The following is a 72,089-nucleotide window of genomic DNA, read 5'->3' on the forward strand; positions in this document are numbered from 1 at the left end:
ACAGAACGGCGTGGCTGAACGAAAGAATAGAACCCTGATTGAGACTGCACGTACTATGTTGGCCGATTCAAAGCTTCCGATTTTCTTCTGGAGTGAAGCGGTGTCAGCAGCTTGCTATACGCTGAATAGAGTTCTGACAGTGAAGAAATATAAAAAGACTTGTTTTGAGTTGTTGCATCGCTATAAGCCAAATCTTGAGTTCTTGGAACCTTTTGGCTCTCCGTGTACGTTCATCGATGCTGATGGGAAATTCAGAGCGAAAGCAAATGAAGGATTTTTCGTAGGATACGCCAGCCCATTAAAGAGGGTATTTGTACCGTGTCTGGGGAAGGTGATTCAGGTCCTTCATGTAGATTGTCAGAAGCACACACAGTCGCAACAACTTCCCGGACAAAGATTCCTATTTGATTACGACAAACTCTGGGAATCGTTTCATCTGCCGTCCGAGCCGAGTGAGGAGGAAATTGCTCTTATGTACCTATATCAACAAAGTCAGTCGCAAGAGCCATTATCTAGTCCGCTAGATGTTCCTACGCCCACCGTGGGTACTCACGATGATGAAGCAGGACCAAGTGGAACTGTTCATATATCGCCAGAGGAACCAGAGGAACCAGCTCCGTCATTTGACGTTTCTGACGACTCAGAGGAGGAACCCGCTCCTACCTTTGACGAGGAACCAAATGAGACATCAGAGGAGGCTGTTGATCAAATCGTTGATCTCGACATTTCAAATCTGGAATCGGAAGTTGTGGTGCCTGATACTGTGATGCCACGGACACTGTCTTATCATCCTTCAGAACAAATTATCAGCGATTTACAGAGTGGTGTCAAAACAAGACATCAGATAGACCAAGCTTTTACATGTTTTTATTCTGATATAGCTAATATGCAGAAAGAAGTCTCATTTAAATGTTTTATTTCGCAGATAGAGCCCAGGACTTACAAAGAAGCATTAACCGAGGACAGCTGGGTGAATGCTATGCAGGAGGAACTGCAACAATTTGAGAAGTTGGGCGTCTGGAGACTCGTGGATCTGCCAAAGAACCAGAAGCTGATAAAAACAAAATGGGTGTTTAAATGTAAACGTGACGATAGAGGAGTCGTGGTGAGGAACAAAGCACGTCTTGTGGTCCAGGGCTTCAGCCAGCAGGAGGGAATAGACTATGAAGAAGTTTATGCGCCGGTTGCAAGGCTTGAAGCAATCCGCATCTTTCTAGCCTTTGCTTCATGGAAAGATTTCAAAGTCTATCAACTCGACGTTAAATCGGCATTCCTGTATGGCAAGATTCGAGAAGAAGTTTACGTGGGGCAACCACCGGGGTTTGCAGATCCGCTAAACAGAGACAAGGTGTATCTGCTGGATAAAGCTTTATACGGTCTCCACCAGGCCCCGAGAGCCTGGTATGAGACGCTATCGACCTACTTGCTGGACAACGGGTTCACAAGAGGTACAGTAGATAGCACCTTGTTTACGAAAGAAGTAGCTGGCCACTTGCTGATTGTGCAGATCTATATCGACGATATTATTTTTGGTTCCACCAACGACGAGCTATGCAAAGAGTTTGAAGTTGTGATGAAGAAGAAATTCGAGATGAGTTCTATGGGGGAGATGAAGTTCTTCCTCGGGTTACAAGTTGAACAACTACCCGACGGAATCTTCATTCATCAATCGAAGTATGTAAAGGACGTGCTGGATAAGTTTGACATGACAGAATGCAGTCCTGCATCAACCCCCCTCGCACAAAATCATGGTATATGTCCGGATGAACAAGGTGTGAAGATGGATGAAACATTATACAGATCGATCATCGGCTCGTTGATGTATCTTACAGCTTCCCGGCCCGACATCATGTATCCGACATGTTTGTGCGCACGATATCAGTCAAACCCGAAGCAATCACATCTGACAATCGTCAAACGAATTCTACGGTATTTGAAGGGATGCCCAAGCATCGGCTTGTGGTACCCTCGCTCGGGTGATTTTACATTATCTGGTTTTGCTGATTCAGACTTCGGTAGTTGTAAGCAGAACGCTAAGTCCACCACTGCTGGGTGCCAGTTCTTCGGAACTCGGCTCGTTACCTGGCAGTGCAAGAAGCAAACTGCAGTCGCGCTCTCAACTTGCGAGGCTAAGTACGTCTCAGCCTCTAGCTGTTGTTCTCAGATTCTCTGGATTCAACAGCAGATGCGCGACTTCGGTCTGCAATTCTTGGATACGCCGATATTTGTGGACAATGAAGCGGCCATCAATGTTACGAAAAATCCGGTTCACCACTCAAAAACGAAACACATAGAAATCCGTCACCATTTTATTCGAGATTGTTATGAAAAGAAACTAATACGGATTGAACATGTGTGCACCGATGATCAGAAAGCTGATTTTTACACAAAACCGTTTGATAAAAAGAGATTTTATTATCTTTTAAGGTTAAATGGGTTAAAAAATCTGCAATCTGGGAGGGTTATCGAGTGTGAAGCCGAATTGGGCGGCGATCTGACTTGATCCGTATTGAGTTGTCAACTTTTGTTTGTACAGTTGTATTTCCTGCTTTTCGTTAAAAACAAAAACACAAAAATATGTTTTAGTTTTAGGGGGAGATATTCGCAGAAAAATACAAAAACATGATAAAATCATAAAAATCCAAAAACATTAAAAAATGCAAAAAGAGCTGTGTAGTATAGGGGAAATAATAGTACATCAGCTAGACGGGCACAGTACGCTAGTGATATGTATTGTAAAAATGCAATTAAGCAGTCTCGCTAAAGATGTGTCGGTAGGTTCTTACAGATTTAGTAGATCGGTTTGGGATATAAACTAAATTTAACTTGCGTTATCGTGGGGAACACCTCCAGGATATATAGGTAACCCCTGAAATCCTGTTTGAAAGGTCCTGTATTCTGAGATACTAGGTCTTTATACTCGGTGATATCTGGGGTATTATCCCGGGACTTCTGCTGTATGGAAATACTGACCTAGTCCCCGGATAATACTTTACGCAAAAAGCTTTGAAAAATAAGCTTCACCCTCAGCATGCTGATGAAACAATAAAATTGATAGTCGCTGCTGTTGAAATGCAAAAGATCCTCTAAAGGGGACCCACCGAAAAGTCGAGCCGTCATCTCTCTGCTGAACGGAAGTTCTGACCTGAGCTCTCACGGTTTCGCATCTACCCCCAACAGATATCAGCTGTGGTATATTCACCTGTAAGACTGGGATCCGGATACGGGAGTATATACTGAGGTGGGAACACACGTTGACGTTTAAGTCTCTAAAACACTAAATAACGTATCCCGAACAGATTGAAAATTCTGTGAGAATTTAAAGTGGATCAATATACCGACAATCAACGCGAATTGCTTAAAAGTTTAAAATGAAATAAGCTTAACGGTGCTTGTGTTCTGTCGGCAGCTGATATGATCCCCTAACACGCTCGAAAAAATATTGTGTGTATATATTTCAGTTTGTATAGCTTTAAACCCAAAAAGATTTTCTTTTCTCATTTTAGTTTCGACAACTGATACTGGGGATTGGAAGTTCAAAGCCTGTGTGCAGATCATGTAGGTGTCTGATGAGGGTTGGGTAAGCTGTGATTGCAAACATAGATCTAGTATGCTGTTTGAAAGATAAAATGTGCATATGTTTGAAACGTTGAAAAGTTCATTAATTTGAACTGTTTTTGAAACAAAATGACAAAGTACTTCATAAATCTGATCAACCAAGACTATTAATTTGGACTTGGTAGGTCAAACAGCTGTCCAGGGTCATTAATTTGGACTTGGTCAACTGGGTGCCAGCGTGTGAAATCGAAAAAATTGAAAAATGTATAAAAAATTAATTTCTTGAAAAATCAAAGTTTGGATCGCTTTTGTGACAATGGGTCGCTCTTTTGTCAAAATAACATTGTGGACCGCTCATAAGAACATGACAAATAAGCGGTTCAGACCTCATATATAAGGAACAGGGTCCGCTTTTTCTGTCATTACCCAAACCGCTTTTACGTCATCTTCTCTGGGTGATTTTGAGCGATCCCATCTGTTTCCTCGTGTTCATCGAGATTTACTGCTATTTGATCTGATTTCCCTCTTGTTTTTGATAGATTTCCATTGTTTACATCATGGGAAAGGTAAGTATTCTCTTAATTTCAGTTCTAGTGTGTTAAACCACGTCTGTCGGCATGTGTGAATGAACAATTTATGTTTTAAGCCTGTGAATGTTATGTTTGTTTGAAATGATTGTTGTTTCAGTGTCGTATGATGATACTAGGTGTAGTATTACATGCTAATTGATGAAATTTGTGTGTTTGATGAGTGCTGTCGGAACTGAGTGGTTTAGGTCTCAGATCTAGGGTGATTTAGGCTAGTATAACAGAATCAAAAGATACCCTTAGACTCGGAATTCTGTGTAGAATATGATTTTAGAATCAATTTTAGAGTTTAAGATGTTTTTGCATGTTTTGATTTTAGGGTCGCTTTTACAGTCAGGGTTATTCAGACCGCTCATAAGTCACATTCTAGGACCCCCCATATGTACCATCTGTGAACCGCCTATATGTACAATCTGTGAATCGCTCATATGTACCATGTTAGGACCGCCCATTTGAACAATTTCAGGATCGCTTTTAAGGCATTTTAGGGTGGTTTCGCTTATGTGACTAGGGATGGTTCGCTTTTTGTGTAAATATTATGTAGGACCGCTTTTTAGTCATAACTGTAGTTCGCCTATAGGGCTGTGATGTGTTTGATCCGCTTTTGTGATATTATATTGTTTGGTTCGCTTTTAGTGCATTGTGATGGATCGTTTTTTTGGTCAAATGTTCAAAATGTGAAATTTTTCTAAGTCTGTGTTTGTATTGTTGTTGTGCAGGCATCACCAAATGTGTTATTCGATCCAGTACACAACAGTTGCGTTGATTTAGATGTGGAAAAGTGTCCTCTTTTATCAGAATTCAGTAGTATTTTGGAGTACATGGATCGTATTCCAGTGAAGAAAGCAATGACTGACCAGAGGCCGTTGTATCGATCGCATATTAGTCGATTTTGGAAAAGTGCAAAGTATGACGAGGCAAGCAAGGTGATTTCATCAGAAGTAGAAGTGGATGGAAAGTTGGAGACCATACTGGTGACTGAAGCGTTAGTTCGCGAAGTAATGAACTTTCCTGATAAGGCCAATTACCCCACAAGATTTCCTGAACGAATGGTGAAGGGGTGTATGCTATGTTTGGGATACAGAAGCACATTGAACACCGGGAACTACTTAAAGTCAAAATTTCAGAAATCATTCAAGTTTTTAATTCATTGTATTTTGATTTCCCTGAGTCACACAAAGGGCAGTTATGATCAGATGAGGGATTATCAGATGAACATGCTAACGGCATTGGTGTTGAATAAGAAATACAACTTCTCACATATAGTTTTTCATTATATGGTGGAAAATCTCTCGTCGGATGTTAGAGTCTGGAGATATCCACGTTTTGTACAAATGATGATTGATCGTGCATACCCTGTAATTGATAGAAACATTAAGGATGATCTTCTTGTTCAAGCTCACATGTCAAATATCTCGTTAAAGAATCTTGTCAAGTATCATCCTCATCATCCAGAGCCTGAGTTAGTGATTGAAAACTTCGGATTGCTTAGAGATGCAAACTATGTGGATCCTGATCCAGAAAATCATCAGAATTGGAGAAATCAAGAAGAAATGAAAGAAGCATTGTATGCTGTAGAGTTGAAAATAATTCAGGGTTTCAAACCAACAAAGAATGAGTGGTATGTGAAGGAGTCTGGACGCAGATGTAGACTTGCAACTCCTGTAGCTGAAGGTGAAGGTTCTTCTTCAAAGCCGAAGAAGAAACAAAAGAAGAAGGCTGAAACTGTGTTAGTAGATGAGTCTGATGAAGAAATTCCTGAGGTGAACATTGAAAAGGAACAAGAGGCGGCTAGTGTAGCACATATTGAAATTAATACAGATTTGTTTACATCTGATGCGTATTTTGTTGATATTGTTGATATTCAACAGGAAAGAGAGAAAGTGGTAGAAGATGTTGAAGGTGATGATGTTGATAAAGACACTACTAGTTCTTCTAGTGTGTCTGAGTTTGAAGTAGTTGATGCAAGAGAACGTGAAAGGCGAATGAGAGAGGAGGTAGAAAAGGAGAAGTTACTTAGAAAGAGGAAGAGAGAAGAGAAAGAAGATGCACCTTATGAACCTTCTCCGGAGCATGTTTCAGAATCACAATATACTCCGAAGGGTAAAAAGAAAGCTGGTGGTCGAAAGAAGGCTACTCCAAAGATTAAAGTATCAAAGCGCCCTCAGAAGATTATGCAAACACAATCTACACCTCCACGTCAACCTACACCTCCACGTCTACAAACACCTCCACATCAACTAACACCTCCACAATCTCCAATACATCAATCTCCTTTCAGACAACCAATACCACAACAATCATCAAAACAACCTACTCTTCCATCACATTCAACACCACCCAGACAACCTACTCCACAACGACAACCATCTCCTCTATTTCCATTATCACCACCTCCACATCAACCATATTATTCTTCACAAGATCTTTTTGGCACACCTCCACTCACACAAGCACAACTTGGTTCTTCAAGTAGAGGGCTTGCGATACCGCATGATAATCTGCTAGACGTTCATTTCGATTTTGCAAATAATTCTCAAGTATTGAAGTTGGAAAAGAGAATTGATGAGGTGATAGCAGAAAATAAAAGGTTGGCGGATGAATGCAAAAAGATTGCTGAAAGAGAAAAGTCTCTTGCTGGTAAGGTGCAGAGGTTAGAAGGTGAAAACAAAGTGTTGACACTGAAAATTGAAGTTGATCAGACGGAAATTGACGTTTTGAAAGTTCGAGTGTCTGAATTAGAAGAGGAGAAGAATCGTCGAGAAAGTGAAAACGAGTACTATAAGTTGAAGAATAAAGAGCTTATGGCTGCTAAAGCGTTGCATGAACACAAGTTCTACATGCTGAATAGAGTTGTGGAAAGCATGTTAGAAACAACAGTGGATCAAAAGTATGAAGAGTTGAAGTTAGAAGACCTTCGTGTAGAACGTAAAGCAGAAGTAGAAAGGCAGATGAAAGATAAGGGTAAAGGGGTTGAAGGAAGTTCTGTAATGACTATTGTGCCCTCGATGGTGATAGATAATCATGTGCCTATATCTTCAGTTCCTGGTATAGTTGAAGAAGAAATTCCATCGCCAAAGTTAATTGGTGGCGAAGATGAAGAGGATGATGAAGATGATGATGAGGAAGAGTTTGTTTATTCTGCAAGCAGTCACAGTTCTAAAGGTGATGATGATGATGATGACGCTGCAGGAGGTTCAGGTGTTAGAGTAACTGAAGCTTCAAAAGAAAAAGTCGTTGAAGATCTGCTAAACGACATAGTCAATGAAGAAAGTGGTGAAGCTGAGAGAAAGGGGGAGTCGAGTAAGACTCAGATTGTAGAACATCATGAACCCTTGTTCCTATGTCTAGATGTGTATAGGGAGATGTTAAAAGATGTAAATCCTGAGAATCCAATTGATCTTGAAGCTGATCTGGAATCTTTTGATATCAATAAACAGAAAAATTACAAGTATAACTATGTTGAGGATGCCGATCAGTATGATAGGGTTGAAGTAGAGGATGGTTCGGATAATGAAGATTTTCCTGAAGACACTTCAAAACTTCCGACGTTAATGAAATTCTTTGCTGCTGAAAACAGAGATGAGTTGTGTCAGAAAGTGACTGAAGCGGTGAATGAAAATGTGTTCGAGTGTTTGAGAAAAGAAGCTGAACAGGAAGGCCAATCTAATGTTGAAAAAGAAGGTCAATCGAGTGTTGAAGAGATTGATCGTTCTAAATGGTTCAAAGATTCTCATGAAAGAAAGTTCAAAAGGCCGTTGAAATACTTCCAACGAGATCGAAATGTTTCGCTTGGCGATATTATTAGTTGGGGTTTTCTTCCGCAAGTTAACGCCTATGCAGTTCGAAGAGAATATGGTGTCCAATACTTTAAACGTTTATATGACATTATGTCATTACCATGGTGGGATGTCGATGAGTTATCTCAGGTGAGAACGTTGGATTATCAGGTGAGGCAGAATGATAAGGCGATGTGGGGATATATTAAGTACGAGACTCTGAGAGGATATCTGAAATGGAAGCCTCATCGTCCAAGACGTATTCAAAGAGTAGATCCAGTGACTGGTGAGACAGAAACTATTCTGAATGTGAATCCTCCAAGAACCATGACAACAATTCCTAGGCCAGAAATGGAGCAAGATTTTTATAAAGGGTTCATTGATTGGGTTTACAGCTGTCTGACAACTGAAGCAATCATAACGTACAGAGCTGGTGGTGAACTGAGATATATTCATGTCTATGATCCGATGTGGCTGGTGAATTGTTCGGCAAAAGACATCGAATGCTTGTTTATTCACAAGATTCGTTATAAAGCAGAAGATAAAGATCAAGCTCAACAGTTCCAACGTGTTGTATCATTGTGCTTTCAAAAAGGAATTAATTCCGAAAGCAAGTGGAAATCGTCATGGTGGGAGTTAGATGAAAAGATGAAGAAGAAAGCAAAAAGTGAACGTGAACGTGAAAATCGTAGGATGGAAGCAAACAGAGGAAAGTTTATGAAGAAACAACAGGAAGAAGATAAGGCAGAAAAGAAAAAGAATGAAAAGATAAGAATTGCTTTGAGCAGGAAGCCTAAAGGGCGTGAAGAACTCTACAAAGCTGCTATCTGAAGACCAATATTCAAGACAAAGACTGCGGCTTCATCCAAGGGGGAGTTTGTTGGTGCACAATGTCTAAAGCCTGCGTCTTTGTAATGCTAGTTTAATGTATATGGTCTAGATAGGTTATTTTGTAAAAGTTCAGGGGGTTTATATGTAATTTTATGAAAGTTTGTATGTTGGACCGCTTTTGTGACATATGTCCACAAAAGCGGACCAGGTTTGTAGTCTGGACCGCTCTTGTGGACATGTCACATGAGCGGACCAAGACATCTATAAATACCCCTGATGTTCACTTCATTTGGAACGTTGTCTTGTACTCTACGTCGAACTGCTGACCGTGTGGCAATCGTTATCAAGTGAAGAAAAAGTGTTTAAAGTGTGAATTCATCTGTTTCTACTCCTTTCTGTTACGTTTATCTTTGTATCATGCTGAAAATGTGTTTCCGCCACATTTTCAGTAAGCACTAGCTCTGATTGACTCATTCGTGTGGTCAAAACTGATCCTACACAGCGGCCTAATCATCTTTTCTATTTTATTTTTATTTTTTTTAGGATTTTCTTAGTTTTTCAGCTTCTGCAGAACTCAGCACGGGTCGTGCCCGCTGAACATGCCCTGTGCCCAATCATTGGAACTGGCAATCTTGTTTTAAGCCAGACAGTAAGCTGAACACGGGGCCGTGCCCACTCAACACGCCCCCGTGCCCAAAATTCAGTTACTAAAAACAGAACCGTAAGATCCCGACGGTTGGTAATTTCTGACCCAAAAATGAGTGATAATGATATTTTTTTACTTTCGGCACTCTTATGGTACGTGGTGTCAATTATGTGGAGGCGGTCATAAAGAATTAGAATGCTGTTTTCTAAACTATAAGCCCCGCTATATAGACCCATCGTTTTCCAGTAGCCTTAAAAGGGGCAAAAGTAAAAATAATCCTTATCTCTCCCTCGAATGCGCTCAACCAGATATTCTAGGAGAAATGCTCCTCGACGAACTATTTCAACTAGAAGATATAGTTCTTAATTGGTTAAAAGAACTTAAGATGGATTTCCTTAATTCATCTCAAGACGATGACCAAGAAGAATTGTTTGGTTCGCATTCAAATAAAAACAACCTCGTTGCTCCCAACAATACCTTCCACTCTAGCGAGGACCTGGACGATAGTTGTCCCTGTGCCGATTGTGCCGTGAAGGACTTCCCATCGACTTCGTTCGATGCATACATAGACCTGAGCGATTCGGCATACACCTTCTTTAACGAGAGCCCGGAAAAGGGTTGGACTTGTCCACCTACATTTAGCATAGGAATCACCCTCACCGACAACCTCTTGCGTTCTCGTCTTAATCTAGAGCAATTAAGGTATCTTAGGCACTTTGGGGTTGTCCCATCTAGTAAGGAACCGCCCGATCCAGATAAGTTCCTTGAAAATAGACAATCTTCATAATCAGCCTTTCGACTCGGGGACGTGCCCAGCCAACACGCAAAAGTAAAATCGATTCTTTTACATAAATCACCCATCACCCAAAACCATATTTTACTTTTACACCCCTTTATTTTAGTAAAATTCGATTCTTTTGAAATACACAAAAGTATGTGACTTAATTTTCTTGTGAATATTCTATAAGCAAACTTTTACTTATAAGCATTTAGTTGGTACCTAAGTCACAGATAAATTTTCAAAAGAAAACCGACATTTTACGCCTTTAGCTACTTTTCAAATAAAACTACCATACCCTTAACTAAAAACCTACACTTTTAAAGTCCTCTTGATATTTACAAAGATTATGTGAAAAAGGAGGAGGTTTTATTACTTGTCAAACATATGGTAGGAGTAAGTTTCATACCGGGATTGAGCGTTTCAGTTACACATCTTCGGCCGAGTGTTGAGTGGTCACTTGTGATGTGTGTGAATTTGTATATAGCTAAATGAATTTTTAAAAGGCATGTTATGCCCAAAAATAAATCATATCGACAATCTACAAACAAGACCCGAAAACTTCTTCTCTACCAATTCCATTTGGGTATGTAAGCAATATTAAAGAGTTTTGCTTGAGGACAAGCAAAGATTCAAGTGTGGGGATATTTAATATGCTCCAAGTGCAACATATAAATTATATCAAATAAGGTATAAAAACAACCATTTTTAGTACTAATGTTGGAAAAAGGGCGTTTCTTTGTATACTTTTGATTTTCAAGGTTAAAAGAGCTTAAATGTACAAAAGGAACAAATTAACACCAAAAACCAGCATGAATACAAAAGAAGGGAAGTTGATATAATATACCAACATTCCAAGCTTCACTCCAAGGCCAAAAACAACAAATCAGAAGACAAGCACGGGTCGTGTCCCACCCAAGATTCCAGAAAGAAGAAGACAAACATAAGTAGACAAGAGACACGGGGCTGTGTCTCATGGACATGGGCCATGGTCAACTTTCAGATTTGCAAATCTTGGATAGTACAGCAAGTACAATGACCACGGGGTCGTGCCGCTGGCACACGGGGCCGTGTGAGCACCCAGACTGACAAGCTCATTAAATGAAGACATAGAAAAAGGAAGGCACGAGGTCGTGCCCACCAGGCACGGGACCGTGTAAAGCTTATGTTTTGAGCTATAAATAGGGGTGCTTCGTTCAATAGCAATCCATCCCTCAGCAAACCACTTCTCTCACACCTGCCACCTCCTCACCACCATAATACCACTATCAACCACCACAATCATCCATCATCCATATCTAGAGTGTGTGTAGTAGTCTCGGGATCCAAAATTGATCGTAAGAGTTTTTGTCAAACAAAGCCATGTTTGGCTAATCTCTTACATCACTTGGTGAAGACAAGTCATTTATGTATTAGTTTTGATTTCCAATCTTTGGTTAACTTTTAAATTGGGCATGTATTAATGATTTTAATAACGAGTTTTTTATATTGAAAGTGAACTTTATTCTATCATCTCTTCATGTTTCGTTGATTCACTCATTCGTGTCTTTACAGTCTATATAAAGCGCGTTAACTGCCTAGAATGGGGTTAGAAGGGTGGTTTGGGTAATGTTCTTGTCTCGTTCAGTGTATAGATCCTACGAGTACTTGATTCAAGATTATTAAGACTTCCTTTAAGGTAGATAGCATCAAATCGGGGGAAGTAAAAACGGCTTGAATCCTTTATAAATAAATTACTATTAAAACTTTAAACCGGCCTTACGGGACTGTATCTCTGCTGACTCTGCCCAATATGGTCGAGGGTAGTGTTGCCTCCAAAAGAGAGACATGCCATATTTTGCATTAAAAACTTACTTCATTATCTTTCAATATTCCAGCCTTGCAGGACTGTATCCCTGCTGACTCAAACCAGTATTGCTGAGGGTAGCGTTGCCTCCAAAAGAGGGACATGCCCTTATAACTAATATAATCTCTTAAATCATCAAAGGATACATAAAAGATGAGTCGGAGCCAAGTGATTCTATCTTGTCTATTTGTTTCTTTATTTATTTAGCTTCTTTATTTTACTTATTCAAAATCTTTTCTCAATATTTGATTAGATGTCGATGATATTCCGGTATTAAAAGCTCTTATGTCCTTGGACGATCTCAGTATCTTACCATCACTATACTACGTCAACGATGAGTGCACTTGCCCTAGCGTGTTGTAGAGAGTGATAGTGTTATATCGTGTTTTATAAATTTAAAGCTTGATAAAAGAGTAAAAAGTACTTAAAATTATAATAAAAATCAATACACCCTCGCTCCACGTCAACGAACATACCGTTGGGATGAGTGTATTTTTCTCTATGACATGACCTAAGTTTCAAAAAATTCGGAGTAGGGTCAAATACAATATATTTTATTGATAACGGTTCGAACCCGTTTACAATGGTTCGGATTCGATTTTCAAAACGGTTTGGTTTTTCTAAGATCCTTTTTTGGTGGATGTTGCATATATATACATACACACACATATATATATAGGGGATGGTTCAAATGAAAACCACTTTTAACCTAAAAACTCGAAAACTAACTAAAAGAAACCTAAAAAACACACCAATTTTTTTTTTTACAATTTTTTATTAAAACTCGATAGTTTTTGTATAAAAAAAACTTTTTTTCAAAAAAAATTGTAGTGCACATGTGTAATAATACACATGTGTAGTACACATACACATGTGTACTATCACACATATACACTACAATTTTTTTTTTGAAAAAAAAGTTTTTTTATATACATAAAATAGCGAAAATTGGTAAAAAAATTAGTATGTTTTTAGGCTTTTTTAATTAGTTTTTGAGTTTTCACGTTAACTAGTGGTTTTCATTTGAACCTTCCCCTATATCTATATATATATATACATATATAGGGAAGGGTTCATGCGGGAACTAGCTTTAAGGAGAGAACCACGATAATGATCACAAACAAAATAAACCCAAAACAAACAATGAACCCCCCCTTCCCCAGCACCTAAAAACCTAACCCCCCCCCCACCCCCACCCCCACCCAAGCTAAATTGTTAAAAACTAAACCCTAAAGCCAAAGCTAAAAAATAGTTTTTTAAAAAACTTTTACATTAAAATCATGACTTTTTATTAATAAAAAAAAATATTATTAAAAAGTTGTGATTTTAATATAAATTTAAAAAAATGTGTGTTTTTAAGTAGTTATGGTTGTATTCACACTTGTTCTCATGATTCTCGTCATAAATGTTAGTTCTTAACTGATCCTCACACTATATATATAGTTTTATGTATAAATTGAATTTTTGAAGCTATAATATGTTAAAAGTATGTTACTACTTACTATAATGTAGTTTGTGTGAAAAATGAATTGACTTTGTTATTTAAGCTGGGGAGGGCTGAGTGGAAAATGGGGGTGCACCCGCTCTCTTCAATGTTTCGGTTAGAAGTGTAAAATTTTCGATTTTTCGTCTGAAAATTTTAAAATTATAAAGGATCCCCCGAATTATTTTGCCTCAATATTATACAATATGTAAATTTGGTGCCATTACTTTCCGTCCCCCGGAACTTTTGGTCAAGCTACGCCACTATCTTTAACTAATTACCAATTCAAGCAAATTAAAATTATAATATCTTACTTATCTATTAAAGGAAAGATGAGCATTACATCACAATGCTTACGTGGCAATCATATAGCCTATCCAATAATGCCAATCTTATGCCATTATTACATCATTAATATCACTTTCATTTATTTAAAAAAAAATCATCTCATTTCTATAAAATACATAAACTAAATTAACCTTTTCATTGGAATTTTAAAGTTAAAATGTGGGTTATTAATAGATGGCTCAATTAATGTTCTTTATCATTTCAAATTTCAAACAGACAACCTCTCTCTCTCTCTCTCTCTCTCTCTCTCTCTCTCTCTTAAATATAATTACAATTACAACTGAGAATAATATTAGAGAGCTAGAGAGAACGGAGCGACGGTAGAGAGAACAAATCGACGGTGATGGAGATTTTTAACCCTAAATTTCTCCAGCACCACATTATTGCAGCCACCGTGGTGATGAAGATCGTTTTTCTCTACAAACCTTAAACGTCTTCGTGACGCATCTCTGTTGTTTTTATTCAACCGGAAGGTCTTGATGGATCTGTTAGCTCCTCACGATTTTGATTCAACAAGCCAAAGGGTTCATTCTAGGTATGTTTCCTGAAGTTAGATTCTCTGTTCTATGTTTTATTATATTCAAATGATGTTTTAGTTACTTTTATTTTTGATGAATCTAGCGTTTTGATGATTCAGGATACGAAGTTGATTTCGGATTGATTTAGAAATGAGTTTCTTCGATTAGCATGTATTGATTTTGTTAAATGGATTGTTGAACTAGGATGATTGTCTGAGATATGATGTGTTTGAAGTGTCAAAGTGATTAGGTGGTAAGTTGTTCATTGTTGATTGAAGTTATTGATGCTTTGGTAGAGTTAATGTTGTTTTGTTCATTTTAAACTGATTATTGGGATTAAAGTCCATTATGTGTTTGATTTTGAAGCCATTACCAACTAAATCTATAGATGGTGTTCAAACAAATGCTCATGTTTTGTTTAATCTTGAATCAGTGTTGAAGTTCAGAACTGTTTTTATGTAAGTCTAGATACATTCAACCACAACTAAGAGAAGTGTTTTGCAAAGTTATAAATTGTCGGCTTGAAGCTCGTTGGACCCTGAACTGGACACAATCTTGAAGAATAAATGTTCATGAAAAGCAAAGGGAAAAAAGAAGAGAAGCCAAAGAAAAAACATATGTGAAGAATATACATTTTTCTAGCTTGAGAATGTAGAAGAATGATGTTTAGCAATGGAAGTTCGCTGCCTGGTGTTAGCATGACAGGGCACTGTGGTGAATGGACATTCAAGGGGTACAAATCCATGCAATAAAGGTCATGTTTTTGGTCGATTACAGGGTGATACCGACCATTCTAGGAACAAAACCGGAATCACTCAAGGGCTTCTCATGTATTCTTTTGTTCATGTTGGAGAGGTATTTTTTAGCTCGTGTTCAATATTCTTAAGTAAACATAGACAAAGACATTCATAATGAACAAAAGAAAGATTTTAACTTTTGAGTTTATATATACGTAGAGATGTATTCTTGACATTGATGTTCAAGGAGCAAGGTCCGTGAGGGCGAGTTCACTCGAAGCTATTTTGGTTTTTGTCTGCTCGCTGTCATTTGAGGACCTTGAAAAATGCCTTCGTGCAAGGTTTGAGTTTTATCTTTAAATAAATGTCAACGAAAGTTAAGTTACGAAACAATATTGAATTTGTTCGGCTTCAAGTTGATTAAAAAGGTTCTTTGATTTGGTCAACAGAGGGACGGAAACCGAAGAATTGATCTTGAAAAGACTTAGAAACGCAAAGGCTGAACTTGAACAAGGACAATCTTTGGGGCTTTTTGATCATATTATAGTGAACGATGATATTAAAGCGTGTTACGAGCAATTTTAGGTGGATACACATTTGAGCTATATAGGATTTAAAAGCCTTTAATATGATTCTACATGATTAATATTGAGATTTTGTTGTAGAATATCTTGGGTATTAGTAAAAACATCAACGTTGCCCCAATAACCGGTATGAGTTTAGAAATTCGGAGCTGCACATTTGATTATATATCGTTTATGCAAATTTAATTGATTCTTATGAAGCGTTACATTGTCAAATACAGCGACTAAAGTGTTTGATTTGCCTGTGGACCTTTTATTGTCCAAAATCAACGAAAAGATCTTGATTAACTGTGGGACTTTTGAACAAAAGTATGTACAACATCATACACAGATTCTCTTTACAAAAGTCATGCTGCAAATATAAAAATAACATGTTTGCTGATAAACTACTCACTTTCAACACAAATCAATTGGTGAAGTGACTTATTTCCCCTACAACACTCACTTTCAACACAAACTGCTACAGCCAATTCGCATATGTTCTCTAAATTTAGAATCAGACTCTGATATTTTTGTGTGATGCAGGTACTTGATGACTAAATAGACTCTTCAAGGCTGGCAAAGGCTGTTTTGAGCCAGCTTTAGTGAGGTTTTCTTTATGTTGTGGTTAGCAAGTGGAAAAGTTAATAATGGCTGGATTTTTGTGTGATGCAGGTACTTGATTGTAACACCCCAAAAATATTAAATATATAAATAAATGTATATAGCTATTTAGAAATATATATATATATATATATATATATATATATATATATATATATATATGTTTAGACACATAATTGAACAAGGTTAACTAACTTAGTTAAACACTACATAATGGAATAATTAAACAAGGCCATTGAGTATTATAAATAAAAGCAAAGTACAAGGACCAAAATGGTCAAGTTGACAACTACTGTTATTAAACAGAATAATTAAAACAAAAACACACACTGGTGGTGTGTTGTTCGACCAGAGGAAAGGAGGGAAGGGGAAGAACACATCTTCACCCTAAAATCATCTAATCCTCCAAATTGAAAGAACAAAAATGGTTAAGATCACGTGCATGAATCGAAATTTTGATCACCTAATCTAGAAGATCACAAGGTATGTCAAAATTTCTTATTTAATGAAGTATGGAGATTTTGATGAACTTCTTGAATTTCGATTCTTGGATGGATTATTGTGTTATAGTAAAATGATGTTATAGGAATGTTTAGAAACATGAAAGCTTCCTCTAACCGAGAAGAAATTAAAATGAACAATAAGATAGGTGGATTAGTCATATGAATGAGAAGTGGGTCTTGATGAGTATGAAGAACAACATGAACTATACTAGTGAATAATGTAATGGATGTTTAATGCGCTGAGTTTTATGTGCTAATTGATTAAACCAATCACCTTGATGTTATGAGATGGGTTTACATAGATGATTGTTGATTTTTAGACCTAGCAAGGTTAGTTTAGGAATCGTGCACATGCATAACAATTGTGAAAAAGAACATATAAGTTATGTGGTTTACAAGTTGTTATGTTTAGTTACAACCCGAAGGGTTTTAACGATGTTGGGGTTGTACTTATAGGCAACTCGGGTGAAGCATCGGGTAACCAAACCGGGACAAACGCTAGGTTAAGAATAAGCCCTAAGGTACGCGACTAAATACTTTAAGAGTAAATTAAAACTTTTGTCTTTTATATTTGTCCTAAATTTCAGGCGCTGTCCTTTACCTTTAAAATTGACGAGTTTTGTCCTTAACGTTTCAAAATCCTACACGTTATGTCCTTTAGGGCAAACCCAGTTAGAATTTTCTGTTAAGTTATGTGATGTGCATTGCACACGAGGGTAGAACAGTCATTTCCCATCCCCCACTTGTGTTTCCCCCTTTTAAAACCCTAATAACACCCCCTGTTCATCTTCATCCCCAATTCATCTTCATATCATTCATCTTCATCAATACCTCATGAATATGCACCAATAAGCATCCCAGCAAAAGCCACAGTTGATATCATACTTTCTTGATTAGCAGAAAGCCCCCACTCGGGCTGAATAGCCGGTCCCACAAACAACAACAGCATCATCTCCATTGCTTCTGCTACCCACCCCAACCCAGAATATGCAAGCATAACATATTGGAATCTCCCAAACCCAATTGCACCTAGTGCATCATCCAATGTGTAACCAAACCCTTGATCCCCCATCTACCCAACAACCAAATAAACAAACAATAAAATTAATTAATAAATAATCTCAACAATACATACATACATACCCAATATAATATTATTAAGTGTTAAACCGATTACAATAATATTAAAACATAATTAGAAGAGTGAATTGCAAGGATTGTCCTTTATCTTTATACCCATTTGCAGGCGCTGTCCTTTATGTTTAACATTGACAAGTTTTGTACTTTATGTTTTCAAATCATACACGTTTTGTCCTTTAGCCCTAACCCAGTTAGATTTTTCTGTCAAATCTGATCATGTGCAATGCACATGAGGGTATAATTGTCATTTTACCATTGCAGGGACTAACTGTGTAAATAACTTAAAAAAATGTTTAAGAAAAATAAAAAAATTTTATATATATATATATATAAACACACAAAAACCCTAATCTTTCATTCTCTCCATCTTCTCTCCCACCACTTCCACCTCCACCTCCACCTCCTGCAACCCCATCACCACTATCACATGCACCTGCCACATCCATAACCACCGACACCTTCACCGACAACCCCCATAACCACCGCCACCTGAAACCTGCCACCCCCATTACCACCGCCACCACATTAACAACCGACACCTGCACCTGCCGCCTCCATAACCACCGCCACCCCCAAAACCACCGCCACCTGAAACCTGCCACCCCCTTTACCACCGCCATCTGCTAATCACCTCCAAAACCCCATAACACGACCACCACGAATCGGATTGAACAGATCGGACCCCCCATTACCACCACCATTATAGTTACGAAATTAGGATAGAAATACACAGCCCATTGGTAACCCCCAGCCACAAAATTATCACTCGCGATATGTTTTCCGATCCCCTGCTTCTCTCTCCTTCTAAACTCTAATTCTCTCTCTCTCTCTATCTATCTCAATTCTCCTTTCTCCTACATAAAACCACACCACCTGCCCCCATCGAAACCACCCACTACCGTAATCTTTCTTTATGATTGATGGTGAAATGCTTAAATTCCTTTCAGGTGACAAAAAAGCCCAAATCAGTATTATGAGTGATTGCAATGATCTTAAAGGTAAGATTTTTCAGCGAAATCCATGAAAATATATAGAATATGGGAATTATAAGGCAATTCGAAGTTAAAGAATACTTAATTCAACAAAAAAATGATGTAATTAGGGCAAAAATGAACCTGTCTGCGAGAAGAGATGACAAGCGATGGTGAAATGCTTAAATTCATTGAGTTGATGCTGTAACGATGGCTACTTTCCCCTCAAATCTTCTCCCGATCTTCGATTTCTCCATTCTTTTTCACAGAATCAGGGTTAAAACCATTGAGTACTTCTAAGTCAAGACTATCAATATCAGATCCTGCTTCATAGTAATTTTGGAACATATGTTCAGGTTTACAAAACCAGATCTACAAATGGAGATGGCTATTAATGGCGGTGGAAGGTGATGGAGGGTGGTGGCAGGAGGTGGTGGCTGGTTGAGGCAGTAGAGCGAGGGGGTAAGGAGATAAGAGTTTTGTGTGTGTATATATTTATATATATATTTGTTTTATTTGTTAAACTATTTTTAATAATTGGTTAAAAGACTAAACTACCCTTGTATGATTTGATTTAACAGAAAAATCTAACTGGGTTAGGGCTAAAGGACAAAACGTGTATGATTAAAAAACATAAAGTACAAAACTTTCAATTTTAAACATAAAGGACAACGCCTGCAAATGGATATAAAGATAAAGGACAATCCTTGCAATTCACTATCATTAGAAAGTAAAACCTGAATATTTGATCGATTAATCGATTATGGATTACCGTTGTGTTTGGATTCGCTTTTTTGACATGAAATTTCCAGAGCAAGATTGCGTGGAATGTAAACGGGTTTAAGAAGAAGAAGAAGATGGGATTGAAATCTTCCAAAGTGTTGACGATAATTATGTATGAAAGAATTGAAGAATGCAACAAATAGAGAGAGAAATTGGGGGGTTTATAAAAGAAATATCAAGCCTAGTGTTGTGTTGGCGAGACAATAGCGTAATGAATTTTTCTTGCACAAGTTTTTTTAGAGGTTTTTTTTATGGTGAAGAAGATGATGATGATGATGAGTTAATGAAGATGAATTGGGGATGAAGATGAACAGGGGGTGTTATTAGGGTTTTAAAGGGGGGAAACACAAGTGGGGAAGGGAAATGATTGTTCTACCCTCGTGTGCAATGCACATCGCATAACTTAACAGAAAATTCTAACTGGGTTTGCCCTAAAGGACATAACGTGTAGGATTTTGAAACGTTAAGGACAAAACTCATCAATTTTAAAGGTAAAGGATAGCGCCTGAAATTTGAGACAAACATAAAGGACAAAACTTGTAATTTACTCATAGTTTATTAACATTGTTATTATTAGCCTTTATTATTGAATTTAGTTACTATATAGAAATCTGAAAATTTGTATGTTTAGTTGCTTGAAATGATGAATTTCATAAGGACAAACTAAACGGGTCAACTAAGGATAAGTGCAAACCAGGTAACGGGAGCACTTTATCCGCAAACGTTAAGCCCGAGTGATGGGTAATCATTGATTAAAACTCGCGAACCGGTTACGGTAGCGTGAGAGCCGTAAATATTGAAACTCGGAATGAGTTTAAGGAATATGTGAAATCCTAAGAAGTAATTTTATTATTTAGTCTAAGTCCATACACTTAGACTATAAATGGGTCAATTGTCTTAGAAGCGCAAACCGGGATTTGGAGCGCGAAATAATAGAGATATGGAACTCAAGAATGAGTTAACATTTTACAAACAAAAATTCTGTCCGCGAGGATAGGGGTTAATTGGACATAGAGACAAATTAAAAATTTTCATAAAGAAACATAAGAACGTAAATATGATTCCGATGATGAATATTTTACATAAATCTTCATCGCGGAAGTAACCCAAGTTTGAAAATAGGAAGAATTTTTTTTATAAAAGTGTTTATGGAAGGCCCAAGTCGTATTTTATCGCTAGGGACTTGAAACGGGTCAAACGAGCATCCAAAACAACACAGCAGCAAAATTTGTGCAGTAAGATGCGTCGCCGACGCCCCTCAGGGCCGTCGCTGACGCCACATGTGGTACCGACGCCCTATCTTTCTGCCTACTGGCTTCTAGTGCCGACCCGACAAAGCAAGAGGTGTCGCCGACGCCCCTCAGGGTCGTCGCCGACGCCACACCGTGTCTAAATTGCTTTGTTTTTGTTGTTTGGCCAAGCTTATCTTGTCAATTGATTTTATTTGTGTTATAACGCTAATGAATTTTAAAATTTTCAGTTTTCAGGTTCGCAAACACCTTTGGATGATGATCAATCCGTCAATGAAGAACCGAACACGATAAAGAATCAAGTTTTCGCTTTTGTATAATGATCTTATGTAAACCAATCATCATGTATGTTTAGTTAATGTCTTAAAACTCAAAAACACTTTGATAACTCGATATTTTGAACAAGATTGTTTTGTAAAATCTTTAAATGACATGGTAATTTGTATAAAACTTTAATTATTTAGTAAGGGTGTTATATTGATGACTAAATTGACTCTTCAAGGCTTGCAAAGGTTGTTTTGAGCCAGCTTTAGTGAGGTTTTCTTTATGTTGTGGTTAGCAAGTGGAAAAGTTAATAATGGCTGGATTTAGGTTTTCTATTTCAAGTTTTAACTATTTATTTTTAACTAATTATTTATATATTTATAATTCTTGTTGATGTCGTTGCTGATTCTTGAAAGGTATTTTTTTTAGCTTGTGTACAATATTCTTAAGTAAACATGGACGAAGACATTATTGTATGACAAAAAAAATGTTTTTAACTATTGAGTTTATATATACGTAGAGACGTATTCTTGACATTGATATTCAAGGGGCAAGGTCCGTGAGGGCGAGTTCACTCGAAGCTATTTTCGTTTTTTTTTTTTTTGCCCGCTGTTATTTGAGGACCTTGAAAAACGCCTTCTTGCAAGAGTTTTATAGCGTCATATCATTAGAGATACACTTAATTACTTATGGTATATAGTGGAGAGTTCAAATGAGAAGAAATTTTTTGTAAGAACAAAAAAGAAGAAATTTTAACCAATAAGAATGCTTTATTTTACTTCATTTAATATAAGTATTTAATGTTACTATAAGGGTACATTGGTAAATCTACATAGGTCACTAATTTCTAGTCTTCCTCTTTAATAACTAACTACATTAAATTTTTTGTAACTTATCTTCAAAATATATATTTTTTCAAAAAAATAAAATAAAATAATTTAAAGTGTAGGATAAATCAAGAGTTGTGTAGGATAAATTACGAGTTATGTAGGATAAATTTCAACGTGTAGGATGAATTTCAAAATATGTAAGATAACTTTTGATGTGTGTAGGCAAAAAAAGTTAGTGTGGATGATACTAGTCTTTATAACTAATTAATTAGTCAAAAATGATAATAAATGAGATAAGTGAAAAAACTATTTAATATTTTACAAAATTAACCTTTGTTCTTTTTCTTCTCAAGTGAACATTCCCCCGTTAATTTAGGTATATACTTAAGTCTACACTTAGGACAATGAATGAGTGACCATTTTGATTTAAATATGCTTAATTTCTTTGTTATTTTGAATAAAGGAAAGTTTTCTATTGGGTCATAATTCTTAGGACAATGTATAGTGATTTATTGTTTAATAAAATTTGGTATGTAAATTTTTTAAAAACTATCCGTGTTTTCACACAAGTTTTATATGTAGTTGTATATTAAATAGCATGTTATCTATTTTACAGACAATGACATCTATTTTAAATTTAATTACAAAAACACCATGGATGATAGGGAATTGTTTTATAATAAAGGGTAGAAATGTCAAACATAAAAAAGGTTTTGTTTGAATAAAATAATGAATAGAAAGAAATGGATGCAATAAATTGGTGAATCTTTCTTTCTAGACTATGGGATCGTATGAAGAGGGAGTATTAAGTGTCATCTGACAATCACGCTAGCAAGGTGACATGGTAAAAAAAAGCACAGAGCGGGTGGGACGTGAAAGTGACGTTTAAAAATTTTTAACATCAACTAATTAAAACCAACCCAAACAACACCCATCAATCAAGAGCCTCCACCTCATCAAGTCTTCCCCTCCACGCCGATGAGATTCCTCCCGCCCTCCACGCCATACGCGGGCCGATGTGCCCGGCGTGAAGGGGCTTCCACACCCACTCCATGTGGTCTAAGACCTAATATCCATTTATGCCATTTTACTTTTACCATTTATCACTTTACCCCTTGAACTTCTAAAAGAAATGGTTCTAGCTTATATAAAGTTAAAATTAGCACTCACCCATGCTAGCAAGATTAACACTCACCCATGCTATTAAACGTTTAAAATATAAACCACAAAAGTATCTGCATCTTCATTGGTATTTACTTGGGAGTTGGGATACATCACCAATAATAACATTTTTAATTGATTCATTTATCAAAATAAGTATTAGTTAAGACATTTAAATTATTAACTTTAACCTCACAATATGACTCTCTAGATGATACATGCAATAAGGAAGGGATATGTGGCGAAGAAACATGGAGATTTTGTGAAATCAAGGTGAAGTTTAACTTTTCTTTTTAAACCGAGCAACGTAATGTTTTCTCAAATTTTGAATATACCTCTTTAATGTGCTTTTTTTATCTACACTTCCAATTTCAAAACCGGCTCATAATGCAAACATATACGCATAATATCCCCACAACAGAGCACATATAATTATACATTAGTGATGTCAACATGTAGATGTTTACATTTTTCTAGCATTCTAAAACTATTGCAAAAGAAATGTAAAATAGAACAAGATGAAATTTTAGAAATATTTTGTTTAGTTATCATTGTTGATTTATTATATGGGCCTTTGATATTTTTGTAAAGTTTATATTTAATTTGCAGCAACTTTTCAACCATTTTTGTTATTTTATATTCGTGAAAATTATAAAACAATTCAGTTTAACGCGTCACAATGTGTAACTGCTAGTTATTCTTTAATATATTAATTACATGCAACTATACATCAATAGGACTGGTAGGGAATTAAAATTAACATTTAATAATTAATATAAAACAAGATAATATAGACTAATATAACTTGAATATGTTTTATTGGAGAAAAAAGGTACTCCACTTACCAAAGTCATAACTCATAAACCACATAATAATTATTAAAAAGTATAAGAAACTTGAATTTCCATCGTTCATACCTAATTTCTTTATCCTTCAAGGATCCAACTAAAAAAGAGTAGAGACAAGAGGAAAGAGGTTACGTACGTAATCGATTTAAACATAAAGAATTTTGTTATTTCAATTTATAAGTAGTAGAACCATTCAATTTCCAAAAATCTGTTCATAGCGAAATTAAAACAAAAGATCTAGGAAACATTCCGAGATCAAAAACAGAAATCCCAACACTTGGACACTCCCTTGGTATACATTATAACTTTCTATCACAACTCACACATCTCATCTAGATTCTAGAGAAGATTTAAGACAATAAACAACAATGGAGTCACCAACTCAGAATATATCAATTTAAAAATAAATGCAAATGTGGGGTAGCATATTTGGTAGAGCCACTTGTATTTTAAAGGAAGGTCACAAGTTCAAACCTAGACAAAGAGAGTATTTAAGAATTATTAGTGTAAATCAGGGGCGGACCTGCCCACTTGGGTGGGTGGGCGGCCGCACCCCTTGAAAAAAAAAAGGTTTTAGGGTTAAATTTCGCGCAAAATCTCGACCGCACCCCTTGAAAATTTTCAATCGCACCCCTTGGAAATTTTCAACCACCCCCTTTATAAAAATCTTATGAGTTTAAAAAAATGTGAACATTGATTTTTATTAGAATATAACCTAATGTATATAATTATTCTTTAACCACTTTACTTAACAATTTAACCCAATAAGTTTCACTTAACAATTTAGCCATTAGCCCACTAAACATTCTATTGTAACCCAAGCCCAATTAACACAACCCAATTAAATTTGAAGTTAAATAAAATAACCCAACCCAACCACCCCTTCCAATTCTTTCTCCCACTCTCCCTCTTCTGATCGTGTAGGGACCGACGCACAAAAGGAGTCAACAGGCACGACGGCAGCGGCTGCATTCTCACCGGAAAAGCTTGATTCCGGCTACCCCACCATCTGGAATACAAAATTTAACGAGGTACCTTCATTTTTATATGGTTTTTAGGAGAGATAGAGTTATAGAGATGTTAAAAGAGTTTGAAATTTTATGTGTTTTTATGAATTTTTTTTTCTGTTCTAGACTTTAGTAGCATGATTTTGTTGTTTTGATGTTTTTTTGTTGTTCTAGTCTTTACTAGGGCTTGAAAATTAAAATTGAAAATTATGGATCGATTTATATGTGATAGAAAACATGAGTAGGGAAGTTTTGGCAAGATTTCTCATGAGGAACCATTAGAAAAGTAACTCTAGATAATGTTTTGCATAGATTTCAAAAAATAAAAACATGTAGGGCACAATTTTAAACATGTTTATAATGACGTTTTGACATGTTTTTGATTATTATATAAATTTCAGTTTGATGTTCTTTTGATTTACATGACCCGCCCGATATGAACCGATTTTTTTATATATACCCAGGGGTCTAAAATATTCCGCATCCCTATAGAAAAATTCCTGAGTCCAGCACTGGTATAAAGTAGAGTAAAATTAACATTTTTCGTAAAACAAAATAGAGATTGAAGCTATTTGTACTCAAGATATTCCATATGGAGAGTATCAAGTGCACCGATGTCAATGGAGAAGATGGGCAATTATAGACTATCTATGTGTATTTTGACAACTTATTTGAATCTGAATAATTGTTTCTAGCACAATGATAATATTGTTCATAGCAAATATTATAGGATCACATCAACTTACTATTGATGAAACAAATATAAATATTAATCAGCATAAGGATCTAGATTCTGTGTTTTGAGTATTACTTTAATATTTACGTATCTACAAATTATAATTAGATGTGTGTTTAGTGATGATGATGATCTTGAGAACTTGTAAAAGCAAATATTAGTGTGATTTAGTGACAAACAAATTACGAAGTGGTTAGTTAAGATTACGTGGTTTGATGCATGTGCTAATCCTACGTGGTTTTATTAAACACCATGAACATATGTATAACCAATTATAATTTCTTCTTGCTACTTTTTTGGAAGATTCATTAGCAAAAGATGGAAAAGATTTGGCGTTCAAATAGTCTCTAAATCTTTTGTGTGATCATACATAACTCGTAAAGTCGAGTTGAGACAACCTATGACCTATCAGCAATTTAAGATCGACCTGAAAATACTCAAAACCAACCAGTTTTTTCCCAAAAGAGTGTTGGTGGAAAAGTTATTTACCAAAATAGGTGATTTGAAAAATAATTACCAAAATAGGTGTTTTGCAATGACTTTTTTCTCAAATTTGTTAGGGTGGAAAAAATATTTACCAAAATTGGTGATTTAAAAAATATTTATTAAAATGAGTGTTTTTTGTTATTTCTTTATTATTAACTAATCTATTATGTTTTTTACTTTTTTTTGTTAACTTAATATGTTTCTAATTTATTTTTCTCCAAACAATTACTTTTTATATTTTATTTACTTTTTAACTAACCAAAATATAATTCTTTTTTTCTTAACATATTTTCTTTTATTTCTTTTTACATTTATATAAGCTAAATCACTCTAATATAAAGTTTACTCCTATAATTTTAGAGATGTAAACGAACACTAAAGTAGCACATTCATGTGCATTTATTTAACTTTAACCGAACAAATAATCGAACACAAACATGGTTTTCTTTCTCGTAAACAAGACATGTGTTCATGTTTACATTAACCGAATGAATAACCGAATGAAATAAATGTTGTTCGTGACCATTCAAGGATTTTAATTTGTTTTAACATGGGTTTCATTATATAAAAAAAGAAAAAAAAATAGAATAATTAATAAGTTAGTTAAAAAATCTATATAATGAGTTAGATTGAAGAAAAGAATATAAATGTGATAGGTTGATTAAATAAAAATAGAAGAATTATTATAGATTAGTTAGAAAATAAAGAAATATAGAAAAACACCCATTTTGGTAATTATTTTTCAAATCACCCATTTTGGTAAATAACTTTTCCACCAACACCATTTTAGGAAAAAACTCAATCAAATTTGATTACTGATGAAACACTGGTTAACACTAGGTTATCCCAGCTGTTCATCTCGTGGATTAAGGGTTCAGTCTCTTCCTCCATTCACCTTTAGCTGAATCTCCTGCAAAACAGAACACCGGTGACTCGCCACAAGGAGGGGAATAAGGAGGGGGGAGGGTTTCTCCTTATAACCACTCTCTGGCGTGAGAATAAGTACTGTTCTGAGGGAAATAATGTGTGTTGAGAGTAAAGAGTGAGAGAGCTGGATCCTTAAACCTGGAGGTGGAGTCCTCTATTTATAGCCGGAGAATGAAGGAGAAGGAGGAGGTCTGCCAGCTATCAATGCTCGTCAGCTGTCCGACTAAGGGGAATATTCTTTATGTCCCTTCTGTTATCGCCCGTCATGTGGGTGACGTGGCACGCTCTTATTCGTCCAGCTGGGCGCTCACTGGTAGTGGCTCTCGGCCTACTCTCAAGAAATCTTGCAGTAATGGCTTGCACCAATCATTTAAAAAAAGTTATTTTACTCCCTGATGTTTCTATTGATTCTCTAATATACTCCCTGGCCTTAACTCTGTTCATTTTTGCTGTTAAAAGTAAGGGAACTTTTGATTTTCAGTTCAAAGTAAGGGTAATTCAGTAATTTTACGTATTAGTGTCTATTATTTATTTATTACATTACCTACAAAAATCCAATCCATCCTCAATTCATTAGCCCTCTCTTCAGTATATCTTTTGTGACAACCATTTTCTCTCTCTAGCTTTTGTCACAACCCCCACCCATCAACACCACTACCATCAAACACCACCACCACCTTCAATCACCATCCCCACTCACAATCCACCGCAATCACAACACACTTCCACTGCAAACCACCACCACCATCACCATGAACAAGCTACCACCACAACCTGCCACCGCAATCACCACACACTTCCACCGCAAACCACCACCACCATCACCATGAACAAGCTACCACCACCTCCCACCACAAACTGCCACCGCCATCACCATAAACAACCTACCACCACCACCACCCTAACCCAATCGACACCATGGTTCATCAATCAACAACATGAATGAAGTAACAGATTTGTTTCGCCAACGCCCCCGCTGTTCAGATTCATCACCATCGCTAACCACCACCTCGCTCCACCGGACCACCACCCAACCCACCCTACACACTTTGTTCTCTCGCGATCTAAACCCAGATCAGTTTACCAGATCTGTTGGAGGACAGTATAATTTAAACCCAAACCACTAGATGGTCTGAACCCTAGATTGAATCCCTAATTGTGTAACGCTTCACATTTTTGTATTTTCCTTATTTCGAAAGTTGTATTCGTATTTCTATTTTTAGAAACATCGTAATTCGTATTTCATTTCAATCTCGAGACTTTGATCATATTGGGAATTCACTTTAATACTTATACATGTTACCTTTCATATTTGTGTTATATACGCAATCAATCTTTAAATACGTGTTTATACACAAAATCGAGACTTAAAATACACCCTGTATACCTAAAAACAAGTTAAAATACAAGAAAATGACATAAAATAACCAAGTAACAAAGTACATGGACTAAAAGTGAGCAAAACCAAAAGTTTTTCCACCTCCTTTCTCATCCAATCATTTCCACCATTCTTTAGCCAATCATATTTCACCATTTTCCACCTCCCTTCTCCTCCAATCACCTTCCACCTTCAATAACTCTCAAATTCTAATCCCCACTTATAAATATAAGCCTCCACCACCTTCTAAGGGGGTGTTTGGCCTAGCTTTTATTTTTTTGGCTTATGCTTATATTTTAAAGTAGCTTATGCTTATTTTCTTTCATTTGCTAAGCTATTTTTAAGTGTTTGGATTAGCTTATATTCTACAAGTTGATAAGTTCTTTTTATGTGTTTGTGTTAGCATTTTTTATTTAGCTTATGTTAGTAAAATGACTAAAAGGGGCATGGTTACATATTATCACATAACTTATATTTTATATGTATCTACTTTGTTTTTATGAGTTATACCATCATTTTTGGATATATTTATGTCGAGGATTACGTAAAACTTCTACAAAAATACATTAATATTCAATAAACATTCATCTTGGTTTGGTTAGATCTCCTGCAATCATATCTCTAACTACACTTATGTATAAATCATCTATTCTACGTTGTGTACTTGTGTCTTTATTTACTTCATTAATGTCATTAGATCCTCAACCATTATTTGGAGTGTAAGATTCTTGTTGCGCCCTGGTAAATCCTTCATCACATGTATCTTTTTTTCTAATATAATTATGAATTGCCATAGATGCTAGCACGATCTTCACTTGTGTCTCGTAGGTGTAATTGACATGCATATGTTGTAATATCTCTCATCTAGCCTTCCATAGTCCAAAAGTTCGTTCAATGACATTTCTTAATGATGAATGATGATAGTTAAATATCTCTTTAGGTCCTCTAGGAGCACGACTAGCAACCGTTTTTCAACGAAGAAAATCTGGTAGATGATAACGAATGTTGGTTCCTTTATATGGAGCAAGATAACCTCTAGTATTTGGATATCCAGCATCAACAACGTAATATTTATCTATAATGAATAAAATAAATAGTATTACTTATATAAAAAGTTAAGCAAAACATAAGGTTTAAGCAAACATGGAATGGTACTAACCACCTATTGAATGTGGAAAATTAACTCCGGGCCTACGCAATGCTTCATTGAAAATTCTAGTATCATGTGTTGTCCCCTCCCAGCCAGCCCATGCAAACGTAAAACAAATGTTAAAATCACATGGCGCCATACTGGCAAAGCCATAGAGCCGTCGGGCGATGAACAACTTTGAATGCTAATGGACTTATATAAATTTTCAAGTCATTCACCATTTGAGGACTTATAAAAATCACTCAAAACAATTAATAATTAAATCTTTAGTTGTTTGTTAAGTTATTTTGTATTATGGGAAGGGGTAAAATACCATTGTGTGTATCAGATTCAAATGAGTTAATCCACCATTTGAGGGCAAATGAGTAAAAACCCATCTTCTTCAAATAAGCTAAAAAACCATCTTCCCATAAGCTTCTTGGAATTAGCTTATATAAGCTAGTAAGCATAAGCTTAAAAAGCTAAACCAAACACCCATTAGTGCTTATTTTGTAAAAATAAGCTAAAAAAGCTATAAGCTTAGATAAAAAAGCTAGGCCAAACACCCCCTAAACACTTTCCACACACCTAATATTCTCTCAAGTTCTCTAATACTCTCAAATATCTCAAAGAAAGGCAAAAACATTCAAGTATTCTAAGTGAGTTTTCACTCACTTTTCTTCACATTTCTTCTTCTTTCAAACTACTTGGATAATCTCTAGGAAGATTTCCACAAATTTGCCATGGGAAACTAAGGTATAACCTCATCACATTTATATATAATTAAATTGACGTATTGTATAATTTAAGCTAACCTAAATGAAGCCGTATGCAAATTGTCTTTACCATATCAATACATTTTATTTTAAATAGGCTTCGTTTGCCACCTCCTTAGATATATAAAAGTTTACTCAAGTAATGGTATTGCAAATAAATTTTCATCTAAGTGAAGTTTTTACTCATTTCATAGAAATACGACACGTATTTAATTTTGGAAAAAGACAACATCATGGTTTACTTTACTAAAGTGTGAGACTATCATTAGTAAATACTCATGATGTTTTATCTTTGATTTTAATATTTATGTCATTGTTTCTTTATCACAAAGTTCTTCAAGGGTGTAATTGTCCTTTGACGTAGGCTTGTTTGGAAACAATTTCACGTTTCTCTTCTTTCACGCTCAGACCACATCAATAAAGCCCCTAGCTATGTGCATTTTACGACACGTGTTATCTCAGTCAGCAAAGGGGCATTATGGACGTTTTTCACAAATGAGCATAGTGGGATAATGCCCAATAATGCCCCATCAATGATTACCTAATTAATATTTTCTTGTTTTTTTTTTAATTTAAATATAAAGGTATTTGAGTTGGAATTACATGATTGGTCAGTCAAATCTTCCTTCAGCGTTATTCAAAAAACGGCAAACACAGCATCAGGCGAGGTCACGCCCAATAACGCCTAGGGGGCGGGTGGAGGGCGTTATTTGGCGTTTTGGGCAATTTTTTTTTTTTAAAAACACGCCCGCTACGGGTGCTCTCATAAACCTTCATAGGCTACACCCTTACCAAAGGATCTCTTTCGGCACTCTCTCTCCTCTACCTAGGGATGGTAATTGAACCCCGATGGGTAAACTTGAAACCCGACACATTTGTGACTGATTTGAGGTCAGTTAATCGGGTTTGGGATTAGGTTTTTTTTCGTGGGATGGGACGGGTTTAGGATTTGGTGATATGCCCGTTTACCCGACCCGATTACCCGATAAAGTTTACCCGGTTGTATACCCGATATTATTTCTTTTATATTTTTAAATATGTATATACATGATACATCCAAATTTTATACTATATTTTATTCCGTATATATTGTAGTTATTTGATATACTTTTATAATAATTATACTACATGTAACTGATTAGTACTTATGCAGTAGAAACCCGTTGAGTTTTGAGACACGTATACCCAACGTGTAATTTTTTTTTAAATTATCGGATTTACCCGATACCCAATGGGTATTTACCCACTAGAAACCCGACAAGTTTTTAAACGAGTTTGGGACAGACGTATTTAACCGAGTTTTAGAGCTCACATACTATTTTTTATTTTCTTTTTTCTTTAGTTATTTTGTTTTAGTTAAAAACTACTATACGCTTTTTTTTCTTTTTTTCTTTTATATTTTACAGTTATACTACTACACTTAGTCTAATAAACTCAACAACTTTAAATATGTTTCTTTTATATGGGATAAAAAAATGTTGATTTTCCATGAAGATGCAGTGTTAGAGAATTCAAAGAAGAATTTCGATTTTATATTTCAAAAACGAAAATATATACAGAAGAAAATTGAGGGAATTTAGCTTCAACTTCAATACATCGGAACAACTATATGCGGCGGTTTGGGCGCCTTCTGAGCCTCTTCTAGGGTGATCGTTTGTAGTCGTGGCGGTTCACACGGGCACGGTAACGCTATGAACTTTGCAATTCGATCTCCCGGCATTATCACCGGCAAACTCTCACTATCTATTTTATTCTTCTCCTGTTCATAATACAAACACATTAATTCAACAATTTAAATTTAATTTAATTTAATTTATTTATCAAGATGGACAAAAAAAATGTCACTCCCTAGTGGTTGACACTTGTAGACTATAGTCCTTTAGTGGACAGTGTTGTAGATTTACGATATAAGATATGTAAGTTTGCCATTCTAAAAAATAAATAAATTAATTAAATTACCATGGATGTCGGGTTTGGTTTGGAAGGCGAGTCTTCCAAACCAGGATCCGAGGCTCCACGGAGATGACGAAGCTTGTCCCAATGATAACAACAAGAAAAAAATCCACTGAGGCTGAATATGATGATCAAGAGCATGGCGGTACCGAGAGGAAACCCTAGTGTTGGGCGAGACGAGTCAGAGTGTTGTGGTGGTGGCTCGTAGTAGTATGGAGGAGCCTCCACTAACCGGAGTACAGCTTCCATAACAGTAACAGTAACAGTAACAATACGGAACTACCAAATGAAGTACACTTGGAGGTTGTATAATGAGGTGGTGTATGTTAAGAGGGAATTGAAGAGGTGATGTAGATAATGGGGTGGATGAGGGGATTAATTTATAAAGGGTGATGGGGTTAGTGGGTGCATGCGTGTAAAGGGACCCTCTAGTTTGTCTCCTTTGGGGGACGGTACGGATGGAGAATTGATAGTGGAGGCAGATTTTATATTCTCTTGCTTTTTACATGAGATTTGAATTTATATTCTCTGATTAAAAGGTAATACACTTGTTGTAGAAAATAGATTTAATGCACCATTTGGAGTTGTATCTCATGTTGTCACTGCTACAACTGACAAATCCGTCTCAAAGGGTGATTTGTTGTGGATATGCTACTTTAAAAAGGATCTTAGGTGGATTGATATCGGGTGGTGGATTTGTCCTTTTTATTGTTTGAGTGTAGACTTTCTAGAACGTCACTCATTTCGGAATTATGATAGCTCAAACGTGTTTTACTATGTAGCTTTATCTCATTTACAATCAACGTATACAAAACACGTTTTTATGGTATTTAAGATGAGGGTGGCACGAGGTGTTCCTTATGCCCCAATATCACTCATGTAAAAGGGAGGATGTGAGATTTAACTAAGGTGTCACGAATGATGACTTTGTGACGTATATTCACTAGACAGGCTTTTCTGAAGATAGGTTGAAGAGTGGTTACACCATTAAGTCTTCGTAGTCTAGTATAATGTTGCACTTATACTTCCAAATTAAGACAAATGTAAGCGCTTAGAATAGGTGTTTCGCAATGTAAAACTCTGTCTTTTAAAAAAACAATGGCTAGTGAAGTAGGATACTAGGATATATAAAACTACCACATGGACCATAGAAGTCCAGATACAAAAATTATTTTCAAAGGGTGCGAATGAGAGATTTAACCAAAATTTCAAGGGGTGCGACGGCGATTTTAGCCTTCAAAATACAATAAATTTTTCTAAAGGGTGCGCCCGCCCAAGGGCTCACTTGGGAGTTGGGTCTGCCCCGAGTCCATAGGCCTATAACTATCCATTCTCAGGCTATATGGTATTTTAGGCATAATGGTGAACTCCTCCCCGTTGAGCCGCCGCTTTAACATGTGATGAGCCTATGCTTATTTTAAGATTACCATGAGATGAACCGATGAATGTGAAATGAGGTTACAATAGTTAACTTGAGGATGTGATGGTACACACACTATGATTTGCGTCATATATGTGTGATGACTTGAACCTAAAGTATTATAATTTTTAATACGATGATGATATAGGTCCAACGTGGTCGCCATTAAACATGATAGAAGTGGCTCGAAATGGAGCAACACATAAGACTACTCAACATATATATATATATCACATATTATCTAAAATTAGAAAGGTGGTTGCACGGTGGGATGATTGGTGGTTATTGCAAGTGGGAGAAAGGTGTTGGTATGTTGGAATTTGGGTGGACGATGAAATTGTTGATTCTCCCGAGTGGGGAGAAAAGGACTTGTATATCACACTATTTTCTATATCTTATGATCTAATATTTAGAAAGCAAAGTATGTATTTAGGTTAAAAACACTTACCAAAGAAAAAAAGGTTTTTTTTTTTACCTTTTTAAATAAAAACATAAAAAGATAGTTATGTTAATGGAAGGGGTGTGATAAATATACCCATGAAAAGGATTAATATACCCAAAGTCAAATTTAGTAATAATTTTGTAATGATTAACTACTTTATAATATTATTTTATTATAAAGTAAAAAGTAATAATTATGTTTTATTATAAAGTCAAAAGTAATGATTATGTATTTTATGTTATTTTATTTTATAATACTTTTATTACTTTTTTATATTTTATTATACTATTATTAGTATTAATATCAATATTAATAAATAAATAATCAAGGCACTTTATTAGAAATACGAAAGTGTAAAAGTTAAAATAAATAACGAGATTACATTTAGTAATGCTTTCGGTGTTTCTTCGGTTACCATTATTACATTTATGTTGACGTCGGGAAATTGACAGATTATATTACGAAAGTCGTAATTGTCGTTAATGTGTCACCGCTAATGCTTTGGCCGGATTTTCGCCTGAAAATTCTCCGGAGACAACTTCATGAACTTTACAACCAACAAAACACGATCAATTTGTTAATAAACTTTTTTTAAACTCGAGAATGAAGCAAAATATGTTTTATATATTAATAAAATTTATGAAAACTAAAAAAAATAAAATGAACATATGTATAAAAGTTTACGTATGTGTCAAAGGTCGGGTAATTAAATATTTTTCATTTTTAGTAGGTGTAATTTTGTTTTCAACGCATTTGTTTTATGTGCGTATAAGTTTATTCAACTTGATTGGTTTAAAAGTTGAATAATTTATTCAAAAACATTTGTCAAATTTGTGTGTTATAACAAAGATTAAAAAAACTCATTATATAAAAGTTTGATTGTATAAAAAATACTTTATGTTAATTTAAAAAATAATATAAAAAGCTAAAAACTAATGATTGTAATTATTAATTAAAAAATAAAATAGAATCATTAGGTAATTAAAGCTTGGGTAATTAATGCCAGCCATTTCTCTCTCCTACCCACATTTCTCTCTCCTTTGACTTTTGGGTATGTTTAACAACACCCTAATGGAAAAGCCTAATTGTTGCAACTTAGACTGTTGGGAGTGGGGCTTGGGTTGACATGTGGCGGAGATAGGTTTCATCAGGCCACCCAGAAAAAAAGTGGGGTGTGAGAGCAGCATGGGCTAGCTTGCATAGGTGGACATGTGAAAATTATTTTTTTTTTATATTTTGACATTTATAAAATAAAACACACCACAAAATTAATTAAAAAAAGTTACATAAAATCCTAATAAATTAAAAAAAAAACAACTTAATAAATCCTAAAAAATTTAAAAAAAACAACTTAATAAATCCTAAAAAAAACTTCATAATAAATTCTAAAAAAAAATTACAAAGTACGATAAATATTAAAGTGGAGAACCCAACGAAATTCCGGGTTCCCATCGTGCCTATACTCGATTTTGGCGATCTTCACTCGATCGTTGTAGCTTAGGTCGCCCGCAGGCACACGGTCGAAGCATGCTTTAAACCGATCCAGGTGCGGTTTTAGCTCCCGCCACTTATGTTGACACGTGTTCAAGTTGTGACGCGTGTTTCTAACATGTTGTTGATATTCCTGAAACGCTCATGTCCAGTAGGCGGTTTGACCACGACGTAGCGTTCGTTGTGCGTCAACGATTGACGTAAACTAGCGCTAGCTACTCATCCTCGGTCCAATGAACCATTTCGTTTTTTGGGTTGGTTTTGGATGAAAATTTGTGTTTGAAGAAAGAAGATGTGAAAAATATTGATGTTTGGGGTGAGTATTTATAGGTAAAAAATAGTAAAAAAATTTTAAAATTTTATTTACATAACCGCCATGGCCAACGGCTATGGGTGACGGTCTGATTTTGGTAGCCAATCTCAGCCAGCCACGTCGTCGCCCCAACCCGCCCCACGCCAGACTTCATAACCACGCTAGAGGGGCAACGCCGCTACCCAAACTGGCCCGATATAGCTAAAGCGGTGTTGATTGGGTTCCCACGCCCCAAACCCAAGCTCACACCCTGTAGTCTTACGGGCATGTTTGGCTATAATAATTATTAAGACGATGTCATATATTGTTTAAGGAATGCATATACTTGTTTTCTCATAATGGGGATGGGACATCACTACGTACTCTTGTAACATACATAAAATGATACTCAAGTGAAATAGATGAGTGGTTTCTAGAAAGGCTGTATTTAAGAATTCTTAAAAATTTTAGGGCTTGTGGTGAGTAAAAACCCTAAAAGCTTGTGTATATTCTCTAATATGGCCATCATCGAAATCCAAACTATCTAAAAGGTTAGATGCTCAAATGGTTTTCAAAGATTCAAACCTATCCGATTATCCATATCTTATTATAAAACATAAAAAGCAGATTAAATAAACACATTGCCAAAATTGGATTTAACAGCCTAAAGTTCAATCAAAACATCAAAAATCGAAACATACCTGATTACTGTCTGATTCAAGTTCAATAAAAAAAAAATCAAGCCTTCATTCCTTCAATAATCAGAGTTCAGAGCCTTCAAAGTTCAAATGTTCAATCGAAACATCATATTTCATATTAATTCAAAAAAAAAAAAAAAATCATATTTTCCTCAAGCTTATTCAAGTTCAATTTAAAAATCAAAAGTTGAAACATTACATGTTGATTCGTCCTCGGTCCTTCAATCAAACACTCAAGTAGCGAAGCATGCAGCTTCAAGATCGACATTCAATCCTCTACCCAAAGTTCAAAGTTGTCGTTGTGCGACTATGTTTATTTGCGACTTTGTCCTACCCTTCAAAATCATTGTTTGCCAATTTCCACCCCAACCATTCTATCACACTTTTTTCTAATGGATTTAAATTGTTAATTAAATGATAAATTGGGTTGCCTAAGAGAATATGGTATAGTTGGTTTTTTGTTAATTAAATGATAAATAAATTGGGTTGCCTAAGAGAATATGGTATAGTTGGTTTCTTGTAGGGCTTAAATTTCCATTTTAAACGGGTTGTCTAATGGATAATTTGGTGCAATTGGTTTTTTAAACTAGAGTTAAATGTCATTTTAGTTTTTGTGGCTTGGGTTAATTTATCAGTTTAGTCCAAAAGTTTCATATTTCGTATGTAGGTTCAAAAAGGTTTCACCGTTGTCATTTTAGTCTACTTGGTTAACTTCATCCATTTTTTCTTTTAGCGAGAAGGGCAATTCGGTCATTTTATATGTAATTCTGTTAACTAGAAGGGCAATTCGGGCATATAAAATGACCGAATTGCCCTTCTCGTTAACAAAAAAATGGATGAAGTTAACCCAGTGGACTAAAATGGCAACTGTGAAACCTTTAATTTGAACCCACAGGCGAAAAATAAAACTTTGGACTAAACTAACAAAATCGTCCAAACCACAGTGACTAAAATGACATTTAACTCTTTAAACTATTAGGTTTAAATTTCTAATAATATATATATGCACACATAAAATCAACGATGAATCCGATATTTCTCATCAGTGGGTGCAAAATTTGGATCGTTTCAAAGCTTGCCGTGTAAAAAACAAACAATTAGTAATAAAAAGCTGTAAATAATATTAATTGTCATTTTAGTCCTTATGGTTTGAGCCATTTTGTTAGTTTAGTCAAAATCTTTCATTTTTCGCCTATGGGTTCAAAAAGTTTCACCGTTGCCATTTTAGTCCACTGGGTTAACTTTATCCATTTTTTCTGTTAACGAGGAGGGCAATTCGGTCATTTTATATGTAACTCTGTGAATTAGAAGGGCAATTCGGCCATATAAAATGACCGAATTGTCTTTCTCGTTAACAGAAATAATGGATGAAGTTAACGCAGTGGACTAAAATAGCAACGGTGAAACCTTTTTAGACACATACCAAAAATGAAACCTTTGGGCTAAACTGACAAAATGACCTAAACCACAAGGACTAAAATGGCATTTAACTCTTTAACCTTTGAATCGTGTCAAAGTATGGCGTGTAAAAAACAAACAATCAGTAATAAAAAGCTGTAAATCTAATACTAATAAAGAAGTCCTCTTAATGCCACATGGCATTATCTCATAATAAAGGGTTTTGTCAAAATGCCATGTGGCAATTTATCATATAACATCAACCATCTATCTATACTTTCTATAAAAGGAGAAATCCAAGTGACATAAGAAAAGCTGATGTGTCAGCAGGAGAGGGTGTCCAACAAGGCTTTTCTTATCTCATTATTACATCATAAAGCCTAATATTAAAAGAGTTTAAAATTCAAAGTTGGCCCACATCAAACCACTGTCTTGTGTATTTTCAAATTTTAAAGGTCTGGCCCACATTCTAAAGGGCAACCACTGCCCATCTACGAGTAGTAGCAGTTGGTTCCTTTGGCAAATGTATACTTAGCAGCAGCAGATGTTGTTATCTTCCGTAATACTTTTAGATCAGCAGATGTTTAACGCTAATTACCGGGAAATTCAAATTTAAATATACATGGGAATAAGTAATTAGCAATTAATGCATGTCACTCAGATTCAAACTCTTGTCAATCATCCTTCTTATATAAGGCTTTTCTTCTCATTTCCCTCTTCATATTTCATCACGCTTTCATCTTTTCTGATTTTGAAATTTGAAATTTAATCACAACTCGAATTCCGAATTAGAAGCATGTCAATATCAGTTGACAGTAATAATCTTAGTTTTGTTAACGATTTGAATCCTGCTAAGGATATGTGGAACATGAAGGCGAGAATTATACGAAAATGGAATCAGGGTTATAAAATGGAGATCATCTTCATTGATGAGAAGGTAATTTATATCTCTGCTTTTCCGTTTTATTTTAGAAAATATAGTGTTGTATGCTAAGAACATAATTTCTTTAAATGTTCTTCAGGGTGCTAAGATTCAAGGAGGTATTAAGAGTCATCTGATACCTGTGTTTGATGGACAGCTGCAAGAAGATGCTGTTGTGATTCTTTCGAAGTTTGGTGTTGGTGAGAATAAAGATTTATATAAAGTAGTAGTGCAGCCTTATAAAATCAACTTTTATAGATGCACAACTGTTACTCGTGTGAGAGATTGGCAAGGTGTTGAGTATGGTTTCAATTTCAGAGCTTATGAAGATATTCTTCAAGGAGAGGCGTTAAACGCTTTGAGTGTTGGTAATGTATATTTTTGTAATCATGTCTTGCTTGTATAATATTAGAGAGTTTTACTTATATTCTTGTATAATGTGATCATGTAGATGTTGCTGGATCTGTGATTTCTTGTGGAGATCTTGAAATCTTTGATCGACCTCCAAAGGAGACTAAGAAGATGAATTTCGATATTGAAGATTTGGAGTAAGTTGTTGTTTATATGTTCAGTCATGTAGTGATCATAAAATGTATTTAATGATGTTAATAAATAAGATGTAGAATGTTTGTATTTAATGTGAGATCATGTAATGGTAATAAATGAGGTTTATATTGTTTGTATGTAATGCTGAATCATGGTAATAAATGAGGTCTACAGTTTATTCTTAGTGAATATAGTACTGAAATTGAAACCATTTGCTACTTTAATAAATGTTATAGTTTTCCTGATTTATTTTCTGTTTTTATTCATTCAATGTTGTTTTGATATGAAGATTCTTTTCATGTAGTGGAAAGGTTTTGTGGTGTACTGTGTGGAATGATTATGCTCTGCAGATTAAGGACTTCATTTCTAAAGTCCCACCTCATGAGCATGTGATGGCTGTTATCCAGCATGGAAAGTGTAAGGAATGGAAAGGTATTTTTGTTACTTTCTGCAAATCATAACTATACTGTTTATTTCTGGCAATATAAAGACAGGTATACATGAAATATTTATATACTTTTCCATGTAGGTGAATATACTGTTCAAAGTGATAAGTTTGCAACACGAATTTTTCTGAATGAAGAAATTGATGAAGTTAATGAGCTAAGGAGGAGGTAATGTGGGATCGTTTTCGGACCCAAACGAGTCGTTCAGAAGAGTTTATGCTCAATACGAAAGGCGGAAACAGTCGTATTGAGGTCAATTCAGCAAGAATATCACTTTAACTGTCGATTTTATTGATTTGATGACAATTTACAGCGAGACAACACTTCGGCAGCACTTCATTGCACAGACCGGAATTGTTACAAATGATTTCGCTTGAAGCCTATTTATAGGGTTTTAATTTCGCTTGAGACTGTTCCAAATGGAATTAAGGTTCCAAGCAGAACTTAATTCCGCGCAGAATTACCTAGATACCATAGAAGCGGAATTAACTCCTTTCAAGCGGAATTACATTATCTCAAACTACGTGCCCTGATTTAACAAATCTTAGATCAAGACTTGATACAAGACGAAGTCGACAGACGCATGCACCAACAGACTCCCCCTCGAATGTTGACGAGTCTTAAGTGTCGAGTCTTCAACATCTTCAGTCTTTATCAGTCTTCGGGCTCCTCTTTTGAAGTATCTTACATTGTAAAGCATCCTCAAATCTCTCTCTTCTCTTCTCTATCATCACCAACAGACTCCCCTCGAACTCCTTTACCAGGAACTGAACTTGGCTCTTGCTTCTCTTGATCAGATATCTTGATTCCTTAAGTTCATCAGCATCATCAGCTTGTGTGAACTTTATCTTCAAGAATCGTAACCTGGCTTTTAACATCTACAGACTCCCCCTTTCGATAAGCTGGTATCACAGTCTGGCTTTCACAGGTTCAAGATCGTGACCTGGCTCATACTTTGCTCAGGATCAAAACCTGGCTTTCTTTATTTACAGAATCTTCAGGAATCAGAACCTGACTTTTCTTAGATTTCATACCTGCATAATCTCTACCACATAATAAATTTCACAAATTTATAATTTGACAAATTTACAATTTCTGCTTACCACTTGTAGAAACAAAATCAATCAAAGAATGATTTTACATTTTAAAGCTTCTGATGACCACTTGTAAACCAAAGATTCAAAATCTTTTCTCACTTATATCACAAACTCCCCCTCAAGTTAATATTCATCATGTTTAACACTTGGGATTTTGAAAATCAGCTTTTCAACACCAGTTGTCGAAAATCTTTTTGGATTTTTCAAAATTTTATGCTAAAACACACTTAAAATCTTTTTAGATTTTTTGAATACAATGAAATGCAGTAAAAAACTATTTACATACAGTTTTTTTGTGAGTTTATGTAAGAGGATCATATCAGTTTTTGAGACAAATCACCAACACCGTTAACCTTTAAACATTTTAAGTTATAAACAATTCACCTAGATTGTCAGTATACTGGTCCATTTAAATTTTCACACAAAGTTCAACTGTTTCGAGATACGAGGTTAGTGTTTTAAGCACTTAAACTTATTCGCGTGTCCCACCACTTGAATATACTCCCGTATCCAGATCCCAATATTCAGTCTTACAGGTGAGTATACCTAGATGATATCTGTAAAAGGGTTAAATGCAAAACCGTGAGAGCTCAGGTCAGAACTTCCGTTCAGCAGAGAGAGGACGGCTCGTCTTTTGATGTGTTCCCTTTAGAGAATCTTTTCTTCAACAGCACATGATTAGCATTTTTCAATGTTTCATCATTTTTTGTACTGAGGGCGATGCTGTATTTCAAGCAAATGCAAAGTATTATACGGGGACTAGGCCATTGCTTCCGCAAAATCAGAAGTCCCGTTATAATACCCCAGATATCACTGAGTATAAAGACCTAGTATCTCAGAAAAAGGGACATTTCAAACAAGATTTCGGGGATTACCCATATATCCAAGAAATGTTACCCACGAGATAAGCAAGTTTGAAATTTATGTTTATATCTCGAACACAATCTACTAAATGTGTAAAAACCTACCGGCACATCCACAGTGAGATTGTTTATCACATTTTAGACTTTTCAATTCTTTAGCGTGGTGTGATAGTCCACTGATGAACTATCATTTCCTCTTTTCACAACAAAACTCATTTTTGATTTTATCATGTTTTTGGCTTTTTCAAATTTTCTAATGTTTTTGGATTTTCTGAAATTCTTACTCCCCATAAAATTCAGAAACATTTAAAGAAATTTGCAAACACACTGTACAAGTAAAATGACAATTGTTGTGAATTGCTTCAAATCACCATCCACTTGGCATAAACAATCAGAACTTCCTTTTACAACAAACTATTTTCCCATTATGATTTCAAAACACTTAAGTTTGTTTTAATCAAAATGGTTATTCCGGAAAATTAGTTTTGTTGATTTTACAAACCACTTGTAGGTTCGGGGTTCATCACATTGTTCTCAACCACTTGTAAATTCATCAACCAAACATACCATTTGTAGAAAATCAAGTACAACTTAATGTCCCTGATTTACCACTTGTAGATCAAATCGATTACCACTTGTAAGAATGCACAATCAAGATCTGATATAAAGAATGATGCCGATTCCTGCTCCACTCTTACCAACCTGGGAGCTCCGGCAAGTCAGGTTTTTCATTCAAAGAATATATCCACCCAAGCCTGACCAGCCTTGGGTGATACCGAGTTACCAACACTCGGTTTCTTACCTACCATCTTCTTCTCATAGAACTCTTTAATCCCTTTGACTTTTCTGTCAATCATTTTTCCAAATATGTGTTTTACTTTGGGGTTAAAGGCCTTTTCAACATCAAAAACCTTTTTATCAGTATAAAATTGGTTTGAAATTTCCACTTTACCAATTTTCTTCTTAAAATTTTCAGCCCGAAGCGGTGGAAAATTCACATCATCCACAGTCGGTACTGATTTTTCACCTTTTTCTTCAACCTGTGGCTCATCTGACTTTGTGGAATCAGATTCATCGCTAGAAGATAGCACCTCTGATTTTGATGAATCAGAATCATTGCTAAAACTATCACCTGATTTCTTAACAACCCATTTTTGGTTGTCAAGATTTGCCCTTCTCTTGTAAAACCTCTTTGAACATTCACCAATTTCAAATTTTGAATTTTTGAAAAGTTTTGTTCTCTCAATTGGTGGTTCAAACTCAACCATTCTTTCTTTCAGTTTAGAAACTCCCTGTTTGGTTTGAATTGCTTGTGAACATTTCACAGCAAGATGTCCAATTTTTCCACATTTAAAACAAGTTCGAGTTTCCTTCTTCTGATCAACAGTCTGCATCTTTTCTTGCTTCTTTGCAAGGAATTCTCTGTTTGACTGATTTCTGAACAACTTTTCTTTCTCTTCTTCAGAAGATGTACCTGAAACAAATATCATTTTTGATTTAAAATCTCTCACATATTTTTCATTTTTATAATTTTCTGGTGGAATAAAACCTAATCCTTTCTTTTTGAAATTACCGTTATGGTTTGGTTTCTTTCGATAATCAGAACCAGAACTGTAACCCTTTTTCTTGTTTTCTCTTTGTTGAACTCTTGAGGTGTAATTTTTAGGTTTTCCAATAAGATTTACATCTTTTATTTCAGAAATATTAATTTCTATTAGTTTGAAAACTTTTTTTTTATCATTTCTGGTTTAACACCTCTTATTGGAAATTCCTCATCAGAATATAATTTGTCAGAATCATTCAAAGTATATGCAACTTTAAACATTTTGTCATCCAAATTAGATTTTGATAACAGGAATTCTTTATTATAAACTCTTTTGCCCTGTTTTTTAGTTTGACTCGGAGTGCTGGACTCAGACTTTGACTCTGACATAGACTCCAACTTTGACTCCTCGGTTTCATCGTTATCTAACACATGATCCACCACTTTCTTCATCAATTGAGATTGTTGATTAGTGTCAGACGATGTGAACGTGACATCAATGTTTTCTAGAAAATTGACTGAGGACTCCGACTCCTACTGTAAATTTGTTGTCTTTTTGACTCTTTCTGAATTTGGATTTCTCGGAGAATATCCATTTTCAAGCGGGGGTGGACACTTGTTGTAACTGACACCTTGTTTCTTACCAGATGTTTCTACTTTAGTATCCTTCTTCTTTTCTTTCTTCTTTTCAGGAGTCTTTTCTTCAGAAACCTTCTGTTCTACAGTTACTTCATCATCCTCAAATGCCTTCATGCCTTCAACAGTTGGATAAATCATGTCAATGACATAAGAAGTACATGAGTAACTTTTTAACAAATGATTAACTCTTTCTGTTTCAATTCTTTGAGTTTCCAGTTTCTGTTCCAACACAGCACACTTTTTGATGTAATTGTTCACAACTTTCTGCTTTATCATGAACGCCCCTTGGAGTGTCTTCATTGCTGTTGCCTGTTCTTCACTTGTTTCATTGTACATATTCATGGCTTTGTTCAGCACATCATAAGACTCCTTCAATCTATTCATGTTGTGAATCAAAGTACTGTTTTGTTTCTTTATTGCCTCACAGTTTTCACAAATCATTGGATTCTTTCTTGCATCAGCTTCTTCATCAATTTTGAAAGCTGGAACTTCTTTTACTTTTCTTCTGATCACTGGAACATCTTCATCATCACTGCTAACCGGTGTTTTGATTTTTTTTCTTTTTCTTTTTAGCTTTTTCATCTTCACTATCACTTTCTGCCATCATTTTCAAATGCTTTGCAATTCTTCTTGCATAATATTCAGTATCATCATCACTATCTTCTTCAATTCGAGCAACAAAACCTTTGTGACTTGAAGTTTTGCTTGGATCATAATCATCCCAATTGAAATTTTCCCAGCTAAAGCCTTCTGGTAACTGTTCATCATCTTGATCTATCAAACAAGCTTTACCATCAGCAGAAACATATTTGTCCCAATTGAAACCTGTTGAAGCTTTTTTATCATCTTGATTCACCAGACAAGTTCTCTTTGATGATTCCTCTATTACTTTTCTACCATGTGCCACTTGTGGTTCTTGTTATTGTTGTGCAACTTGATGATAGATGGCCTTCCGGTAGTAATCATTGTTGTTGAATGGATTTTGAGCTCCATTTGCTTCGCGATTAGTGCACTCCCTCTTGAAGTGTCCTTTTTCCCTGCAACGAAAACAAGTGACTTTAGATTTATCAAAGCCTAAAGTAGAAACATTTGCCTCATGTAAATCATCTCTTCCTGTGATCTGCTTAAATTTCTCAGCTCGTCTTAACACACTCGCCAAACACCATTTAATATCCATCAATTCCAGTTTCTCAGCGTCAATCTGATCGTAATCCTCTTTGGTCAACATTGGATTCCCGATCCGACCTGCAACTAAACAACCATATGATTCCAACACGGTACCCAACAAAGACATGTAACTCTTAGCAACTTCTTCTGAATAATCATGATCATTCTCCAAATTCAGTACAATGTTGCATCGTAACTTCTTGCCATTCTTTGTTGCTGAGATGTTTGGATTAAATGACGGATATGATGAAAAACTTGTGTTGCTGTTTAATCCTTTGGATGAGCTTCCAGATGAACTCTTGGCATTGAAAGCAGTTTCAACTTTTGGTGACATGTTGGCAGTTTTGTCATTCAACCCTGCTTTGTAATAAACCCAATGTCTTGCTCACCATCGAAATCTTTCATTCTCGAGATCTTTCTCTGTTCCATTTCTTGAGCCTCAATCTTTTCAATGAACTTGCTCAGTGTCAGACTGCTAAACCCTTTCTTGTTCCTTAACATCATGAGATATGTGCCCCAAGACTCATATGGCAAAGCATCAGCTAGCTTTTCAATCAACTCCTCATTATCTTTATTGATGCTTAATCTCTTCATGTTCATCAATAAATTGCAATATCGTTCAATAATTTGCTTTGTGCTCTCATTTTTCAACCCACGAAACAGATCAAACTCTTTCTTCAGAAGTGATTTTTTTATTTTTAACCATCTCTTGACTACCAACAAACTTTGATCTTAAAGCTTTCCAAATCGAATAAGCACTTCCATTATGTTGCAATAAGACCAAGATGTCTTCTTTCACAGCTTGTTGTAGAAGACTTAACATCATTTTTTCATTCTTGTATTTCTTTTTATCATCAGCACTCATATCTTTAATAGCAACCTCCTCTTCATCATCATTCGTCGGTCTAACATATTTCGTCTCAACGCATTCCCAAGCATCCAAATAATTTGCTTGAACCCAGTTTTTAAAACGTCCTTCCCAACCTTTATATTCCTCAATGTTCATGAGCTTAGGTGGTTTTTGCATCGTCCCCGTTTCATTTTCCAATATTGTCTGCTGAGTAATAGTAATCGGGGTAGCAAAGGCGTTATAAAATTCCTCTTCCATGTTTCGGTTTTTCAAATTTCACAAAACAGTTCTGTTCAAACGGAATTACTTGGTGCGGAATTACAAATTTCAAAACGGAATACCAGTCCAAACGAGATTAACTGAAACGAAATTACCCTAATTTCGTTTGAGATACCACACTTTCAAACGGAATTATAATTCTGTGCGAGATTACCAAACGGAATTAGAACTTTCAAGCGGGATTACTAATTCCGCGCGAACCACTCAAACGGAATTACACCTCAGAAACGGAATCACTAATTTCAAGCGAAATTACCCAAACGAAATTACCAACAGAAGCGGAATTAGCTAATTTTGTTTGAATTTTCAAATGGAATTAACTTTTCAAGCGAGATTACTCCTAATTTCGTGCGGAATTAAGCTGATGTCATCATCTCGAACTGAAAATTGTCAAATTGATCAAGTTTTAGGCCGTTTTTTGTTCTGAAACTTTCTAGGGTTTGTTAAATCACTAAAGCGCACATGATGTTTGAAAATCAAAGCATTTTGACCGTAAAATCAAGTTTAATTTGAAAAAGAAGGTGTAGAAATCAGAATTCGCAGCTGAATTGGTATGAACTCTTCCTCCTGAGCTCTGCTACCACTTGTGGGATCGTTTTTGGACCCAAACGAGTCGTTCGGAAGAGTTTATGCTCAATACGAAAGGCGGAAACAGTCATATTGAGGTCAATTCAGCAAGTAAATCACTTTAACTATCTGTCACACCCCCAAAATCCACCTGCAGAGTACCACCGCTTGGAGGCGTGACATGACCAGGATCAAGCCACCAATCATATCGAACATAATAAGTAATAATAAACATAAGCGTATATCAACCCACAATATGAAAGGTGTTCAAATAACAGAGTTTAAGTAGCGGAAGCATAGTATAAAATCCAACGTAATTAATAAGTTTTCAACTATCATAAGTGTTTATCAAAACAACCACGATCCATGTCCAAAACGACTGCGCCTCCCGTGCAAGCTCCATGTATACCTAAGGTCCTGCAAGGCATGTAACAGAGAGTCAACAACTAGTCGAGCGAGTTCACAGTTGGTTTGTTCAGTTATAGTAATCGTATTGTAAATTGTATGTTCATTTAGTAATCCATGTATCGTATACATTTGTATCGCAGCCCTCTAGGCATGTGTGCGAAGATTAGTGGGAGTTTCCCAAGTATTCTAGACTAGGTATATTTGTATCGTAGCCTACCCGGCATGTGTGCGAAGTTTAGTATATGGTTCGCAGCCATTCTAGGCATGTGTGCGAAGATTGGTTCTATTATCGCAGCCATTCCCGGCGTGTATGCGAAGAGAAGTGTTTGTATCACTAGTCTAGCAGTATCTATCAAAAACCTTCCTCTCCCGAGGCCCAAAGTACGTAATCCCAGTAACAACTTAAGTATAAGAAATCTTCCAAACCCATTCCCGACCCTGGGAACCCATGCCTTGGTAAGGGTGTGAACTCACCTTGGTTTTGCTCGGCAGATACACAGAAAAGTTCAATTAAGCTATATGGTGGTCAACCACGTCCTACCATGGTTACCATACAAGTTAGGTTCGTATTCAAGTAGTGCACGTATGTTCTACACGTATTGTACACAAGTAACAATCATCGCATACACGTATAATCATGGCAGTTCAACAACAGCACAAGTTCAACAGTATCATCACGTAAACAAACAAAACCCAACAGTGCGGCCTAATTACTTGGGCCTATAACAGTGTGCAAGTCCAAATCAGTGTGCATGTGTCCGTGGTCTCGAGTCGAGACTAGAGATCTCGAGTCGAGACAGTGCGGTCTCGAGTTGTGCTGGCCTCAAGGTCTCGAGTCGCAACCAAAGAGGTCTCGAGTCATGCATGTACTAGTCGAGACTAGGCGGTCTCGAGTCGCAACAGGATCCGCAACCATGGTCTCGAGTTATGCTGTTTGTGTCGGTGTTGTGGTCTCGAGTCGAGACTGTGAGTTCTCGACTCGCAATCTGTGTCGAGACTATGCATGTGTAACAGATTTCCTGATTTGCAGCTCATGATTTCCGTAACAATTGCTAACAGTTTTGGCAGTTTCAAAACGGATCAAATCAATCATTAATCATCATTCAAACATATTCATATCATCATCAATTCAAGAACACTAATCAATATCCTGTGAAACATATAATCGGATCATGTGATTAACGAATTCAAGGACTATCATGTAACCCTAAGTCATATGTACAACAAACCAATCAATACCACAAATCATAACAACACTTCACAGCCGATTATCATGCATACACCCAAACCGATTAGTCTATTACTACATCCGTTCCAATCGTACAACCTTAGCATCATGCAATGAATATTTGACAATGATTTTAATAACAGAACCCTAACCGGATTAGATCATCATATGACAACACAATCATTTATCAACAATCATGTACCCTTTACAATCCATCACATGAGACATGTATAATCACATAACATAGCATCAACAAATAACAAACACTAACCGGTTGAGAGGAATAGAATGATCCGAACCAAAGCTTCGAGAGGGGTGGGGTGTTCGCCGTCGCACAAGAGAGAGGAAGAGAGAGCTTTAGGGTTGATGTGTGTTAAGTGTTTGCAAGTTATGAGAAACTAGTCCCCCTAAAGGTTCCTGTATGCGTGCAAGGAGTGAGTGGGCCGAACCCTTACTTGGGTTGCCCTTTTGGTCTCGAGTTCAAGGATGTGTGGGCCGAATGGGTTTGTGTAATCGAATTAAGGTTCAAACATTCACAAAAACATAGCATTCACTTAATCAACAAAATTCACGTAATCACATAGAGTTCATACAGGTTAACACGTAATACAAGAGACGGTTCTGAAATACGAGTTGTCACATTATCCCCAACTTGAAAGAAATTTCGTCCCGAAATTTGGTACGTACTCACTGAGGAAGCTAGTTAAGTTGCATGGTTTTCCTGGGGTGTCACACTATCGATTTTATTGATTTGATGACAATTTACAGCGAGACGACACTTCGGCAACACTTCGTTGCACAGACCGGAACCGTTACAATGATTTCGCTTGAAGCCTATTTATAGGGTTTTAATTTCGCTTGAGACTGTTCCAAACGGAATTAAGGTTCCAAGCAGAACTTAATTCCGCGCGGAATTACCTAGATATCATACAAGCGGAATTAACGCCTTTCAAGCGGAATTACATTATCTCGAACTACTTGCCCTGATTTAACAAATCTTTGAACAAGACTCATATTTGAATATAGTTTTGCAGTTTACTTAGTTAGTTGTGTATATTTCAGGTTCAAGGTGCAAGTGCGGGTGCAGGATGAGAGTGGTAGTGTTTCTTTTGTTATGTTTCTTAGAGATGTTCAGAAGCTTCTTGGATTAGCGGCGAGTGACATAAGAGAGAGGCAGGTTAAGGCCAATGATACTGGATTCCCTCATGAGATATTTCGATTGGTTGATAAGAAGGCTGCTTTTAAGATTGATGTTTCAGAGTTCAATCTTAAAAATGACTATCGTGTTTATACTGTGCAAAAAACAACTGAGGATCCAGTAATAATTGCTGAGTTGGTTGGTGGAGATGGTAATGGTGATGAAAATACTGATGAGGTAGCATATAAAATTACTCTTTCAATCTATTTATTTTTCTTTTGAGTTTTAAACACTGGATTGTGTACTTTTTTATATGATATCATATATTATGATCCTTTAGGTTACTCAAGAGGTAGCTGACGTTAAAGACGTTAATCTTTCAGACTCTTCTCAGGTGTCTGCTGAACGAACTTCAAGGGTGAGTATTTATTTTTAAAGTATGTTTAGTACGTTTAAAAAGAGTTCATTATTTTATTAAATGAGATCAATAGTTGTTTTGTGATCTGTTGGAAGGATGTTGTCTCTGTTACGGCCGACTCTTCAGTCGTTGAAGTTGAAAAGGATTCTGGATCAAGTCCCAATGGAAAGCGGATGGCTCAAGATGCTGATGTTGCCAACGTTGGTGAGCTATCCACTAATGTGAGAAGAACCTGGAAGAAACAATTGTTATGAGAGATAAGTAGAAACCACTTACTTTTGAAGAATCCTTGTGGTTTTTATTTATGTCTGTTAACTGTTGTTCTAATAAACTGTGGTTAAAAGTTTTGTTTGTAATGGCTACAATGATGAATATCTTATGTAATGTCTATTGGTTGAATATCAAGTAAGGTTAACCTTTATTATACGTGTATGGTGATATTGATGGACTGGATAAGTAGTAGGGTTGTATATTATTGTAAGATTGATGAATGGAAATTTAATCAATTGTTTAGTCGAAAAACTGTTGGGGTCTGAGATACATTAACATCTGTTAGAGGCTAAGCACTGTTATAGTGTGCTAACATCTGTTAACCCCTAAGCAGTGTTAAAGATCTGTTAAAGGTTAAGCACTGTTATAGGGTGCTTCAACAGACTATATGAGCTGTTGATCATCATCCGTTAAACATCTTATATTATAAATCTTTTGTTCAATTGTGTAATATCTGTTGGTGCATAGCAGAACTTAGGTTCGTCATACATTTTGCTTCATCAGCAAAGGTTATAGCGTGCTATAACGTGCTAACATCTGTTAACCCTTAAGCACTGTTAAAGATCTGTTAAAGGCTAAGCACTGTTATAGCGTGCTTCAACAGATCTTATGAGCTGTTGATCATCATCTGTTAAAGATCTTATATTGTAGATCTTTTGTTGAATTGTCTAATATCTGTTGGTGCACAACAGAACTTAGGTTCATTATACATTTTGCTTCATCAGCAGAGCTTCTCTTTAGCAGACCTTTGCTTCAGCAGTCTTTGTGTTAACAGACCTTTCGGTTCATCAGCAGAGTTTGTTTGCCTCATGTGCTGAGGTTGTTTCGTTTAAGTAACAGACTTTTCTTTTAACAGTGGTTGTCTTCAACAGATGTTTTGGTTTGCAAAGTTTAGCGAAACAGATGTTGAGTTTGTCCCTTTGGTAGGAGCAGTTTTTAAAACACTGTTATTTGTAATTCCAATTTGTATACTATTTTATTAATTTTGAGTGTTATATTTCTTTTTGTTGAGTAACCGGGAAATGTAATGGAAAATAGTAATGTTTAGATGCAAAATATAGTAATTTTTACTTAAATAATATAAAAAGGTAAAACCACAGTTTTGAAAGTATACACTAAGACTACATAACTTCATTCCTAAGTTAGTTTCCAAACAAGAAATTTGTCCATCAAACATGTCAACTAAAACATAAATTATATAATGCTGAAAAGGTGTTCAAAGATCATGTCAACAAACTTCAAAGTGTATTTTATCTCCTCTTACACTTTTTTCTTCGACTATCTCAAACCTCAGCTTTTTCCCCACAGATATTCCCGTTTCATCCATGATACGCTGCCAGTCTGTACGCATCACTAGATGGTTGTTGTCGTCAGGTGTTCAAGGATCTCTCCTAACAACCAGCTGTACCAAAAACTTCACATGACCAAATGACAGCACAGCTTTACGGTAATCATTTAGCTGGTGTTCTCGAACAAAGTTCCTCGGTATTGCCTGTAAAGGAAAATTTTTTCTTTAGTTATTCATTCAAAATAGTATATACTTTAAGTAATAACAGATAGGTACAAGATTATAAGTAAAATCAACTATATTAAAAGTGGATATGTAAATACCAAGCTGTGTGTCTGTAAAACATGGTATTCAAACTGTTTTTTATAATGTGGACACCTTTTGCGGTGTTGGTGATTGGTACGGCTGCAGTGATGTTTTGTCTCTCCGTGAAGTGCAATCCCGTCTTTGTTAAAAACCTTCATAGTAAAGTTAAAGTCGTTTTCAGGAGTACTTCCCATCCATTGAAACAGCAGTTGGCAGCTTTCCTCAATATCATTTTCGAAGCAAAAAGTTGTCCATCCTGGTCCCATAAAACCAGCAGCTAATCCCTTTTTGTTTTAAGGAGAGAAAACATAATGGACATCAACTTTACTACTCTGCTCTGGTCCATGTACTTTGGCAACCAAGTTATCAATTTTTAATCTCCTTTCCGACAACAGTTTCAGCAAATCGTGTGGTAAATGCTATAATTTTCATAAATTTTAGAAATGTCATATTTTATATAGGATACAAAATATAAATTAGAAGTTTTGGTAACAGTTCAAAAGATACATTGGCAATATATAAAAATAAGTAGGAATTTATAACATGCTTGCAGTATGTTTCTTCTTCAGCCTGTATCAAGCATCCATGAACATAATCTCTGTTCGATCCATCTTTTCTAATCTCCAATCCCTCATTGTCCAAAACATTTATCTCAAATTTTGCTTGCTTCAATTTTTTTAAACACAGCTTGTCTATGTTGTTATTTCTATAAGTTTCAACGAACCGGGTCCATTCTGGCCCGTTTATCTTCTTACTTTTATGACCGGTGCTCTGTACTGCAATCTTATACTTAAAACCCGTATAATCAACCAACTTTATCACTTCACACTTTCTTAGTAATTGGTTAGCCATTATCTTTGAAAGTATCTATGTATATAAAATACACAATATTTAATATATCTTTAATTATATAAATACAGTTTTTAGCATACAATTGTGATTTGAGCTAATTTGTTCTAAGAATATAGCTTACCAATCCCTCATTTTGGTCTGCCAATTGAGAGACGTTGATAATTATCATAAACTCCATCTGAAAGTAAAAAATACAATAACAGTTAAATACTATAATATAAAATCAATTGTATCTGAAAAGCATTCTATTTAAGGTATAAAAAATATCCAACACTCTGTAGGACCAAACTTATATGTTGTGTATTTCAATATGGTCCCTACAACCAACAATATGAATCTAACACTGTGTACTTAAATTGAATGAATCAAAATGTAACTAAATAGGTTGATATAAATCTTATTATAAAATAAAGAAAATAAGTTCATATAAGTTTATCTATTTTAACATCAGTAAATTATGATTTTGATGTTTATATAAATTGAAATGAGGAAACTGAAAGGAACATGTTAAAGCATACCTATAAAATACACAAGAGGATAAAAAAAATACCTGATCTAAAACTTTAAACTTCTGATCGTCAAGTCTGAGGAATAAGAAGCTGTAGAGTTTTTTCACCGTAGAAGAAGATGTGAGATTGTATTGGGATTGTTGAAAATAAGATATTTATCTATTAAGTTGTAATTGTTTATTTATTTAACTTATAATAATCTTTAATATCGGGATTTAAAAACTATTTTTAATTATATAAATATAAATATATTAAATTAATAGATAAGTTTTTCGTATTTACCAATATAAATTTATATTCAAACAGTGGTTATTGCTGTCTAAAAATTGCGATGTTTCAATGTAAAAGGGGGTAAAGTATAAATTTTACAAAATTTAATTTCAACCAACCAGTGTAAATGTAACATCTGTATTAACTCTATTTAATATACTTTTCAACTCCATTATTGAATATAAGCTCCAGAAAAGATATTCAGAAGTTTTCTCAAATAACTTTGTTATCAAAATCGGTAAGGTTCTATTCCATATTATAGATTACACGCTATAAAATCAAGTATTGTTTTTTTTGAATTTATTGTTTGTATTATATATGTTAGATTAGTCATTATTTGATGTTATGAGTATGTGTTTGTCACTGACGGCGTTTCATATTCTCTCTTGAAGCAAATAATAGTTTCTGAAATCAGGTGTATTTTTATTGATTAAGTACTGCATTAACTTAAATGAAGTTACTGATAGCATTCTTTGTCACAATTTGTCCATGCATCTTCGTGATGTTGTCTTCTACATTACGATTGATAAATCAACTATATAATTTGTGGTTAATGCTCATTTGCTTAATTGTTGGAAGAGATGATGATTTTCGTTTTGTGCTGTGTTTTTATAATACCTTAAGTGTGTGAATATACCACTTGATTTTTATAATAACTTGTAAGTTTAAATTGTTTATTTGCAGATATGAATCTACCCAATCAAACACCCTCCTTTTTACAATTCCTTAATGAAGATGATATTATATTTTTGGTATGTTTTTTAACTTTCTTGCTACTATTAGGAATCTACATTAATTTTTGATGTAAGATGTTTGTTAAATACTGTTGCAGAGTATACCACTTGATTTTCAGACTCTGTTGTGGGGCAAGGAGGTCCTGTATGGGCAACTCGTAGAGTTACTTGATGGTGACAAATCATGGTTAGTACGACTAAAGAAGAGAGATGATCATTGTATATTTACAGATGGATGGACAAAGTTTGTTAGAGATTGTTGTTTGAAAACGAAAGATGCTGTGTTGGTGAAAGCTATTGGACATTTGTCGTTCGTTGTCTCATGTTTTAAAGGAAAAGTGTACGAGAACTCTTACATTTCAGCAAATATTAGCCCTCAAGTTGGAATGACTGTAAGTAACGATATATTATTTCGTTACTTACTCAAAATATTTTATGCTATCTCAACAGCTTGCTAACATCTATTTGCCCTTTTAACGTCTGTTTCCTTATAATCTTAACATCTGTTGACTAACTTTTTTAACTTCTGTTGACTAAGTCTTTTAACCTCGGTTGACTAACATCTGATATTTAAGATCTGTCCACGTTGCAACATCTGCTGGACATAATGGATGACAGTTGTTACGAAACCTCTGTTGGATAGCAACAGAGGTATGTAATAGTTGATAGCTAAACAGTGGTTAGGTTGTGTGTAAATACTGTAACTACTATTGACTAACCCTGTTGAGTAATTCTCATTTTAACTTTTGTTCACTAATCCGTTGTAACTTCTGTTGCTCAATAGTTCATATCAAATTTGCAAGCATGCGCTAAATATTCCTTTGCTTATTCTATAGCTAATTGCTGACAAATTTTGGAAACAATTCTATGGTAAAAATTACGAGTATGGGATGGCAACTATCTATGTTGGCGAAAGGTTTTGGAATGTGATGATGAAAGGATGGATTGATGGATGCGGATTTACTGATGGATGGTCAAAGTTGATTGAAGAAGTTACCATACCAATTGAATCTTTGTTGGTTTTCACCATGATTGCATCTAAAACATTTGAGCTTTCCGTTTTTCATTCCGAGGCTGGAACTGAGGTTTCTTTCAAGAAGGCTGATGTAGTTGTTTTGGATGATTCAGTTTATGGAGATGATGGATTTGATTTATTGGCTGCGGTATAAGATTTTGATGATATAATACAATGTTTGATAACATGAAGGTGATAAGTGACTTTTATTATATTATGCTAATAACTTTTGAAATCTCATTTTGTAGGCTAAACACAAACAGGTTCTGGATTCCGGGGAAGTTGCTTTGGATGATGAGGATGCTGGAGCTTTGGTTGGTAATCATAAGCAGCTTACGAGTTTTGAGGAAATTTTTAATGTATATATACACATGTAATATTTTTATATTATTATGATTTAAAATATGGTTTCTTATATATGATTCTTCTTATAAATATAGTTTGCTGATGATGGGCTATATGATTCAAAGATTGCGTGTCTGGTTGATGAGTCAGATGTTTAAAATGCTGTAAATTTATAATTTTCTAGGCATATATTTTATTGTATTATAAGTATAAGAAGATTTTTTTTTTAAATTTTGTTGTAGCCTGAAGATCATTCTGTAAAAATAGCTGATGATGTTAACGATCGTCAACTACAATCTAAAGATTTTCCTGTTTGTGACATTTCTGCTTCTTCAAGTGTTATATCTAATGTAAGTGTTTATTAGTTTTATACTGTATATTTTATTATTGTCTCAATATATTGATATTCTTCTGTATGATTGAGTCTTAAACTTCAAAGCTGAGTTGAGAAGATAGTTTGTGTTGATAAAGAAAGTTATAAAATTTCAAGAATTTAGAGTTGTTACATTCTAAATTAATTTACTTAGGTGGAAAAGATGCGCAAACTTCGTGGCAAGACAATTGTAGAGGATAATAAAGCTGTTGATAGACCATGTAAAGTTCGAAAGGTTCGTTTAGTATCGTCCACTTCAGAATCAGTCTTACACTTCACCACACATGCTGAAGACAGACTTGTAAGCTTTTGCAGTCATTGCTTTGTTTCGTTATTTCAATAACTTCACTTATATATCAATATTTATAAAATTCACGGTTCAATTTTCTATTTTTAGCAACTACCATCAGATGTATCTTCTGCGTTGGATCTGCATACTGATAATCCTAAGCCTATCAAGATCTAGAATCTTAAATATGAAGTCCAGGAACTGTTTACAACATCTCAAAAAACCAATACTGGATTCAACTATGCTGTTGTTGGATGGTCTTCTTATCTGAGATCTTGCAATATTTCTTTTGGTGATGAACTTTCGTTAGAGTTTCACAAGTCTACTCAATTGCTGAAGTTAAAAAAAGTTGTGCATATCGTGACAAAGATAAAGTCCTCTTAGTTTCATGTCATGATTGTTTGTGGTTGTACATTTGGTTCGTTGCTGGTACTAATTTTGCTTCTTAGACATGTTCTATATGTAGTTATGTCTATAAACAAGTTTCATTGTCAATGGGTGGATGCTACTTTTTTTTGTGGATAGTACAATGGAAATACTCATATGTATGTTATATATTAACTGATGATGCATGTCTATAGTTGTCTTTTAGCTATAATAGATGTCTTTTAGCTATAATAGATAACACGTTTTGGTACAATATCTATACATATGTATATATTCTATCAATATCTGTTTACTAACTTTTGTAGTTTCTGTTGACTGACCTTTTTAACATGGCTTGACTAACATCTGATAGTTACTATCTATCCATCTGGCAAGCTCTGTTGGAGATAATGGATGACAGTTCTTATTAAAGTCTGTTGGAAATCAACAGAAGTTTTTAAAAGTTAGTAGATAACAGTAGTTTGCTATCAACATAATGGAATTGTTGTTGAATAAATCTATTGACCATTAGTGTATATCAATTTTATAAGTCTGCACTAATTATTTTTTTACTCTTTGTTGAATTCTAAATGAGATGTTGACCAAAAGTTTAACAGATGTTTACCAAAAGTCAAACAGTTGTTGACCAAAAATCAAACAGATGTTGACCAACAGATAAACAGATGTTGACCAAACGTGAAACATATTTTGAACCACTAAGAATCATAGTTTTGCCAACAGTGGTTTGACTTTGGTCAAACAGAGTTTTTGAAAACAGTGGTTTCACTTTAAGCAATCATCAATGGAATTGGCCAACTTTATTTGCAAAATTTGGTTTTAACTTTAATTGAATTTAAATTACAAGTACCGTATATTTCTCATTCTTATTGCAAGAATTGTCTTCGATCTAAAGTTAATAAAATATAGTATCTCAGATGGTTTTGAGAACAGTGGTTTCACTTTAACCTATCTATCTGGTAAGCTCTGTTGGAGATAATGGATAACATTTTTTAGGAAAGTCTGTTGGAAAGCAACTGAAGTTTTTAACAGTTAATAGACAACAATAGTTTGCTATCAACATAATGGAATTGCTGTTTAATAAACCTATTGACCATTAGTGTATATCTATTTTATAAGTCTGCACTAATTCTTTTTTTACTCTATGTCAATATGGGCTATGCATGATTTCTAAAAAAACGACCCGTGTTTGCACACGGGTCTCACCGCTAGTAATAAATAATACCTAATTGTCCACCTTAATAAATAATTATATTTATATATCATCTCACTCAAAAAAAATTGATATACCATGATAATTGAGTTACTAAATTATATTATGTGATATATAGATAAAGATATAAGAATTATTTTATCTCTTGAATATACTGATTTTACATATTAAACAAGTTTAGCTTCACCTCTATGACATACGATAAAGGGTCATTATATTTTTTTAATATGTATGTATTTAATATGAATATCCTTTAAAATCAAAAGTCTTTTAATCTTTAGTTTATTATTATCTATAACAAAACTTTTATTATTTTTTATTATTATTAATATCTCCGATTTAATTATTAATGCATTATTATATTTATATTATTTGATAATATAACATCTCATTAAAATTAACCACATATATTTCTAAAAGCAAATGATTTAAAATATTAATTATAGATAAAGATGATAAAATAACAAATCTACTAATAAAAAAGTCCCCTGAATGTCACACGTCACTCTAATTTAAAGTTTACTAAACATCAAATGTTATTTAACTTTTAATATAAGATTACAATTATTGTCACGTGTCATTTTCTCCTTTAACCTTACAATTTAGGCTTACATTTTATTTAAAAATATTTTTTTAATCATTATCCTTACTAATATAATAAATTTAATTTAAATATGTTAATAACCATATTAGGATGCACTATTTAATTAGTTTTATAGATAAATACAATGTATTTTATTAATTATTATCGTAAAATAAAAAAAGATAATAATTAGAACTATTTTAGTAAACCATCCTTATATTAATACTAATTGGAAAAACGCAATAATTAGATTATACTAATATTACATTTTTTAACTATGTGATCAGAATTATATAGAAGTATGATTTACAATATTTTTTTTATTTTACGTGTGTAACACACGGGTTTATAACACTTATAAATTAAAATATTATTCAATCTAAGTTTTTTTAATATTTAATCCGTGTAATACACGGGTTTATAGACTAGTAATATTAATATTTATGTAAAACCCATCTCACATAAGACGTCAATTTTTATAAAATTTAACATTTATATATAAGAACGCAAATGCATAGTTGTTCCAAAATCTAGTTAATTTAAAACTTCGTTCGTACCAAGGTGAATTCATAGAATAATAAATTCTTTTGATTTTTATAATCTAAAAATCTAGTTGCGGAAGCATTGGTTCTTGGTCTGTGTTCGGTTCACTACGCGACTTCTTCATCATCTGTTTTCCTTGGTAAGCAACCTGGGTCATAAAATCATCGAAATATCAATTATAGGATGCTTAAAACATGTTTAAACGAACCTGTATGCCAAAACAAATAAAATAAACAATTTTTGCCTAACAAGTCCCGCCGTAAGTTACGGCCTTGCGCCGTAGCTTACGGTACGTATGGTTTGTTGTTTCAGATGAACCCCGCCGTAAGTTACGGCCTTATGTCGTAGCTTACGGCATATACCTTTTGTTTTGTTCAGCATACCCTTGCCATAGCTTACGACACTCTGTCGTAGCATACGGCACATGAGAGATGTAATTTTTCCAATACCACCATTTTCACAATAATTTTCATAACTTCTTCAATTCTCGTCTGTTTTGCTTCAAATTTGTTTCGGAAAAACCGTAAAACATTTGCCTACGTAATTAACCCAAAATCCTTAACAAATTCATTTCAGAAAACCATAAGTCAACCCGTTTGAAACTTATAAATGCATTTACAAATTCAACAAAACTCATTTGGGCATTTCATCATACACTTGGTGGGTATCATTTTTAATCCTCACTCAATGTGTCTAAATTCTAACAATTTACCATGTATTCTCACTTTATGTTATTCAACTATATTCAATCATTAAGATTTTATATCATAAGTCTAATGTATACAAATTAACCTAAGGAGGTTAATTTCTTAAAATCATGTCAAAACCCATTTGATTAACTGCTCAAACAATCATCATGTATATCATGTGCTAAATTTCACATAATCAATAACTATGATAGTGAAGAACACTTCTACTATCTTCAAAACACACGAATTTATCATGTTCACTTAGGCATTACATCAAACACCTTGTGGGCATGAATTTTACACTACTTTTATCAAGTCTATGATTCAACTATTAGCCATGTATATAAAACTCATAACATTAAATGGTTGGAATGTTTGATTAGCACATAAAAGTCAATGTGTAAAACATCCAATACACCATTCTCATCATCATAATTCATATATTCTACATATCTAACAAACCATTTACATATACATTGTATTTCATTCAAACACTCACAATTTAGCATTTGATTCACAATCTTTCACTTAGAATTTGTTCCTAAGCTCATTTACATCAAATAACTTCAATAGATTCCCAAAATTTATGCAAGAATGGAAGTTCATGGATTTCATAAATTTTCATAACATTATCAAATATCAATTTTCAACATACCTTATGATCCCCTAGTTTAGGTGATCAATAATTTACATTCATGCAGGAATTTGAGCTCGATTCCTCCTTCAATTTGATGATATGAGATGAACAAGGGTTTGCCCTTGTTTTGTTCCTGCTGGGATCGACACACACACATACACACTTAGTGTGTCTGTTGTGTTTTATTTTCTTTATTATTCCCAAGTTTTAAGTTTTCCCCATTTGTCTCCTCAAGTTTGGGGTTTTATTTTTAAAGGTTTATTACTTGGGATTCAATTAAGGTTTTAACTATATTTACCAACTAGTTTAGACTTCTCTATTTAGATGCTTGGTAAATATTTGATTATTAAATATTAACTAAATTTCGGGGTGTTACACTACAACCCGAATTAGATCATGTACCGATAGCCTCGGGCCTTCTATAAACCGCATTCTAAAAAGGCATGCGTTTATCTTTTATTTAGCATTAGGTTTATTTAATTAAATCCTAATGTTTACCGGGTAAGCTTTTACCACAACGGTATCTTACCCGCTCATCGATGTTAACATGATTTAATTACCAAACCCGTTTTTGGGGTGTTACAATTTAGAAGATTAATTTGCTCATGCATTTATCAAAGAGTGAATTGCAAGTTTTGTCATTTATGTATATACTCAATTTCAGATGGTATCATTTGTCTTTAAAATTGAGGAGTTTTGTACTTATTGTTTCAAAATCTTGCACGGTATGTCCTTTGGCCCTAACTCAGTTAATTTTTTTTGTTAAATCAGATCATGTGTCTTGCACATAGGGTATTTTTGTCCTTTCAGCTTTATAGGAACTAATTGTGTAGACATGTTAAATGAAAATAAATGAATATCCCCACATTCCAAATCAAAGTATCACTCCTAAAAATGGGGTTCATAAATCCTTTCAAATTGATCGTTCAATCAATCCAAATTCATTCAAATTCACGTCGAACTCGAACATCATACTCAAAATCAATCGTCACGTCCTTTCAATTTCATAAATTCGTCTATTAGTCAATTCAAACAATGGGGAGTTTAGGTCACCGTGTAACATCCGTCAAAACGGGTGCTAGAAAAATTCGACCCGTATTTAAAGTCAAATCCGAACCTTTGAAAACCGGATTTCCCCGTGTAAGATATAAAGTGGGAATCTTATATTATTTGTTGATATTCATTTATTTATTAAATAAAAAATAAGTTATATGACTAAACATTTAAAACTTAGCGTCACACCCCGACCGCGTTAAAACAACAAAACAGCGGCGGAAACGTCGGGGAGTGTTGTAACAGAATCATGGATATCGAAGTTATGTTTTATTGAATTATTAAGTGTTTAACATTGTCTTAAAGTAAAACAAACGAGTTCAACATATTGTTTTTCTTGTTTTATGTCACTAAGGCCTCGTCCATTCCTATGTGAGCATGCATAATCATCATCAAACAACAGCACCTGAAACATATGTGAAAATAAAGTGAGCATAAAATGCCGGCGAGTACATAGGTTTTGTGAGTGTGTCAAATTCATGGCTTGTATACATGTTGCAATACCTCGTACGACTACTAGAGTCGATAATTGAAAACCGTGTACTGAAAAGTGTTTTGGTATTGCAATATGATTAACCAACCAAAACAAGTTGGTTATATGTATGTGAAAACTTTGTTGCCACCAATCTTGACCCAAAACATTTGTTTTTGCATATCAAATTGTAAATCGTTCTTGTATGAAAACTTGTATGGTTTATATCATTTAGTAAACATCGTTGCGTGACATCATTTGAAATCATTCATCCAAAATCGTTCAATTCGTCCGTGTTATCAATCGTTCGTGTCATCAAAACCAATCATTCAATCGTTCGTGTTATAAACCATCGTTCAAGAGTTCGTGTTATAAACCATCGTTCAAGCGTTCGTTTCATAAAACCATTCATTCAATCGTCCGTGTTTTAATTGTGAAAACTAACTTTTGGTCGTTCTAGTTGAACACATTCAAAGCTGTGTTTTGACTCGTCTATACCACCAAAGGTATCTTTAATCGACTAACAAACCACCAAAGGGTTTGTTAAAATCATCAGGTTCTGTCGTTACCCACATTACCCCCATAACCATGGTGATAGTCCGATAACGGGATTTGTCAGATCCTGTGGTACCATAACATACTACTGGTCGGCTTGGCCAAAGCTAATGAATGTCATTCGCGTTATGTATTAACACACCAACAAGTTCGTTCACATTATTGAAATCGTTGTGTTTAATATAAACCATAGTAATTGTTTTTGAAAAACTTGAAATCGTTTAGCACATATGAATCACCCAAAAACAATTGAAAGCAGTAAAATAGGGGAACTATGTACTCACTTGAGATTGCAAGGTATCCTCGATTAAGTGAACTAATCAAAGCTCGGGAATCAAGGAATCAAGTGGCACCTAGTATTGGAATCACTATGTTAATAATCGGGACCTAAATCGGGAGATCAGGTAGAATGAGGTCTTGTAAACCAAATGAGTGTTGGAACTCATACAATATGGTTTAACAAAGCCTACATTCTGATTTGAAACCTATCCAAAGTGCTTTTGACCCGTTAAGGTAGTCTACGCTACTTTAACGCGTCATTTGCGCAAAAGTGCGTTTGGAGGGTCTAACTAGTCCTATGATAAGTTTTATATGCCTAAACATGTTTAATAATGTTGCATAATCAGTTTAAGCGTCAAAATTTAGGTTACATATGCTTAAAATGAAATTATGCGCAAAAAGGGCATTTTGGTCATTTTCCTAAGGCATATAAACTACCTGTCATACAACTAATCAAACAAAGTGACCATAAGGTATAACCTCGGAAGGTTATTACCTATACAACTATGGTCACAAAATATGTTTGGTCGGATCCTAATGATCGACCAAACGGATCGGGTTCGAAAGTCTAAGCGGTTGTCGAGACCGCTTGACTTACGACCCTGAATAAGCACTAAACTAAAAGTGACGAGTTAAACATGTTAAAACATGTTTAACTAAGTTAGAAAACTGATTTGATATCAAAACAGAGTGTTTAAAAGAACTTTGTCTTGACCAAATCATGATCAAAGCTGAAAGTCAAACACTGTTTGACTTTTTAGCATGAAATAAATAACAAGGCATGAAAGAACACTTACAAGTGTTCTAGGCTTGAAAAATGACTAAGAAAGCTCAAGTATGAAGCCTCTAATCAAGTGTGGTAGCCTCAATTCAGAGCAAGAATGAAAGAAGAAGGAAATGAGCAAATTGGAATGATGAAGTTCTTGGGTTTATATAGGAAATCATGAACCTCTAGGATGATTACAAGTGTAATTGAGTTGTTCAAAGCATGATCCTCACCATACACATGTTAGGACCTAATTTGGGGACTTGGAGAAAACATAAACCAGCCCACAATAACCAAAAACTAGGATAAAAACCAAGGATAACAGGCTGATTTGATGAAAACAGGAATCTGCCCAACATGCTCTGTCGCGGCCCATGACCAATATGGTCTCTGGCTGTCGCGGCCCGCCTAGTAGTCTGATCAGAAGTTTCAGTTTTTGTCAAAACAGGTCCCTGTAGCTCCGAAACTTGTTTTCTGAGGCATTTAACCCTCGTTAACCCATTTTCAAGGCTCTACAAGGATTTTAAAGCATAGGGGACTTGAAATATGCTTGGAAATATCATGGATGTCGGTTCGTTTGGCCGTACGATCGCGTTTTTCGGTTAATTACGACGAAACTCGAACGGACGCGAAAACGATCCAAATTAAGCGACAAATGGTATTTTTGCATTCCTATCACTAAAATACAATATTTTAGTTATTACAAAAATTTTTGGATGTCCGGATATGCTCAGAACGCAAGATATGCACGCATTTGCATAGTTTTGCAGTTTTGACGCTTTTAGTCCCTGTGATCAAATAAGCGCATTTTCGCATACCGAACCCCTCAAAACTTATTTCTAAGCTATGTTAAGGGTATTTAGGGTATTTTTAGCTTATGATCTTGTTCCGGAGTGTACGTTGTCATACGAATTGGCAGACTTTTGTAGTTTGACGCAAATAGTCCCTGTGATCGAATAAACTTGTTTTTGCCACACCAAACCCTTCAAAACTTATTTCTAAGTTATCTAAAGGTTATTTAAGGTATGTTAAGCTTATGTCACTATTCCACAGTGTATTTCGCGTTAAACTGATTACGTTTACATAACAGTTTGCGTATAACTTTCTAGAAAGTGATTTAAAGCTCGAAATCGAACAAGAATTGAAACGTGAAATTGTTAATCATAAATAAACAAATACTGAGATCATAACACATTGTTTCATTGGTATTTGATATTGTTCTACATCGTACAGTGTTTACAAGAGCACAAATGTTACACTTAGTTAAGTTATGCGAGCAAAACAAGAAACTAAGTTAAATAGGTTAACTTTTGTAAATTCAACAATTAAATAAGTTATTCTTTAGTCATTTTGAATAATCTCTAAACACAAGGGGTCTGATGTAAGACCCTAACACGTTTTAACCGAAAAGCCGGTGCGGAAATACGTACTATAAAATTCCTTTCTTTATAAATAATTTCATACTTGAGAGCCTTTCAAAACAACTTCTTTCGAAACATTATAACATTTGTTTTCAATTTGTGTGTCAAATATAACATACTAATACAAATTACATAATCACCTATTCCGTACAATCCATGTCTTTTAACTCGATCTTCAATCTCATGTCCTATAGGACAGTGATCCATAATTTATGTCCAACCTGCACTCACCACATACATTCACATCATTAGTACACATTATAGATATCATTAAAGACTGTATAGCAATCTAACAACATAAACTTTAATTCATTCGATTATCCTCTTGAATTCACTCGATCCGAATTTGACTTCAATTCCTCACGAACCCAACGTTTTCATACCTACATCACATTTCCTTCTCAACGGAGCACGATTAGAGACTCAATATCTCTCCACAATATAATTACACATTTCGCATAAAAGCACGCCATTGATATTCATTCTTTCAACTATAGCACACGTGTATACAATTTCCTATTCAATTTCATGCAATAAACCCATTCGTATATCACACGTATATGTTTACGTTACTTACATCCACGATGATTTCTTATCCACAACACATATACAAGTCCTGATTTACATATTTACATTCGTTTTTCATATTTATTCATACCCACATTTATCCACCTATAACAATCGTGTGACCAATATCAATCCCTTCATGTGTTTAACACATACTAACGTATTGATCAAGATGATCCAATTCACACATGTGCATACATATATATTTATATATATATACATATCCCCTATGAGCCCGAAAATCATAATTTAAATTTATGTGACATAATTAAGCTATTACGTTTCCCTGTGTAGGTTATACTACTTCTCTGAAATTTATCGGGGCCTTAACGTAAGTCTTAGGAGAATACCGGAAAATTCGGAACGTAATTAAAGTACCAAAACCACACACTTAAATCTGACCTCCACCGTAATCTACGGTGGCTACCATAGCTTACGGTGGCCTTGAAAATGGCTACAGTGAGAATTATCTGTCTTACGGTGGAAGGATAGGGCATCAGCACCTACCATAGCTTACGGTGGCTATCGTAAGCTACCGTAGAGCCCAGTTCAGCAAACCTTTGTTCTCTTTTTACGATTGTAAACGATCGTTAGACGCCCGAACTTCTATCTTCTCCGATTTTCATGTTTCCAATATGTAAAATAATCATATACAAACTCCCAAATCCTTTTAACGCTTAACCCCATGAGAAAACTAACTATCACATTATGCCGTGTCACTTTCTTTACTCTTGACCCGTTCACTTCTATCATGTAATTCCAAACATGTATAACTTCCTACGACTTACCTCATCAATACTTACTTTAGTACCTACCCTTTCTCATAATTTCTCATATGATTTCCTACGTTCAACATATCAAACTTTATTTATAAGATAAAAAGTGATTCTGAAAATCAGTTACCTTAAGGGTGTGTATTAGAGCTTACTTCCTTGGCTCATCTCGTCCCATTGGCCCTCCGTGCTTGAGTCAGTTGATACGATTCCCTTCATTACATGTCATCGCATTCGTATCAAGGTTAGCATATATGATCATACATATAAACATTCATTTCTTTTCATTTAGACATTATTTGACTTTCATTAATCAAATTTTGGCATACATATGACATATACCAATAGTTACCTCATTCAAATCTCACGCAACTAGATTACCATCACATATAGCACATAAATCATCTAGTACATAACACACTAATTCTCTACTCTTATAATTGTGTCCAAAGCCCATCCATTACATTCATACACTTGTTGACTTTCAAAAGTCAACGGTCCAACTTACATGTATACTTTCAAATTGTAATTAGGATTCTATTCTTAATAAGGTAAACCATAATAATACATCGTATGCATTTCATACTCATGTGGTGATACACATACCACATGATCACCTAGTTATGTGCACATATAATCACATAGTCAATTCTACATATGCTAATTCTTCATGATCCTACAAATTGACCATCACATTCAAAGTTAGCTCATTTACATAACTCTACCATCTTTACTTGCTAGTAAGGTCACACGCTTCATATTTAGTACATGATCATTTACTAATCATGATCAAACACTTAACCCCACATATGGTGTGCATCACACCTTCAAAGCATGTAGTACAACCTTCCAATGCATGTTTCTTACTAAATCATTTTATCAAACTCATTTTCCACTCGTATTCCATCTAAAACACATTCCTTATGCTAATCTATTATCAATTACATCATTATATCATTCTACCTATATTTATCCATTGTTAGCATTGTTGGTGCATATGTCTGTTGACTTCGTCTTATGTCTTGTATCGAGTCGTGTAAACTAGATTGGATAGACTGGAGCTCGGTAGCATAGAAAATAGGAGTTTAATGATGTTAGTCCAGGCCGCACGAACTGGCTGGTCCAGTTCGTACGAACTGACCAGGTCGCACGACCTGGTGATGTGTAGTTTGTGCGGACTGGCAATGTCTATCAATAGGTGAGCTCAGTTCTTCATTTGTAACATTCTGATTCCGGAGACGAAGTGCTGCCGAAGTGTCGTACGATCTGTAATAGCTTTCAAATCAATCTAAACGACAGGTAAAGTGATTCTTTATGTTAAACAAGCTGCAATCATGTCCGAATCATTGAATTCCGGCTTTGGTTTGTACTAGAACTATTCTGATCGACTCATTAGGTCGAAACTTCGATCCTACAAGTGGTATCAGAGCTCACGAGGAAGAGTTATTACCATTTCAGCTTGTTTTCTTCAAAATCTTCTGATTTCTACTCATTTCTTCTCACTTTTTACAATTTTTCATCAAAATCAGAACGTTTTCACGGTTATAATGACCTGATTTTCACATATAACACGTAAAACATTGTTTTAATCAATCCTTGAAAAAATCAGGACCTAATTCAACCTAAATATTGTTAAAATTGACCAAACCGCATGAAAATCATCTCAGATCGTTCGATAAGCTTTCAGTTCGTGTGAAAATGTCTTCAGATCGCACGGATTGAGTCCAGCTCGCACGGATTGAACCCAGTTCGCACGGTTTGAACTCAATTCAGGTCGTGTGAAAGATAGTCAGGTCGTTTGGAAAGCATATCCAGGTCGTTTGGAAGTGTATCAGATCGTTTGAGATATTACCAGGTCGTGTGAAACTAAGTCCAGCTCGCACGAGTTGATTCCAGGTCGTGTGAAATACTAGTTCGTTTGAAATCTCAGTTCGTTTGAACCCCCAGATCGCTTGAACATTGTGTTTTGTGAACTTTTGATACCGGAACACGGATAACGAGTTTTACAATGCTTTTGCTACTGCACCGGCTACTCCTGTTACCGTTGCCGAAACTGTTGGAATCGAAAATGAAAAAGGAACTTTCCAAAAGCCTCCAAAGCTTATGTACATTGAGGACTTTAAAGGATGGCAAGATCGTTTTGAAAACTGGGTGCAAGCTAATAAGTTTGATGCATGGGTTTCGTTAGAGAAAGATTACACTAAACCGAAAGATGATCTTGAAAATGAAAAATCAATAAGTCAATTTACACCGGAAGAAAAATTAAGATACACCAGTGAAAAAATGATGATTAGCATTCTCAAACAAGCGGTAAAAGAAGATATTTTCGTTTTGCTTCAACATGAGGGAACTGCTAGATCAATTTGGAGAGCATTGATTAAAAAGTTTAAGGGTAGTGCTGATATGATAAAAAAAATAAACGTGCATTACTAAAAAAAATCGTTTGATATGTTTACAGCTTTTGAAGGTGAAACAACAAGAACGATTATTGAGAGATATTGTCATCTTGTCCAGGAAATGAAAAGATTGGACATCAAGAAAGAAGATGATGAATGGGTTGAAAAGCTAGCCAATGCATTACCACATAATGAATGGGGAGCATATCTGTTGATTTTAAAGCATAACCGACAATTTGAAGATATGAATTTGAGTAAGTTTATCCAAAAGTTGGAAGAGCATGAGCTAGCAATGCGAAAAACTGCTACGATGAGAAGTCCGGGTGCTCAACAAGATGTTAGTCTATACTATCGAGGAAGCAAAGTTGAGACTACTCCGAGTCCGAAGATTTAGACTGCGTTCAGTGCTGATGGTACTTCCGGAACAAATACAAACAATACAAATCAGAGCAGTGGATATTCTTCGTCTTATACAAGTTTTGAACCAAATTTCTCAACACCAAGTTCTTAACAACAAAGTTCAACAAATGGTACCGGTCAAGTATTGCAATGTAATGTTACATTGAATATTCAAAATGGTAAAAAATTTTCTCCAGGTATTGCAAAGCAACACATGGCATCTCATTACCCGTTTACAGATATCATTAGTGTACACTCACCTGTAAGACTGAATATAGGAGTCTGGATACGGGAGTATATTCTGAGGTGGTACACGCGAATAAGTTAAGTCCATTAAAACACTAATCTTGTATCTCGAAACAATTGAACTTTGTGTGAAAATTTAAGTGGATCAATATACTGACAATCTAAGTGAATCATTTAGAACTTAAAGTGTTTAAAGCTTAATGGTGTTAGTGATTTGTCTCAAAAACTCATATGATCCTCTTACACAAACTCACAAAAAATGTCTGTAAATATTTGTTTACTGCTTTTCATTAGTATGTTTTAGCATAAAATTTTGAAAAATAAAAAAAAAATTTATTTCATCTTATTTTCGACAACTGATGTTGAAAAGCTGATTTTCAAAATTCCGAGTGCTAAACATGAAGAACAACAGGTTTGGGAGAGTGTGGTTGAAATGAAAAATGAAGTTTGATTTTGAAAAAAATTGAGAAAACTAACAGTAAAATCAGTGCTAGTTAATCAAGGTCATTAATTTGAACTTGATATAACTATTGTTAATGTTGAATGATTTCTACAAAGTGGATTCTAAATTTGTTAAATCTTAAACAATTGTGAAATTTACTTTTGGATAGAGATTTGTGCAGATCCCCGTGTCTAAGCCTGAGCAGAGTTTGAGCCAGGACATGATCTTAGAACGAGAGCTACGTCAGATTGCGATCCCGGAACAATTTAAGGGGGAGTCTGTTAGCAAAGGGGAGTTTGAAGTTTAAAAGAGCCAGACTCAGCTGCTGATGCTGATGAGCGAGAAGAAGAGAGAGATTGAGGATGCTTACAGAGACAGATACTTTGGAAAGAGCGAGAAGAAAGATCAAGACTGATGACTCAATACACTGAAGACTCGTCAACATCCAAGGGGGAGTCTGTTGGTGCATATGTCTGTTGACTTCGTCTTATGTCTTGTATCGAGTCGTGTAAACTAGATTGGATAGACTGGAGCTCGGTTGCCTAGAAAATAGGAGTTTAATGATGTCAGTCCAGGTCGCACGAACTGGCTGGTCCAGTTCATACGAACTGACCAGGTCGCACGACCTGGTGATGTGTAGTTCGTGCGGACTGGCAATGTCTATAAATAGGTTAGCTCAGTTCTTCATTTGTAACATTCTGATTCCAGAGACGAAGTGCTGCCGAAGTGTCGTATAATCTGTAATAGCTTTCAAATCAATCTAAACGACAGTTAAAGTGATTCTTTGTGTTAAACAAGCTGCAATCATGTCCGAATCATTGAATTCCGCCTTTAGTTTGGATTAGAACTCTTCTGATCGACTCATTAGGTCGAAACTTCGATCCTACAAGCATACAATTTCACTTATCATTTTCACCTAAGCATTTCATCAAACACTTCGTATGCATACAACTTTCTAAGCATAATGTACAAGTGGTTTAAGCATGTTTTTCCCAATTTCATCTTATGAACCATCACATTCAAGCAAAATCACATAATCATCAATTCTACATCAAGTGTATCTATTACAATCTATCATATAACACCTTATGCATCACAAAATCACAATATAACATCTACATGTTCATCATGATCATCATCTTCATACTCATGCAATGGGTTTCATTCTAAATCGCTCAAATAACTAGAATTTAACCATGATTCAACTTCAACAGGATAGCATTAAGAAGTATTCATTCTAGTTTCAACCAAATTCTCGGATTCATCCTAACCCACTTCATGGGTAGTCATCAAATCAGAAATTTCAACTCACCTTGTGTTAAGAATACTTAGATGATGGAGAATTTGTATTCATGCATGAAATCCAACTTCCAATTGCTTGTCAATTTGCAGAATTATGAAGTGTGTGTGTGTGTGTGTGTTTTCTTCTTCCTCCCTCTCAATCTCGATACATACACCCACACATCTGCACATTTTTGTTCTTAATATTTACTTTCCAATTATTCACTTTTGGTCCTCTTGTTTAGGTTATATGACCCCTTTGGGTCTTAACTTCTTTCCAACCTTTTACTTCCACTAAACTAGCCAAATTTATTAACTTGGTTAGTTATTTCATGAAATGGCACTAAGAAGGACCATATTTCATATATGTTACATTTTGGGGTGTTACATCTGAATGCAATTAGTGGTAAGTGTAAGAAAAGGAACAAAATTATACGGCTGGAGTCGGACTTGAACCCGGGTCTCCACATGGTTCGCACACAACACGTAAAATCCAACCACTCCACCACAGTTCTCTTTTGGAAATAAACCAATCTCAGTTATGTTTAAACTAAAGTAGGCTAATTATTTTGAACGAAAACATGCCGCCAAGGCCACTATTATGCTTTTTTTTCAAGATCCTCATGCTCTTTTCCAATTTCCATTGTATCAGTTGAGATCGAGTTTCCACGATTTGCGGATTCAAATCTGGACGTCATAAAGGGTCTATGATGTCTGTGCAGTCGAACTAAAACAATGTATAATCTCTTTAATCTTCAAATTTGGTAACTTTTGAAATATGAATCAAGACACGAATTTTCCTTTGTTTTTATATCGTTTCATTATAAAAGCAAACCCTAACCAACCC

General features: G+C 35.1%; 3 protein-coding genes across 3 annotated transcripts; 2 read left to right on the forward strand and 1 right to left on the reverse strand.

Moving 5' to 3' along the window:
• The first annotated feature begins 15,046 nt into the window (after nt 1–15,046).
• On the forward strand, nt 15,047–15,696 carry LOC110893127 (guanylate kinase 1-like). The gene is made up of 4 exons (XM_022140246.1): nt 15,047–15,052; nt 15,152–15,229; nt 15,331–15,452; nt 15,561–15,696. The coding sequence occupies exons 1-4, from the start codon at nt 15,047–15,049 to the stop codon at nt 15,694–15,696; spliced, it is 342 nt and encodes a 113-aa protein (XP_021995938.1).
• A 16,293-nt stretch (nt 15,697–31,989) lies between these two features.
• LOC110895372 (uncharacterized protein At5g65660) lies at nt 31,990–32,780 on the reverse strand. The gene is made up of 2 exons (XM_022142687.2): nt 32,447–32,780; nt 31,990–32,246 (listed from the first exon to the last, which is right to left on the reverse strand). The coding sequence occupies exons 1-2, from the start codon at nt 32,687–32,689 to the stop codon at nt 32,076–32,078; spliced, it is 414 nt and encodes a 137-aa protein (XP_021998379.1). The 5' UTR covers nt 32,690–32,780; the 3' UTR covers nt 31,990–32,075.
• A 6,197-nt stretch (nt 32,781–38,977) lies between these two features.
• LOC110893126 lies at nt 38,978–40,267 on the forward strand. Its single transcript, XM_022140245.2, has 5 exons — nt 38,978–39,118; nt 39,204–39,471; nt 39,555–39,651; nt 39,954–40,081; nt 40,179–40,267. Exons 1-5 carry the CDS (start codon nt 38,978–38,980, stop codon nt 40,265–40,267), a joined length of 723 nt encoding a protein of 240 aa, XP_021995937.2.
• The last annotated feature ends 31,822 nt before the right edge of the window (nt 40,268–72,089 follow it).

The sequence above is a fragment of the Helianthus annuus genome, chromosome 12, assembly GCF_002127325.2.
Source record: "Helianthus annuus cultivar XRQ/B chromosome 12, HanXRQr2.0-SUNRISE, whole genome shotgun sequence".
In the NCBI taxonomy this organism is placed as follows: domain Eukaryota; kingdom Viridiplantae; phylum Streptophyta; class Magnoliopsida; order Asterales; family Asteraceae; genus Helianthus; species Helianthus annuus.

Excerpts from the sequence above, each read along its gene's own strand:
- LOC110893127 (XM_022140246.1), top strand. Across the intron at positions 15,230-15,330 it reads CTTTTGTTCATGTTGGAGAG|AGATGTATTCTTGACATTGA; the intron begins GTATTTTTTAGC and ends ATATATACGTAG. Across the intron at positions 15,453-15,560 it reads GAAAAATGCCTTCGTGCAAG|AGGGACGGAAACCGAAGAAT; the intron begins GTTTGAGTTTTA and ends TTTGGTCAACAG.
- LOC110895372 (XM_022142687.2), bottom strand. The coding sequence starts at position 32,689 with ATGGAAGCTGTACTCCGGTTAGTGGAGGCTCCTCCATACTACTACGAG. Across the intron at positions 32,247-32,446 it reads AACCAAACCCGACATCCATG|GAGAAGAATAAAATAGATAG; the intron begins GTAATTTAATTA and ends TATTATGAACAG.
- LOC110893126 (XM_022140245.2), top strand. The coding sequence starts at position 38,978 with ATGTCAATATCAGTTGACAGTAATAATCTTAGTTTTGTTAACGATTTG. Across the intron at positions 39,119-39,203 it reads TCATCTTCATTGATGAGAAG|GGTGCTAAGATTCAAGGAGG; the intron begins GTAATTTATATC and ends AATGTTCTTCAG. Across the intron at positions 40,082-40,178 it reads AAAGTGTAAGGAATGGAAAG|GTGAATATACTGTTCAAAGT; the intron begins GTATTTTTGTTA and ends TTTTCCATGTAG.